Consider the following 72089-nt stretch of genomic DNA (forward strand, 5'->3'; position numbering starts at 1 on the left):
TTTGATGGTTCTGAGCCACCAAACACACTTAAAGCATGCAGAATCGACTCAGAATAGGAAAAGGAGACGTTTAGGTCAATTTTATGCATTCTGGCGTTCGTAGATACAAGAAAACTGTTAAAATTCTTCAGAAACGTCACTTTTGAAGTGTTTTCTTGTACTTTTAAGCCACTCAGATACCCTACGGGCTCGGAAAGTGCAACGAAACCATCAAATTTTAGCTAGAAACTGTATTTTTGTCGATTTTTATTGAATTTGAACTATATTTCAACGTTTTTTGATGGTTCTGAGCCACCAAACACACTTAAAGCATGCAGAATCGACTCAGAATAGGAAAAGGAGACGTTTAGGTCAATTTTATGCATTCTGGCGTTCGTAGATACAAGAAAACTGTTAAAATTCTTCTGAAACGTCACTTTTGAAGTGTTTTCTTGTACTTTTAAGCCACTCAGATACCCTACGGGCTCGGAAAGTGCAACGAAACCATCAAATTTTAGCTAGAAACTGTATTTTTGTCGATTTTTATTGAATTTGAGCGATATTTCAACGTTTTTTGATGGTTCTGAGCCACCAAACACACTTAAAGCATGCAGAATCGTCTCAGAATAGGAAAAGGAGACGTTTAGGTCAATTTTATGCATTCTGGCGTTCGTAGATACAAGAAAACTGTTAAAATTCTTCAGAAACGTCACTTTTGAAGTATTTTCTTGTACTTTTAAGCCACTCAGATACCCTACGGGCTCGGAAAGTGCAACGAAACCATCAAATTTTAGCTAGAAACTGTATTTTTGTCGATTTTTATTGAATTTGAACTATATTTCAACGTTTTTTGATGGTTCTGAGCCACCAAACACACTTAAAGCATGCAGAATCGACTCAGAATAGGAAAAGGAGACGTTTAGGTCAATTTTATGCATTCTGGCGTTCGTAGATACAAGAAAACTGTTAAAATTCTTCAGAAACGTCACTTTTGAAGTGTTTTCTTGTACTTTTAAGCCACTCAGATACCCTACGGGCTCGGAAAGTGCAACGAAACCATCAAATTTTAGCTAGAAACTGTATTTTTGTCGATTTTTATTGAATTTGAACTATATTTCAACGTTTTTTGATGGTTCTGAGCCACCAAACACACTTAAAGCATGCAGAATCGACTCAGAATAGGAAAAGGAGACGTTTAGGTCAATTTTATGCATTCTGGCGTTCGTAGATACAAGAAAACTGTTAAAATTCTTCAGAAACGTCACTTTTGAAGTGTTTTCTTGTACTTTTAAGCCACTCAGATACCCTATGGGCTCGGAAAGTGCAACGAAACCATCAAATTTTAGCTAGAAACTGTATTTTTGTCGATTTTTATTGAATTTGAACTATATTTTAACGTTTTTTGATGGTTCTGAGCCACCAAACAAACTTAAAGCATGCAGAATCGACTCAGAATAGGAAAAGGAGACGTTTAGGTCAATTTTATGCATTCTGGCGTTCGTAGATACAAGAAAACTGTTAAAATTCTTCAGAAACGTCACTTTTGAAGTGTTTTCTTGTACTTTTAAGCCACTCAGATACCCCACGGGCTCGGAAAGTGCAACGAAACCATCAAATTTTAGCTAGAAACTGTATTTTTGTCGATTTTTATTGAATTTGAACTATATTTCAACGTTTTTTGATGGTTCTGAGCCACCAAACACACTTAAAGCATGCAGAATCGACTCAGAATAGGAAAAGGAGACGTTTAGGTCAATTTTATGCATTCTGGCGTTCGTAGATACAAGAAAACTGTTAAAATTCTTCTGAAACGTCACTTTTGAAGTGTTTTCTTGTACTTTTAAGCCACTCAGATACCCTACGGGCTCGGAAAGTGCAACGAAACCATCAAATTTTAGCTAGAAACTGTATTTTTGTCGATTTTTATTGAATTTGAACTATATTTCAAGGTTTTTTGATGGTTCTGAGCCACCAAACACACTTAAAGCATGCAGAATCGACTCAGAATAGGAAAAGGAGACGTTTAGGTCAATCTTATGCATTCTGGCGTTCGTAGATATAAGAAAACTGTTAAAATTCTTCTGAAACGTCACTTTTGAAGTGTTTTCTTGTACTTTTAAGCCACTCAGATACCCTACGGGCTCGGAAAGTGCAACGAAACCATCAAATTTTAGCTAGAAACTGTATTTTTGTCGATTTTTATTGAATTTGAACTATATTTCAACGTTTTTTGATGGTTCTGAGCCACCAAACACACTTAAAGCATGCAGAATCGACTCAGAATAGGAAAAGGAGACGTTTAGGTCAATTTTATGCATTCTGGCGTTCGTAGATACAAGAAAACTGTTAAAATTCTTCAGAAACGTCACTTTTGAAGTGTTTTCTTGTACTTTTAAGCCACTCAGATACCCTACGGGCTCGGAAAGTGCAACGAAACCATCAAATTTTAGCTAGAAACTGTATTTTTGTCGATTTTTATTGAATTTGAACTATATTTCAACGTTTTTTGATGGTTCTGAGCCACCAAACACACTTAAAGCATGCAGAATCGACTCAGAATAGGAAAAGGAGACGTTTAGGTCAATTTTATGCATTCTGGCGTTCGTAGATACAAGAAAACTGTTAAAATTCTTCTGAAACGTCACTTTTGAAGTGTTTTCTTGTACTTTTAAGCCACTCAGATACCCTACGGGCTCGGAAAGTGCAACGAAACCATCAAATTTTAGCTAGAAACTGTATTTTTGTCGATTTTTATTGAATTTGAACTATATTTCAAGGTTTTTTGATGGTTCTGAGCCACCAAACACACTTAAAGCATGCAGAATCGACTCAGAATAGGAAAAGGAGACGTTTAGGTCAATTTTATGCATTCTGGCGTTCGTAGAAACAAGAAAACTGTTAAAATTCTTCTGAAACGTCACTTTTGAAGTGTTTTCTTCTACTTTTAAGCCACTCAGATACCCTACGGGCTCGGAAAGTGCAACGAAACCATCAAATTTTAGCTAGAAACTGTATTTTTGTCGATTTTTATTGAATTTGAACTATATTTCAACGTTTTTTGATGGTTCTGAGCCACCAAACACACTTAAAGCATGCAGAATCGACTCAGAATAGGAAAAGGAGACGTTTAGGTCAATTTTATGCATTCTGGCGTTCGTAGATACAAGAAAACTGTTAAAATTCTTCAGAAACGTCACTTTTGAAGTGTTTTCTTGTACTTTTAAGCCACTCAGATACCCTACGGGCTCGGAAAGTGCAACGAAACCATCAAATTTTAGCTAGAAACTGTATTTTTGTCGATTTTTATTGAATTTGAACTATATTTCAACGTTTTTTGATGGTTCTGAGCCACCAAACACACTTAAAGCATGCAGAATCGACTCAGAATAGGAAAAGGAGACGTTTAGGTCAATTTTATGCATTCTGGCGTTCGTAGATACAAGAAAACTGTTAAAATTCTTCAGAAACGTCACTTTTGAAGTGTTTTCTTGTACTTTTAAGCCACTCAGATACCCTACGGGCTCGGAAAGTGCAACGAAACCATCAAATTTTAGCTAGAAACTGTATTTTTGTCTATTTTTATTGAATTTGAACTATATTTCAACGTTTTTTGATGGTTCTGAGCCACCAAACACACTTAAAGCATGCAGAATCGACTCAGAATAGGAAAAGGAGACGTTTAAGTCAATTTTATGCATTCTGGCGTTCGTAGATACAAGAAAACTGTTAAAATTCTTCAGAAACGTCACTTTTGAAGTGTTTTCTTGTACTTTTAAGCCACTCAGATACCATTCGGGCTCGGAAAGTGCAACGAAACCATCAAATTTTAGCTAGAAACTGTATTTTTGTCGATTTTTATTGAATTTGAACTATATTTCAACGTTTTTTGATGGTTCTGAGCCACCAAACACACTTAAAGCATGCAGAATCGACTTATATCCCTTATGTTCATTTTCGTAAGCCCCTCATATTGCGACCAACGATTTTGCCACTCGTCCATGATCTCTTGTCTTGCCTGGGCTCTGAATTCTTTTCCCTTCGTATAGCCTAGTAACTTTTCTTTTATCCGTAGGTCAATTGGAGGGAGACCTGAAGTGGCAAAAACTGCTGCCGTGGAGACTGTTCTATATGCAGATGTTACCCTTATGGCTATTCTTCTATTTAGGCTCTCCAGCATCTGCATACAATATTTGTGCCTTGTACCGTCCGCCCACGTTACTGCCCCGTATAGCATTGTTGGGTAAGCCACTGCTGCAATAACTTTTTTTTTCCATTGTGTTGGCCCGCTAATATTTGGCATAAGCAGCAGCTCTACACGAAGCCTTCAGCCGTGAGTACCCAAATTTTCCAGTTACCATTCAAAATTTAGCAGATCAACGTAGAGCTATAGTTAAAAATAACTACATACCTCAACTTACTCTAGAACAATTAAAAAATGAACTTTCCAAAACCATTAATCCACTTCCTGGAGATATCAACAACACACCACCAAATACATTACTGACTGACATCTGTCACCAATTTGTCAAAAACAACATCTTAAAATAAGATCCTAAGAGTAAAACGCAGTGAATAGTGAATTGTGGGTTATGGTTTCTAAAATACCATCTTACCATGGCTTAGATTTATTACTAGAGATGTACCGACTAGTGTCGGCCGACTAGTCGGCTTTGTCAAAACCGGTTAAAATTGGTTTAATCGACCGAAGATTGGTGTCAAAGTGTAGATAATCTTCCGCTAGTTACGATTCTGAAATCGCTGTGACGATATCTGGTCCAATAAACACGCAAAGCGAATTCAAAATTTCCAAAAATTTTCCAAAAAAGTGGTTAAAATTGGTTAAGTAATGTATAAACTGCCCTAAATTGTGTTATTCTTTATTTTTGTACTGAGTTACTACAAAAAATTAAATGTTAAAATTATCCAAACAAATTTAACACATTTTTGGGAAAACAAAGAAACTTTAGTTATTTCTTTTATTAAAATAAAACAAGTTTTTAAGGTAGTCAGAGAAATTGAAAAAAAACACACTGTCCGTTGCACTTATAAACCGGTTTTGACAAAGCCGACTAGTCGGCCGACACTAGTCGGTACATCTCTATTTATTACCCCTCAGGATTATATTTAAAGATGTATAAGTACTGAAGGCTGCCATGTAGGAAATGATGGTATTTAAAATATGAAAATTTCCGTGACAGAACACTATTAGTGGACCTCTCACCTCTATTTTTGTTTATGTGACCAAAATCACCAACATGGAGTATCAAAAATTACTACTAGTATAACTCAACTAATAACTACTGACAAAAATGCGAAATAAAAAAATGTATCTGTATCTGCGCCATTAATTTTGTATCTAGATACAGATATTTTGTGCTTAAATTCGATTGTATCTAGATACAGATACTAGATACCCAAAAATGTATCTAGATACTTTTTTAGATACAAGTATCTAGATACTGCCCAACACTGATAATAGCAGACTAATTTGTATGCTGTAATTCTAGAATCTCGAAAGTTGTTTTGTTAATCTAATCAATGCATATCATTACTTGGTCTTAGTACCCGTAATGATAGAAGTCTTGCCTGAATGCCGGTCATTTCCGGGTCAGTGATGGGTCTTATAATAATTAAGTTTATTACCCAGCGGACAAGACGCCTATAGAGGACATTTAGTACAAATTAAATATATGTAATTAATAATAATAACATTAACACATTGTAATATATTCACAAGATCTACTAACCATAGAAAACATTATCTAGTAAACAGTATGCGGCTGCACATAGATTGAAAATCAGGTAATGTACCCGAAAATAAATCTAAAGTTAATCTGTGACAGTTAAAGAGGCGTGACATATGATAGAGTGGGGAGTTAAGATGTTGATTGCTTCTGGCTACTGATGTAGTATATAGTAAAGGGTGGCAAGCATTTGGCCGTGGAACATATAACTTAAACTCACACAATAAATTACTCTTAAGTAACCCGTTCCATAACTTAAATAAAAAGATCAAATAAGAATATTCGCGTCGTGCACCGAGACAAACTAGATTACATATTTTAAGGAGACTAACATGTGAATAATTACGTTCCGGGTATGTTCCATATATTTTGAAATATAAATATTTACAGAACTTTCGCTGAATGCTTTCTAACAAGGTAATGTGAACGTTATAATAAGGACACCACACGATTGTAAAATATTCTAAGATTGATCTTACATATGAGACATAGAGAAGAATTAAACAGTCTGGATTGACAAATTCTCTGGTGTTACTTATTATAAAACCTAGCATATGTAAAGCTCGTTTATAGATGGACATATAATGAGGGATAAATGATAAAGATGAATCCATTATTACACCAAGACCTTTGAAAACTGTGCACCGTTCAACATTTGGCTGCCTACATTATAATTATAAGAAATAGGTCTACCTCTTCTAAAGAAAGACATGATAGAACATTTATCGTAATTTACCATTAACTTATTTTCAAGGCACCATTGGGTTAACACGTTTATCTTGCCTTGTATTATGTTACAGTCATTGATGTTATTAACAATTTTCACTATTTTTATGTCATCTGCATACATATACACATCGCAGTCCTGTCCTAGCCGCAAAACAATATCGTTGATGAAAATTATAAACAACAACCGGCCTAAATTAGGTCCTTGACAAACGCCTGACGTACAGTCATACTCATATGATTTGTATCCTTGGTATTCTACAAACTGTCTTTGCCCTACAAGGATTGACTTAAACAAAAGTAGGGGTAAGTCGTGCAAAACCGGGTAGTCGGATCAAACCGGGTTCCGTTTATACAGCCCCTACAACTCATACCACCTAGCTATGGGTATCCAACACGTTTTCTTCACAAGCGATAATGTAGTTAGGACTAGTCAATAGACATGCATCCATGCTTGTTTGACACTAGCGATCGTTGAAAGTTTTCGGTGCAAAACTTTTGATGTTTCATGTGATTTTAATAATGTTGTGACCTGCGTTTAAGGGAGCTCTAATTTCTGGTAAGTGAATTACGTTGTTTCATAGTTATTGATGTTTTATTTAAACTCTTAATATAAACTCTAACATTTGTGTATGATGAGTGATATCATGTTTCATTTCACACGTGACGAAAAGGTAAAACCGGGTACTTATCAGCGGATAGAACCGGGTACCCGATGTTACCCAATCATTCATTTTTTCATATAGGTACAACCTAGTAAATAATGTCGTTTTTAAGCAGCAATTTGTTTTTCGGTTTTATATACATATCTATTTTTATCTTGTATTTCAAAACCAAAACATGCCAAAAAATTATGAATGGAAAACGCAAAGACAGTCATGGGCGCAGGCTAGCATGTTAGGGGCAATCAATGCAGTATTGTCTGGCACAATGGGTTACTTAAAAGCTTCGAAATCTTATAATGTACCACAAAGTACTCTAGAAGATCGAGTAAAGAAAGCTCGGCAGGGAGCAAGTTTGGAAGAAGCTAGCAGAAAAGTAATGGGCCGATATAAAACAGTATTTTCAGACGAGCAAGAAAATGAATTGGTGGAATATATTTTGCTGTTAGAAAGCAGATTCTTTGGCTTAACTTTCAAGGAACTTCAAAGTTTAGCTTATGAATTAGCTGTTCAAAACAACATTCAACATCCATTCAATAATGAAACAAAACTCGCTGGAAAAGACTGGCTTTATGGATTATTACAGAGACATAAAAGACTTTCTTTACGAAGTCCAGAAAAAACATCTATTGCTAGGTTACTATGTACAACTCTTCCGCCTGCGGCTTCCACTTCTAAGAATATTACACATTCAACTTCTAAAATTAGTTAATTAAATTCGTCATTCACCGTTTCACCTGCAACTCTCAAGCCACCCCCTCATTCAGAAAGGAATTTTCTACGCCTTATAAAGTAGACTTGGAAAAGGCTATTGCTCAACAAGAAGCACGCAGGAAAAAAATTGGATCCAAAGAAAAAAGAAAACTTTTTAGCAACCCTATTCTTCCTAAAAAAGTACAAATGGGAAAAAAAGCATAAGACGATCATAGCCGTTAAACGATCTAGTCGCGATCATAAAGAATCTTCTTCCTCCCAAGAAAATTCTGAAAGTGATGCAGAATGCATATATTGAAATGATATGTATTCAAACTCACAAGAAAAAGAGGGATGGATACAGTGCACGAAGTGTCGCAACTGGGCTCATGAAACTTGTTGCAATGTTACAGAAGAGGATGACGATTTTGTGTGCGACATTTGCTCTTAGAAAGCCTTTTATACTATTCAGTGCACTAAAATGTAGCATTATATTTTGTCTGAAATTAAAGATATTTGTTTTTTATCTAATTTTTTTCATTAATTACTCTATGAAATAAGTACCCGGTTATACTCCATCACTGCGGCAAAACCGGGGGGGTGCAACGTTTCCTAAAAAACTGGTGCAAAATAATATGTGATTACTTTCTGAGAAATTTAATATTATTTATTAAACTAGAATTAAATCTGCATATACCTTAAAAACATTTTTCAATTTTTTAGCAACAGTTTCATGTTGGCAGACAGTCAAACACTAACTACCCGGTTATGCCCCACTTTTCCCTACTAGACTATCACATAGTCCGAATAAGCTTAATTTATTTAACAAACTGCTATGATCGACAGTGTCAAATGCTTTAGAAAGATCGCTGTACATCACATCGACTTGCTGTCTACAATTTAAAGTATTTGACACAAACTGAGTGAATTCAGCCAAATTCGTACATGTCGATTTGCCTTAAGAAAACCATGCTGACAGTCTGATATATATGGCTTAACATGCGTATAAACGGTGTTGGACAGTATTATTTGAAAATATATAATGTATAATTTCGCAAAGTTTGGAATGATCGCTACGGGACGGTAGTTTTTAATGTCCGACCTAGAACCTGATTTGTGAATAGGACACACTTTCGCAATTTTCCAAACTTCAGGGAATGTGGATATAACAAGGGCGAGATCGTCCGCAAATGCTATCAAATCCAACCCTAATGGTACCTTTATGGAGAATATCTGGTCATAGAAGGAGTTCCACATTGTCGGGCCCAGTACTGAACCCTGCGGGACCCCGCAGGACATTTGTACCCATTTCCCCTATTTCGTTACTATCCACCTATTTGTGAAATAGCTTTGTGTTATGTGCTGCAGATAGGACTTCGTTTTCATGTTTTTTAATGCTCCTATCATTTGCTCCCAGTTAGCTGAATTGAATGCATTTTGAATGTCCAATGCAATCATGACGGCACAGCCTCGGTTCTTATAAGCTTTTTTATTCACTTCTTCCACCACGTGCTTTACCGCGAGCACCGCGTCCACCGTAGATTTCCCTCGTGTGAATCCGAATTGTTTTTTGGACCACCCCCTCCCCCTTTTCTTCTATTTCCCTCTCGAGCCTGTTTCTAATCATGCTTTCTAGCAGTTTTCCCATGCTGTCCAGCAGACATATGGGACGGTAGTCTCTAGTTTTGCTATTATCGCTCTTCCGCTTTTGTATCAATACTAGCGTGGTTACCTTCCACCGGTCGGGAAATGTTCTCTTCTGCAGGCATTTATTTATGCTTCCCAGGATCGTTTTGGGGCAATCGTTTACTACCTTTTTGATGACTTCAGATGTAATGCCGTTTAGACTTGCTTGGTGTAATTCTTCCATTTTAAATACGGGAATTTCCTCGTCTCTTATTTGTGGTGTTTGCCAAATAACTCTTGGTTGTGACGGAAATAATTTTTCTATTTGGATGTCTGTTTCTTCTTCACTTGGATGTACTCTAGGTCCTAGTTTAAATTTATTTGTTACGATCTGGTATGCTTTGCATTGTTAATTTCTTTCCAAGTGTTCTCGTCTCCCAGCATAGCTTCAATCACTTTCTCGACCTCTAAATTACCTTCTACCCATCTTGTAAGCTCCTCTCGCTGTTGTTGCAATCTTCTACAGTGTAGTACTGTGTGTTTTGGATTATCTTCTTCCTCCTCGCAATACATGCATCTGCTGTTATCTTGTTTGCCAATCCTTTCCCTATATGTTGCAAACACCCCGTGGCCTGTTAGTATCTGAGTTAGATAGAAGGTAAGTTCGCCGTGTTTTCTCTTCACCCTATTGCTGATGTTTGGAATTAGCTTGTAAGTCCATCTGCCTGCCCCTGACGCATCCCACTCTGCTTGACACATACCGATTGTCCTATCTCTCTCCTCTTGCCTGTTTATTTCCTTCCCTTCTTGTTTCCTTTTATATATCCTCTTTCGTTCTTGTGTAAGAAGGTGTATGGGTACCAGGGGTGCGATTTTGTTTCTCAATCGAAAAAAACCCGTTAGCGATAAAATGTCGTTTGCTGATTGGTTGAGATGCTACATTTCTGTCACATTTCTCGATTCTGTCACGAAATCAAGTCTTCATGGAGCGATCTTTTCTCGATAGGTCTGAGTAAAGTGATAAATTTTGGAGACATAACCTCGAAATTTATGTCAAAATAGAAGTTCAAAATCGTAATTCTGAGTTATAAGTTCTTAAAATTAAGGTACTTGTAAACCTTTGAGCATTTAATAAACTTATATGCAAAGAATAAATGCAAATTTTTGCATTTAAAACCTCCGTAATGACATTTAATTTATCGCTTCGATCGAGAAACAAAATCGCACCCCAGGCCCGAGATCACCATAGCAGCGTCCGTTGAGACCGTCCTATATGCCGATGCTATCCTGAGTGACATTACTCTTTGAGCTCCTAATATTATATCCCGATGTACAGCTTTATTTGTGACTTCTGCCCATATAGGTGTACCATACAGCAGGACTGATTGCATCGAGAAAGCCAGTACCTTTCGTTTCGTACCCCTGGGACCTGGAATATTTGGAAGTATGGCAGAGATTGCATTTGGCGTTCTACTCGCTTTACCACAAACATGTCTGAGATGTGGACCAAAGGTAAGACCTCTGTCTAATATTACACTCAAATATGTTACTTTTTATTTCCCGAGCGTAAGCTAAGGAAATATTGTAAACGAGTCCGTCGGCCGACTCTCTACTTTTACATTTTCTCGATCTTTCATGACCCCTAGAAGACGAAGAAATAGGTCTCCCGTTTCCGTCTGTTTGCCGTCCCGGATTTTTATTGGACAGATAATCTCCGAAAGTACTGGGCCGATTGTTGTCAAATTTTGTATTTACATTAGGTATATCATGTAGATGGTAAAACGCTAACCAAAATTTGCGTAACCATCCTCACCACTAATGTGATGGCGCCACTTCAAAATTGTACATAATAATTGGGTCTTAAATTGTATCAAATAGCATAGTCTTACACCTGTAGTTTATGACTCCGAATTGAGATTTTACCCGAAACGTCCAGATTTTCGGAAAACAAATCAAAATTAGGAAACAACATTTTGACATTTAATTTGGAATCTACAAAACCGAATGCTTTGAAATCTTGCAGATGGTTTACAGTTATGATAAGTATGATATAATTTTAATCACAATATATTTAGTTATCCCCTCCAAAAAATTGATGACGTCACCCCAAAATTTTGCTGAATAAATCCTATATAAAATGTACAAAATATGACGAGTCTCTTCTTGTAATCTATCATTCCACTCATATTTTTTGGATATGCATATACAGGCTGACCCAAAAAAATTAATGAATGCGTGAATTTTTTTATTGGTTTAATTAGCAACTACAGAACCGAATGCTTTGAGATTTTGCAAATATTTTAAGGTTATAAAGAGCATAATAAATTTTTATTCAAAATATATTTGCTTATCCCCTCCAAAAAATTGATGACGTCAGCTCAAAATTTTGCCGAATAATCCTATCTAAAATGTACAAAATATGATGAGTCTGTACATATGATTTATCATTCCATTAATATTTTTGAATATGCATATACAGGGTGACCCAAAAAAATTAATGAATGCGTGAATTTATTTTATTGATATAATCAGGAACTACAAAACCGAATGCTTTGAAATCTTGGAAATGTTTTAAATCTATACTTTCTATACTTATATAATAAAGCTGAAGTGTTTGTTTAATTGAACGCGCTAATCTCAGAAACTACTGGTTCGAATTCAAGAAATTTTTGTGTTGGATACTCCATTTATTGTATCTACATATAGGCTATATAACATCACAGTACGATCAATAGGAGCGAAGTAGCAATAAAAAATTCGGAAAAACGGGAAAATTATTCCTCCTTTGACAGCTTCCATTGCTTACGCTGCTTAAACGGTTAAAGTTACGTAAAAATCATGTGTGACGAAATTGTTCCCCTCTAAAAGTTCTAAAGAAAAGTCCGGGACAGCATATGTCTATCTTTTAAGATCGACTCAGTATAACCTTTTTTATGGTAATGAAATTTGTTCTAAAATAATAATGCATTATGTATAAAATTCTCGCGTCACAGTGTTTGTAACCAAACTCCTCTGAAATGGGTTGACCGATTTATATGAAATTTTTTATGTATATTCGGTAGGTCTGAGAATAGTTTGTAAACTATTTTGTATACCCCTAAGTGATAAGGGTAGCCCACCCTGAAAAAATTTTGTCTATTTTTTGGACAAAATTTTTTATTTTTATTTTTTTAAGATTTGGCATCAAAAAATACATATAACCATAAATTTTCACCTTTCTACCACCTACCCCCATTTTTTAATCTTCTATAAAATAAAAATCAATTGCTGTTCCTGTTAGTCTCGCTGAAACTCAGAAACGGCTTGGCTGATTTGAAGAATTTTTTATATTACGGGGATGGTTTATAAATAAATAAAAATAGGGAAAACTTAAAAGAACAGCTAAAAAATAAAAAAAATCTAAAAATTTTGTATGGGAATCGCCACTTCGAATTAATTTCAATGGTTGGCGTTCCTGACGGACCTGTCGTCTAACTGACGTATCATACAAAACTAATTCTGTGCGATTGTGAAAAGTATATTGCATTTCAAATCGTTCTTTGTTTTTTCGTAAAAAAAAACGTCGTTTATTTTAAGAAAAGTCTTGGTTAAAGTGAATTTAATTACAGATTGCCAAAGTTTCTTATTAATTTTGATCTGCCATTCTATTTACCTATATTCACTTCGTTGGTTTCGACAAAACCTCAAACTTTACCGTTATTCGAGGATTTAATTTGAAGTTTTCATTATTTTAAAATTCTCAAGACAAAATTTACAGATTTGATTGACTGTGAAAATAATTCTGTGTCGTTTTATGAAATTCATTACAATGCCGAGAAGACGACAAGCTGACATAGGTCCACGAAATCAATCAAATGTGCGCCGAACTACCTCAGGTGCAAACCGCAATGATTTATTTCATGGGTAATTCGGATATGAAGGTTGATAAGCGTTGTGCTCACAATCAACATAATCAAACATTGAAGTGAGACATTGAGTGGTATGAATAAAACTGAGTAGATACTCATAAGTATTCGAAGTACGAAGTACCTACTTCATTATTACTCTTATATACCTGAGCATCTAGTCCATGTACTGAGTACCTACTTGGAAAAATTGTATCTCCCCGGACACAAATTGAACATTTACGCTTTTTGTGAGCATTTAATCTAAAAATGAGCATCGGCGTGGCAAATAACTGAGCTGTCTGTAAAGCAGCTTAGAAAACGAGTAGGATGGTTATAAGAGTGAATTTTAACTAAACATGGCGACTTTCATGAACGTGGAACGTCGTCAAAAGGTGCATTCAGTTTGAAAAACACATTAGGAGCGGGAATATCGAAAACTTTTCAGGTAATTAACTTTTATTTTTGCATAAATTGTGCAGTGCGTTTTTTTTAACACTGGCCATAGAGATTCCCATCTCAAGGTGTCTGCCCCATACTAACTTATATTTTGGTGACTCGATTTTTGCCTTGATGGTTGAACACTAACGATAAAACGTTACAGTTAATTTATTATTTCAAAATTGCCCCGGTGAGCGGAGAGTTGCCTGGAGGAGTAGCGGGGACGGTACGAGGAGAGAAGGCAAAAAGGTGGTGAATCGGGTGGTATCCTTAGATGATATAATAAATAGATACCAATACTCAAACTGAAAGGTGTGACTAGACATGAAGCTATCTGTTGTCGTTTTCTACATCCAGTGGAGTAGTATAATGCTATCCTTGTGTGATCACCACATCTTCATCTTTGTTATATGCATTTCATCTGTATATGTCTATTTCACTTCCATCCTTGTACCGCACCAGCGCAACAAATCGCTTTTGACAGATGTTTCTTCTAACCTCTCTTTCGAATTGTTGTACAAAAAACAATTTTAGAATTTAGAACAAAGATCCTATTTTAAGTGATGTAGTCATAAAGGATCACAATTGCTGCCCAATAATTTACTATTCCTTTCGTTATCTACTGTGAATTATTTATAAAATCAAGCTGTCAACATCTTTCTTCCGAAGTTAGTTCAGACATACTTCCTAAAATTTAGGCGCGCAAAATTCAAATAGTGATCAGGCAAGGATAGCTTCATTGTAATTCCTCCATGCACGAGAGAGATGTGTGACAGGAGGATGTCGTCACAGGCTGTCCTAGGGAAAGAACACGGCATGGTGGTATCTATTTATTATATGATCTAAGGTGGTATCCTGCCGTCGACGTCGGGTACGTGGTCCTTGGAGTGGATGAAGACACCTTAGACAGGCCGTAGAGTTGCCTCCGGGAAACCGACGACGAGTTTTCCCTTGTTAAGGCCGCTCGATCCGCTAAGGGCACCCACTCTAGGTTTGTGAGATCCAGGTCCTAGTGTTCCTGCTGTTCACCTCATTCGTGGTTCCACTTTCTGGGTTTAGAAAAGAAAATTCTCGGTGACCGCCTTATCGTGCAGATAAGTTTGTTTTTTTTTTAATTCTCTTTTTACGCTGCATTAGAATAGAATTGTAATTATTTTAAGTTATTTTTCTATTTTTCCGGTTAATTTTATTTATCAATTAGATTCGTTGTTGCTAAGTACAGGCAGGAAGGTTAGAAAATAATATTGTTAAATTAGGTAGGCACAAGTAATTATTTAATAAACCTTTTTTTTACTCCATCTTGTTAATTCGGGACCTTACTCCGCGGTTGTAGGATCCCACAAAGTAACTAGTTTTTTTTTAAATCGCGGTGGGGCCCAAACAAGAGGTAAGTTTCCCCGATACAACGAACCCGCCCTTAAACGGCTCTCCGCACGACTCCGTAGCCCCCGGAGCCCTATTTGTGTATACCAAACGATACACATAAAAGAATGGCGCGGCAACGTGGGGCTCGATACAACTTCGTTTGGTTAGCGTATTGTGGAATAATTTTGGGAACTTACCATGTACTTGTGCCACCTACTGCAGTACTATTTTTTAACAAGCAACAACTTTAACTCATTCTTCGTATTCGTTGGAGATTGGGTTCACCATTTAATTCCAATTAGCAACATTATTGCGTCATTATTCATTTTTTGTTAATAAATCATTGGTTATTACTACCAGAATGGATAGTACGTTTAGGGCAAGAAACCTGTTACAAGATGAATTCGATTACGAACTACGTATACGAGGTGTGACCACAAGACGTGATGCCGGAGAAAAACGCAAAGTACTACAAAGGCTTATTGATAAAGAGATAGCACAGCCTAAAGATCCACTCATTCTCGTCGATCCTGATTATGACTTTCGTACCGAACAAAACGTGATTAACGCCTCTGCTGTCATCTTCTGGAGAACCGCATCTTCCGTCCATGGCATTAAAATCCCCCCCTACAATCACAGTTCTATTTTGCCACTGATGTTCTCTGATCATCATTCCAGATATTTTTCCAATTCCCGTTCACTTCTGTTTGGAGAAAAATAACACGACACATATATAAGGTTTTCATTTCTGACTCATACATAACCTGGTCCCGATCCATATTCCCTAACTTTTATTTTTTGCGTATCACAGACAATTATTACAGTTTCTTTACTAATATCACAGTAATGTTTATCACAGCTACGTTTTATATTCGGTTCCTGTATAAGGACTAGGTCTATCTCTTCTTCCTTTACTGTTTTCCACATTAAGTCCGTTGCTACACCTAACCTATTTAGGTTCACTTGTAGTAGCTTCAACGCCATTGATAGGTACGCCGCTCTCCGTCTTTTTTTTCCCTACCGCCTCTTTATATTTTGGACAGGCCATAGAGTCGGCCCTATGTCCATCAACCTTACATACGTAGTATTTGGGTTGATTTGTACATCCCTTTGCTTTATGTTCCCTATTCCCACATCTCAGACAGCCTCCCAGTTTCTTAAGCTCTCCTTTGCATTCCTTTCTGTTATGACCATATTTTTTACATTTTCGACACAGTTCTGGTACTATCAGCTCCTGTATCCTGTGTCTAAACCATCCAATCTTGATTCTAGGCTGCTTTAAGAGTATATTGGCATCATCTATAGACATTATCGCCATCGTAGTATACCTGTCTTTGACTTTCGTCGGCCTAAGTTCGTCACCTGAGAACTGGTTTGGCACATGGACCAGGCCGCGTCCGAGGGATTTTCGCCTCTGCTGTTTGGTGCAGATTTGCCGCATGTAGCACTTGGGCGAAGCGAAACATAGTTTAGACCATAGACAAACCAGAGAACATAGAGAAGCGACATAGAGGCTGATTTTGCAAAACCACCCTTATTGACATTGGAGTCCTCAACCGCCAAAGGCAAGCGCCAAATTTAAACAGTCAATGCCAATAAAAACCTTGATTCACTATAATTGTAATTCGTGTGACATGAATGAAAGTGAAGGAAACAGTAAGCAGCTTGTAATATTCTGATAAATCTGGTGTCAATTTGTCGAAAATAAAACGCGTCGTTAAAAATATTATGACATTTCTTCTAGTTACTTTTGTTCCTAGTTAGAAGCAAACACTGGTACCAACATAAATTGAGAAGTCCTCAACCGTCATTTGATTTAAACTATGGCGCTTCTCTATGTTCTCTGGACAAACCAACAAAGAAGAGACTTGTCAAATGCATGTAAATAATGCGCACAGTGTTGACCGTAGCGCCGCCATACATAACTGGGTGGAAACATTATTCGGCGCCAGCTTTAAAATTGAAAAGATACTGATAATTTATTTAATAATTTTTTCACGTCAAGAGATGAGAAAAAAAAACGATTTATATATTTATCTTGTATTTATTTTACAAAAAAAAAAAAAACCGGGAATGAACAAAGAACAAATACTAAAATAAAAAATACAGCAATATACAAATATAATAATATGGCAATATAAAGAAACAAAGGAACAAAATGAGAACCAACAAATATTAATACTATCACAATTAAAAAGAAATAATAATATATAAATATATAAAGAAACAAATGAACAAAACGAAAACGAACAAAAAACGAATACTATTAAAATTAAAAAACAATTAAGCACATTAATGTATATGTAAAGAAACAAAAGACCGTAATAATTTACAAGTGTCTGATATTTTTCATCTTTTTGGTTCTATTTTTTTTTGTATTAGTGAATTGAAAATTGCGATAGAAATCATCATAATACTTCCGGATTGTTAATTCTATTGCAATTTTTAATAATTCCAAACTGACAGCATGTTTATGTTCACAACCAGAAAACCAGTCAAAATTTATATCATTTAGCAAAAACTGTAACAATTTGGCACTCAAGTTTGAAATGTGTCCAAACATTGGTAAAAACTTATAAGTTACGTCATATACTCTAGCTAATATCTTTATCACAGGTTCAGTTACATACGTCAGTCTTTTATCTGAATAATACTCTTTAAAATATGTGAAAGTATGTTGTGGTTCCACATCTTCGGTTATTAAATGATTCCTGCAAGTTAAACAACTGATCTGCAGTTTTTTTATTACAAACCCTGCCACATACGTTATGCCTTGTAAATTGTTTACATCTGTTGAAGACAGTACAGTTGGTGAAATTTGATATTCCGTAAGTTCATTAACCAATGGTTCTTTGATTCTTAACGATTCTTCATTGGCATTAGTTAAAAAAATATGTAAATTATCTAATACTGCACTATCATCTTGCTCACAATTCGCATTGATCGCCCTACTCCTTATTAAATTATTTACCACAGCTTTTTTTAAAGCGGCAACGAATTGAGAACAATTTGGGTTTGAATTTGCTGCACCAAATTGCCTAACTGAAGCGAACAAATTTTCTAGACAGTCTTGATTGAGACTTCTTGGTCTTAAATATTTTTGGCCTAATTTCCTTAATGTAAAAAATAATTTTCTGACACCTTTGATTGTCGTTAGCCATCCTTGTTTAAAGGGCATAGTTTTTTTTTCTTTTTTCCGTCATGGCTTACGAAAACCCATTTGCTAATTTTTTTTTCGATTTTTTCCCAAAATGTCCAATGACGAGATTTCGAAGAGATGCAACGCCTCAAAGGTTTATCAGCCTGAGGAGCCCTTCCATTGAGACTGTCGAATAGTGAATCGACATATTCCACAAATTCAGCAGTATGTATAGCCTCTGCTGGCAATAATACAGTGGAAATCATACTCTCAATGCAAGCAGCCACAGTATGGCTTAGAGTTCTTGCTGCAAAAAGCAACTTTCATTTTTGCTCTGCTGCAAGTGTTGGTGTTCAAATACATCTCTCTGATTTTTCTCATCATTTGAAAACGCCTGCTTTTATCAATTTGAAAAGCTTTGTTAACGTATTTGGACTGGGCAACCTGATATGTCCCTATTTCAATGTTATACTTGAAAAACGCATTCCGCGTCGATTTCAGTAGATGTGGCACATCAAATAATGTTATAATTTTATCCCGGTTAGCATAAAAGTACGGTTCATATTTTTTTTTAGTTGTTTCTGCACATAATTGTTTTATTGCAGATCGATTGGTAGACCCCTGATCACAACAAGTGGCTAGCACATTGCACGCAACAGCTTGCAAAGCACTAACAACTTCAGTGATTAAGCATTTTAAGTCAGCCGCATTGGTGCAGTCTTTAACAAAATAATATGAAACTGGTTGTTTCCAAGCAGTCTTTAATCCATGTGCCAGAAATACAAGCGCATGATTGGCAAACTCATTCCGTCTTCCCAACTTTTTGCCCAAGTCTACATATCCCACAACTTTATCCTCAGATGGATTAAAAACTGGTTGTTGTGACAACGAAATTTCGTCAAAACAAAGAATGCAATTTCTATCTAAATTATCCATTGATTCTGACTTTTTTTTTAGATTTTCCAGCTACTGGTCATTAATGCCCGGTTCAAATTTTAAATTTTTGAGAGTTCTATTTATAGTAGCTCGAGAAGGTAATGGTAAAAATCGTTTTAACAGTCTATAACATTTTGGACCCTTTTTAAAAATATTTAAAGCAAACACTTTATCTCGTATCGACCAGGAAGGCTTTTTCATTTTTGAATTTAAAATTACATTTTTTATAAATTGGAACCCTATTCCTCGGTCATCCATATACCTAAGTAACTTGTTAGCAGACGACTCTTTACTTTTTGATATGAACAAAGCTTTGCGTATTTTAGATATTTGGTTTTTCTGGCGTAGTGCAAGTTTGTAAAGTAAGCGTTTTCTTGGACTCAAATTTTTAGATCTGGTCTCAGATATGGAATTTAATATGCCAGTAGCGCCTTTTTGTTTTTTGGAAATTTGAATTATTTCATCTTTGACATTTTTTCTTTTTTTTGACATTGAAACCTCAATTTCGCTATTATTTATAATAGGTGTGTTTGTATGGCCGTTTTCTAATAGATCAGAGTTATTTGATGTAGAATTCAGATTTGATTGTGTTAGAATATTGTGAAGTATTTTAATTTTTTGTGTTTGATGGATGGGTAATGCATTTCTAAATAATGTTTTTTTTGCATCACCGTGAAACCACTTTTCTTCAAAATGATCCTCACACAAGTAACATCTACTTGATTTATATTGCACATTAATAATATTAAACCATTTCTGTCTCTTTTCTTTATCATCCGGAAATTTAAAAAAACTTTTATTTTGATAGCTTAGATCAGTAATTGGGAAAAAATATATACTTTGACATGTGGGTATTACACATTTATACTTGTAACAACCGGGTGGAGCCATAATGTTTAAAACCACAACACACTTTCACATTACCTTAAATAATGATTGAAAACGAGAAACATTAATTCTTTCACCTAACATCTATGTTCTTAATCCTATTATACACTCTGCATCGGATTTTTTTGGCTTGCGTTTTAATTTACGATATAGACTAGCTCATAGAAGCTGCAACAAAAGTGTAATGTTAATAAATTATCTATGCCGTTGTAGTGTAAAAACTTACCTTCATATTTTAACTAATATTCATATTCGCTTCATTTATGATGGACCGACCGGACTTTCTTGGACAACTTTGTTTTTTTTTTTTTTTGTAATGTAGTAACCTAAAAATTGAGTAACAAATTACTATTGTTGTATAGAAATTCAAATAATAAGACAGTTGATTCCACAACTTGCCAAATTATACGTACCTTATTTATTTCTATTTAATCCAATATCAACAACAATAATTCATATAAACTAACACAGGTTACGATGTTATTGTTATAGGTTATAACTTGTTGTCGTTAAATTCAAATAAGCGATTGCGCACTATGTGTGTTTTGTTCTTTTCTCATTTTATTCACGGTACACTCCGTCTTACGGCGCGACTGGGTTGCGCCAGGGCCGGCTCTAAGGGACCAGGCGCCCCGATGCAAACTTACTGTTCAACGCCCTTAAAAAAAAAATTGTAAAAAAAAACAAATAAAGTTTTGTAATCACATATTTTTGTAGAGAGATACTTTTTATTAACAAGCATGCATAAAATTATGATGAATCAATCTTAATATATAAAAGTGTTTGTCTTAACTGACAGACTGACTGATTCATCAACGCAAAGCCTAAACTACTGAAGCTACAAACATGAAATTTGGACAGTAGGTTACTTTTGTGTCATAAGCACCCACTAAGAAAAGATTTCTGGAAATTCCACCTCTACGGGGACAAAATAGGGGTTGAAACTTTGTGCAGAAATGCCGTGAGTTTTTAAGTCAGACGGGTTCACCGGGGAGGGAGGAGTGAACGAGATGAAAAATGATAATTTCGGAGGCTTGCACGGTCGGAATCAATACATGATCGTTTTCCGGGTTGGAACCGTGTAATTTCTCAAAAGAGTTTGGCCTCTGGTATGGTTGACATACTGAGTTACCGTGGTCTTTTGTCTTATTCTTAACCCTGCTCCTGAAGATGCCACTTACGAAAGTGTGCGAAACGTTGAGCCCAAAAACCCAATTTACACGGTTCCAACCCGGAAAACGATCATCTATGAAAAATGATGAGTCCTAATTGCGAATTCCACGCAAACGGAGCTGCGGGCAACAACTTTTCTATAGTTTAGGAAATATCGTTGTACTCTATAAAATTTTCTTGCCAATAACAAGACGGACAGCAGTACAATAGCAAGAGATATTTACAACTTAAAGTTGTCGCGTGGCGGTAATCCGCAGACCTTAAATTTCTAAAACAACGGAAGTCCGACCCTGTGCGTACAATTACCTGCTAAATGTTCTCCGACAAATTCGGGGGGACTAGTGTGAGCCATAAATATTTCTTACCACTGTACTACTGTCCGCCTCGTTATTGTCAATAAAATTTTATAGGGTACACCGATATTTCCTAAACTATACATAGTATAAATATAAAAATATTTATATTGCAAACGTTTTTCAATTTTTAATATTGTAAAATTGATACGATTTCAAAGTTATTTTTAATTTAGACTTATCTCAATGTTAATCGAAATTTAAATTTAAAATTAATGATGACAAAAAGCCACGAAATGATACACACAACCAAATTCGGCTACAAACAGGAACAGTGAAAAATAAAAACAAAACTGTTGAACAACCACCACAACCAAAACCAACCGACTAGACTTGGAAAATAAAATTTTTAAGTATGCCGACATGGACTTTTATGGTAAAAACAAACGTGACAAATGTTAGGAAAAACATCTGGGTGTGGTCATACCATTGTCTCGTCAAACTGTTACCCAGATAATGCATCATAAATCTGGTTATTTTTTGTCGGTATTGATCTAAAGGTCCCATCACCCAACCCAAAGGCGCACTTTTTTTCAGTTATTACAGTTTGAAAGTGCCAGGAATTGACTTCTTGGGATCTGTTTTGGTGGTCATAGTGGAATGTTAAAATGTAGCTTTTTCTGAAAAGTTTTCGATGGGCGCCTTGGTCTGTTACTGCTATAATATTTTATTGGTAGTGATTCAATGCAAAACTAATATTAAGTTATTTTAACAGAGTTAATATAAAAACATAGGAGTTGCCCGCCGCCCGGCGCCCTTTGTCACGGGCGCCCCGATGCGGTGCATCTTTCGCTTACCGTGTTAAGCCGGCCCTGGGTTGCGCAGTAACTCTGTGAAAATAAATGCTATGCGATGAACAGTCTCATCTTTGTTGGTTTGTCTATGGTTTAGACTGAGTGTGGATTTGTCTCATGTCCAAGCAGAAATCGATACAGTACCGTTATCCGTTTTTACGTACTCGCTTGCTGTTTTGCTTTTCAGCGTTAAGTTTGGGGTTTGGAACGAAATCGTAATCAACTTTACGGGCAAAACAAGTAATATGGGAATGACTCATAATGTGAAATGAATAAAAAAGAAACTTAACAATTTTGATGAATCTGAAATTAAAAAAAAAAAACAACTGTAATTTGTGCAACTTTTTTTGTTATAGATGTTACAAATACTTTTGATTTTTGTTTTTTAACAAAGATTGAGTTTCAAATTATTAGATTTGAAATTTTACAAATTTAAATTTCAAATAGATTTGTTGCTCGATAAACAAATAATATAATTTTTTACTAAACAGTAACAATTTTGTTTAATTTTTTCTCGGGAATGATGAACTTATTTTCGTTAAAATTTTAGTGAACAAGATTTATAATGCTGCATACCAGTAAAAGAGTTCACAATTTTTTGTAGTATTCTTATTGGTAGAAACGATATTTCTACATCAATAATCATAGATAACAGATACTGTCTCGTCCCCAACTCCATACTTATTTATTGTTTAGCTTAAGTTTATCGTTTGGTGCAGTACTGCGCCCGCAACCCTCGCTACACTGGTGGCCGGTCTATTGCGGCCCTTTTTCTTTTGGTGTCCACTTGTGTAGCAACCAGTCGAGTGGACTGGACGCGTTTTCGAGTTGACGTAGTCGTACCGGCAACGACATAACCCGCCATATTGTTCCCGCTATCGCTGATCCCGCTATTATTATTCCCGCCATTGTTGAACCCGCTATTGTGGAACCGCTACAACCTGCAAAAGTGCATGATCCCTATTACGCGCACCCCTTCCGAGTGCTTTCTCCAGGAGCACCCCAGCCATCACCTCCAGGGCAAGATCACTCAGGACGCACAGCTCGGTAAGTCCATCTTATCTCTCTCTGGTAAGCTACATAAGCATTTTATGGTCCTTCGAGTTAGCCGGATTAGCGAGGGTTGTGTTAGAAGTGATTATGTTTTTGCGCGTTGGTTTTTCTGCTAATCTGACATTGTCGGGTTTGTATTTGGATCATGGCTAATTCGGAAAAAATTAAAAAGCAGCAATTGCTCAGACAAACCCCTTACAATAGAGTAAACTAAATGAATACCTTAGCAAAACAGGCCGAACATAACCTAGATGACCGTGATAGTTTCGCCGTAGCAATCGGTGAGCTTGAAAAACTGTGCGCGGATTTTTATCGTTATCACAACGCGATCATCGGCTTGATAAACGCAGAGGCTTTTAATGGGGAAGATGATATTCGAAAAGTCTTCGACTCCATGGTTCTAGCGATTAAGACCATTCATTTTAAAGTTCAAAAGGCAGCCGAGACCAGTGAGCCCCCTTCGGTTGCTTCCGCCCTTAAATCTAATATCAAGTTACCCAAAGTGGAGTTACCTAGCTTTTCTGGTGATATTACGACATTTGTTCCTTTTATGGATATGTTTAATAATCTGATTCATAAATCGAGCGATTTAACCGCCGTAGAAAAATTTAATTATTTGCTTTCCGCGTTGAAAGGGGAAGCTAGAGCGCTAATAGAAAATCTGCCAGTCACGGATAGTAACTATTTAACAGCATACTCCGCACTCCATAATCGTTACAAAAATGATAGACAAATATTGCAAGCGCATTGGATTGCGATTGATAACGCACCGAAGATTCATTCGGAGCATCCGCAGGAATTGCGAACACTTATAGACACGTTCTCAACTCATTTGAAAGCTATTCGTAATTTTACATTTCCTATAGATCTAGCGGATTTTGTATTATTCAATGTAATGCTTCAAAAGCTAGACTCGTCATTGATAACGCGATTCGAACTTCACCACAACTCGAAAGAAATTCCCACTTATCATAAACTGTATCAGTTTTTAGAACACCAATGGAGCGCGTTAGGCAATGCCATCCCAGTTAAACCTCAACAGAAAAAGTTAGGTCCACATAAGCCTTTTACGCCACAACCGCGATTTACCACGTCTTTAGTGGCTAAGTCAGAGTCTCTAAAGTGTCCTGTTTGTACCTCGCCTCATGTAATCTACAAATGTCTGGAGTTTCTCGGGAAATCTGCCCGTGAACGCGACGCCATTTCTAAGTCGAAACACTTGTGCCTCAATTGTCTTAGTAATTGTCATGTGAGTAAGGCGTGTCAGTCTACTCACAGTTGTCGTCACTGCGGTAAGGGGCATCATAGTCTATTACATTTCGAAGCGATTCCGAGCGGCGATTGTCAGGTGCCAAATTCTGCGGAAGCTACCTCCATCAAACCAATGAGTGGAGTTGGGTTTGCATCGCCAGCAATGGGATTTTTATTGGCTGCCGCTTTAATAGAAGTTCGCAATAACAGCGGAAATTCTAAGGTTCTTAGAGCGCTGCTGGACTGTGGCTCACAAAGTTCCTTCATTTCGCAACAAGCCTTCCAATCGTTAGGTCTGTCTAGACGAAATACTTCAGGCCTGGTGCAAGGTTTGGGTCAGGTAGTTACGGCAGCCAATTTAGGTTCAGTGATAATAACGTTTCGACCGGTAGGCCAGTTAACACTCACTTTCAAGGTAAATGCGCTAATTTTACCCAAGATCTGTGAAGACTTGCCCTGTGCGTCAATTTCGGCCGAACATTGGTCTCATTTTCGTGTCAAGCTACCGCTCGCAGATCCTTCCTGTGTATCTGGTGCAGGTATCGATATGCTTCTAGGAGCGGATGTCTATTCACAACTGCTTAGTGGAGAGGTGGTTAAGGGTCAGAAGGGAGAACCAGATGCGCTAGGTACAGCCTTGGGCCATGTATTAGTTGGGCAACATACCGCTAGTACTGCTAATACGAATCTTCATTCCTTTATTACCACGGTTAACACATGTTGCGAATTAGAAAGATCTATTCAGAAATTGTGGGAAGTGGAAGCAGTTCCTCGCTTACAGACTTTGTCTCCAGATGAGGAACTCTGCGAGGACATTTACAATAAAACTTACACTCGCACCGACAAAGGTCGGTTCGTCGTATCTTTACCGTTTCGCGATACACCGCCCACGTTCAAAGACAGCCGGTCAATCGCAATCAATCGGTTCCTTCATCTGGAGGCCAAACTGTTAAAGCAACCACAGTTGTATGCGCAGTATTCTAAGTTCATGCAAGAATATTTAGAGTTTAATCATATGGAACCTGTTCTTCATCCAGATGATACCATTGCCACTTATTATATCCCACACCATTGTGTACTTAAGCCAGCCAGTTTAAGCACAAAACTGCGCGTTGTGTTCAAGGCGTCCGCACGATCCTCTAATCAAACCTCGTTAAATGAGCATCTTCTTATTGGTTCCAAACTTCAAAGGGACATTTGCACTATCTTATTGAATTTTCGCCTCCATACGTACGTCTTGACTGCCAACATCAAAATGATGTATCGCCAAATCTTAATCAATCCGGTTTAGTGCAATTTTCAGAGGATTATTTGGCGTTTTACTCCTGAACAACCCATTCAGGATAATCGTTTAAAAACCCTGACGTATGGAACCTTTTCCGCTCCCTATCTGGCCATTCGTACTCTGTTAAAATTGAGCGAGCAGGATGGTTCGTCGTTTCCATTAGCCGCTGCCGCCCTCCAGACGGACACGTACATGGACGATATTGTTACTGGTAACAATTCTTATCAACAAACTTTAACGTTGAAACATGAACTTATTGCCCTCCTTAAGGGTGGAGGATTTGAACTTCGCAAATGGGCTACCAATGATAGTTCGCTTGTCTCTGACCTTCCTCCGTCTCATGTTTGCCTTGATGCCGTTAATATACGAGAGGAAGATCGTAATGACACTCTTAGAATCTTGGGATTGCAGTGGAATCCCGTATCCGATGCTTTCAAATTTACAGTTCATATTCTTCCCGGCAAGTGCACTAAACGCCATCTTTTATCCAGTCTCGCACGCATTTTTGATCCTCTTGGCATATTGACGCCGCTTACTTTTTTCATAAAACATTTAATTCAACGCATCTGGAGTCTCAAGTTAGCTTGGGACGACGCCCCGCCGAATGATATTTTACGCGTTTGGAATATCTTCGCTAGGGATCTTTCCGTTCTAAACGATTTTTCGTTACCGCGCCGCCTCCTTTGCGATAATTTCCTCTCGTGTGAAATTCATGGTTTCGCTGACAGCTCCGAGAAGGGCTATGCCGCCGTAGTTTATTTGGTTTTTACGTTCGCCTCGCTTGAACCACGCACGCAGTTTGTTTGTGCTAAATCCAAAGTAGCACCGCTCAAGAAGATTACGATTCCAAGGCTGGAACTTTCTGCCGCAGTATTGCTAACACGGCTCCTCAATCTGGTTTGCCGAATTTACAAAGACAAAATTCCTTTTAATCGCCTATGTGCTTGGACAGACTCCCAGATAGTTCTAGCTTGGATCAAATCTTCGCCGCATCGTTGGAAGACATTTGTCTCCAATCGCGTCTCGTTTATTCAAGAGCATCTGCTCTCCTCGTCGTGGTACTATGTTCCTTCCGGTCAGAATCCAGCTGATCTTGGGTCTAGAGGGGCATACCCTCAGGAGTTACTGGTTAGTTCCCTATGGTGGGCGGGACCCTCCTTTTTGAAGTTCGGCACGCCCCTCAATAATATGACGCCTTCTGTCCCTGTCTCCATTCAGGACGAAGAACGCACGCAATCGTGTAATGCGATAGTGACCACCTCTTTATTGGACGACTTAGTCAATACGCACTCATCTCTGCCGAAGATTATTCGCATTCTTTGTTATGTACGCCGATTTATCCGTGGAATGACTAGACCTACTGAAAGCACCCCCCCGTATATCACTTCATCGGAATGGTCCGAAGCCTTGATGACGGTGGTTCGACATATACAAGCTTTACATTTTTCTAGGGAAATTGACTTCCTTAAGCGTGGAAAACCGCTACCGAAGGGTTTTCAAAATCTCTCCCCCTTCTTAGACGATCAAAAGATTCTTCGAGTCGGCGGTAGATTACGACAGGGTTTATTACCCTACTCGAAACGCTTTCCCGCTTTGTCTGGGCATCGTTTCACCTCTATGCTCATAGAATACACGCATCGCAAATATCTCCACGCTGGACATCAGACGGTTCATTACCTTCTCGGTAACCAATTTTGGATTATGTCCGCCAAACGCGCGATAAGACGGGTGATGTCTAAGTGTCTAAGATGTTTCCGTACCCAACCGGTATCCACTCAACCACGCATGGGGGATTTGCCTCCTTCTCGTTTTCTCAAATTAAACCCTTTCTACGAGTTGGGGTGGACTACGCCGGACCCTTTTCTATTACCATGGCCAAAACACGCGGTGCTAAAACGCTAAAAGCGTATTTATGTCTATTCATATGTTTTGCGACGAAAGCTCTACATTTGGAGCTCGTCTCAGATTTAACCGCCGACGCCTTCCTAGCGGCGTTACGACCCTTTCTTGCGCGGCGAGGGAGGTGCCAGCATATCTATTCCGATTGCGGTACTAATTTTATTAGTGCCCACAGATAATTAGATAAATATATGCGCGAAGCTGTACAGTCGGAACAGATTCATTGGCATTTCAATCCGCCATCAACTCCACACTTTGGTGGTTTGTGGAAGGCCGGCGTCAAATCGGTAAAGACCCACCTAGTCCGTGTCATAGGCCACCAAATCTTAACCTACGAAGAGCTCTTCACTTTAGTCTCTCAGGTCGAAGCAATGCTGAATTCCCGTCCGCTTCATCCTGTAAGCAGCGACCCAAACGACTTGACCGCACTGACTCCCGGCCATTTTCTTACGTTTTCCCCTTTAATTGCACTCCCAGAACCGGACCTTGCAGACATGCCGGTGAACCGCTTAACTCGCTGGCAGCTAGTTCAAAGCTTTGTCAAATGTATTTGGTCGCGATGGAGTGCCGAATATCTCCATACATTGCATCAGCGGTCGAAATGGTCTGCCGAGAGACCTAATTCTATCGCGGTCGGATCCCTTGTCCTTATTAAAAACGAGTTGATACCCCCTCTGCAGTGGCGACTAGCCCTAGTCCTACTTCTCCATCCCGGACAAGATGGCATAGTTCGGGTTGTCACCTTAAAAACCGCCGGTGGAGTCCTAAAGCGCCCAGTGGCCAAACTTTGTCCACTCCCTGCAACTTTGCAGTAAAAAAAAATCCCTTTTTTTTTTTGGTGGGCGGAATGTCTCGTCCCCAACTCCATACTTATTTATTGTTTAGCTTAAGTTTATCGTTTGGTCCAGTACTGCGCCCGCAACCCTCGCTACACTGGTGGCCGGTCTATTGCGGCCCTTTTTCTTTTGGTGTCCGCTTGTGTAGCAACCAGTCGAGTGGACTGGACGCGTTTTCGAGTTGTCGCAGTCGTACCGGCAACGACATAACCCGCCATATTATTGTTCCCGCTATCGCTGATTCCGCTATTATTATTCCCGCCATTGTTGAACCCGCTATTGTGGAACCGCTACAACCTGCAAAAATGCAGGATCCCTATTACGCGCACCCCTTCCGAGTGCTTTCTCCAGGAGCACCCCAGCCATCACCTCCAGGCCAAGATCACTCAGGACGCATAGCTCGGTAAGTCCATCTTATCTCTCTCTGGTAAGCTACAGATACATTTTTAATTTTTTAAATTAAAATGTAAAAGTATATGAAAATTAAAATTTCCAAGCAAAATCCACTTAAATATTCATGATTTACTACTGGAACGTTTACAAAAATCAGCTTTTGACATAAAATGCTTCCAAATTTTGAAACAGAATTGGAATGTTTCTTGACAATCATGCCTAATACGTTTTTGACTTGTATCTTTTAAAAATAAGGATTTCCGAATTTATAGCTATTTACAGTTTACGACTTATTGTTGATTTTTTTTTACATCTCTAGCATAAGCTAAGGAAATATTGTAATCAAGTTCATCGGGCGACTGGCTACTTTTATGGCTTCTCAACGTTTCATGACCCCCATAATGCGAAAACTTAGGTCTCTCGTTTCCGGTTGATAAAACGCTGACCAACATTTGCAATCATCCTCACTATCATATAACGTCATCTTCAACTTTTACAACAGTAAATGTTATATAAATTTGATAAAATAACATACATTTTTATTTGTTGTTTATTGACTTTTTACCCTAAGCATCCAGATTGAATTACCATAACCCTAATTTTATGAGATTTTGGAAACAGGATGTACTACTACATAAAGAAATTTAACAAAATTTGAAGTAATGTAATGATACTCTTTTTACATCAAATTACACCAATTGGGCATCGGCCACAATACTGTTCATAAATTATAAATGCAGGAAGTTTATGCAAAAGCATGCAAATACATTTTTTGCGTATAATATGTATTGCTTTATTATTAAATATCTACTCATTTACAAGAGTTATTAAAAACAGTAAAAAAAGTATTCAAGTCTCTGTCCAGTTTAATACCTTACCTTGTTAGAGGTAGGCAACCAAATATCATGTTAAAGTTAATAATGTGAACCACTAGAGGTCGCTAATGTAAGTGTTGTTATTTAGTAATTTTTGTTTTTTAATGTTTTTATAGAATAAAAACTAGATAATCATAATAGGTTATGAGCCCCAGCCACGTTTTAGTTTACGCCGAAGTTTGTTTGTAAAAATAAGAAGAGTTTTTACATAGTATCGTTGAAATCAATTGAGAGAAATGGATTTAACGAAGCATATCAAGCCACTAGTAGGTGAAGCAGACTGGCCGATCTGGAAAAGAAAAATTAGAGACTTGCTGGATTATCACGAAGGTACTTTAGATATAATTGACAACAAACTAGAGAAGCCAAGGGCTCTACCACAGAGCGCCACGGAAGCGCAAATCAAAGAGCACAAAGAGAAGAGTGATTTGTATCGTAAGGCCAACAGTTACGCTAAGTCAATTATTACAAGCACAGTTACTGATGCAGTCTACCATAAAATCATGGACAAAGAGACCGCCCATGACGCCTGGGAGGCGTTGAAGCAGCAGTTTGAGGCGACGTCCAAGGATCAGTTATTCAAAATCTGCACAGACTTTTTCACATTCAGTTGGACGCCAAACGAAGACGTGTCTACGCACATTGCAAAGCTAAAAAGTTTGTGGAACGAGTTAAACAACGGACTCGCAGCTAAAAACGAGAATCCGCTGCCAGATTTAATGCTAGTATGCAAAACCTTGCATATTTTGCCAAAGAGCTTTGAATCTTTTCGATCCAGTTGGATGCTGTTAACTAAAGATGAAGCAAGAACGTTCGACGAGTTAACCATGCAACTGTGCATGTTTGAAAGAAATTTCAGAAGAAGTGAAGACACCGAAAAGTTCGTTCAAGAGGCGTTAGTGGTGAAATCAGATAGACAGAGACAAGGGAGCCAAACTAAAACAAATAATAAGTGGTCAAGAAAAGAAGACAAATGTAATTACTGCAAAAAGAGAGGACATTGGGTTCGTGATTGCAAGAAATGGATTTCTGATGGACGACCAGCGAAAAATAAGACAGAAGGTGACGCTCAGACTAGCGCATGTAATACTCAAGTAGCTCTTTTCTCTATTTGCAACGAAGTTTGCGCAGCTGAGGCAAATATCACAGATTGGTGGGTTGACAATGGAGCAACAAGACATGTTACAAATCGTTCAGAATTGTTTGTTGAGTTTAAAGAATTTGAGAACCCATGCAGCATAAAGGCTGCTGGAAACGAGAAACTACAAGCTCTTGGAAAGGGGACAATTGAAATTTTATCAGAAGTAAAAGGCAGAAACCTGAAGATGACGTTAAAAGACGTATGGTATGTTCCAGAAATTTCAAGAAACCTATTCTCTGTTTTAGCAGCTCAAGACAGAAATCCAAGCAGCGAGTTTAAGTCGACAGCTACCAAGTGCAGTCTGGAAGTTGATGGTAAAGTAATACTATGTGGAGATCGTAAAGTATATGGAACATTGTATAAGGCAGCCATCAAACCAATTATTCCTGAAAGTGACACAAAAGTAAATGTTGCTGTTGCAGATAGCTCAATGCTACAGCTTTATCATGAAAGGTGGGGACATCAAGATAAACGTCACGTCAAAGAAATGCTTGAGAAAGAAGTAGGCATCAAAGTTAAATTAGACAAAGAACTCTGTGAACCATGTATCTATGGCAAAGCACATCGACTGCCATTTGGTACAAGAAAGAGGGCCACACAGCCTGGAGAGTTGATGTCAGCTGATGTATGTGGACCGTTTGATGAATCCTTTACCAAGAAGCGATATTTGGTAGTGTTTAGAGACAGCTACACAAAGTTCCGGTATGGTTTCATTCTCAGTCAGAAATCGGAAGTCAAGAATGTGCTTAAACAGATGCTAGCACATGCAAAAGCGCAAGGCCATTCAATTAAAGAGCTGCTCTGCGATAATGGCGGCGAATTTGACAATGTAGAAGTCAGAGAAACTCTACAAAACAACGGAATCACACTAAGATTGACAGCACCATACACACCTGAACAAAATGGTGGAAGTGAGCGTGAAAATCGCACAATAGTCGAGATGGCAAGGACTTTCAAGTATTCCAATCCAAACGTGAAATTTCCGGAGGCAATTTGGGCGGAGTTGGTAAATACGGCAATCTATGTTCTGAATAGAACTGGAAAATCGTCAAAAGAAGGAGTTTGTCCGTATGAGCTATGGATGGGTAAGAAACCACGAATAAAACATCTGCGTATAATCGCTTCTACATGCTTTATTCATGTCCCAGCTGAGAAAAGAAGGAAAATGGACGAGAAAGCTGTAAAAGGATATCTGGTGGGTTACGACGGTGACGAGCGCTACAGAATATATCTAGAAGAAGGGCATAAAGTTGTGTTATCCAGAGATGTAAGATTTCAAGAGAAACTTACAGATTGTGAAGAAAAAGTCAGGGTACCATTCCAACACATTGAGTTTAAAAAAGGGCATGCTATCGAAAATACAGAACGAAAAGAGGTAGAAGACGATAGTGAAGAAGGTTTTATAAAAGAAGAAAATAGCAACGACGAATATGAAACCGAGGCTGAGACGGACGTTGAATTTGAAGATGAAGAAGGAAAGAAAAGTCAACAGTCGACAGGGCGATATTTAAGAGATCGTTCGACTCTCGAAAAACCAAAGCACCTTCAAGACTTCGTCATGACAGCAGAGAAATTTGTTATTGGAATCGAAAATCCCGAAACTTTTGAAGAGGCTCTTGACAGCAAAGAGAGTAGTAAGTGGCGAGAAGCCATGGACAGAGAAATTGCTGCATTGAAAGAAAACCAGACATGGAAACTGATACCACTACCAAAGGGTGCCAAAGCAATTCCGTGTAAATGGGTTTTTCGTTTAAAGACAAATCCAGATAGTACCATTGACAAATATAAGGCAAGACTAGTTGTCAAAGGTTTTGGTCAGTGTTATGGCATCGACTACAGTCAAACTTTCAGTCCTGTAGCAAAGTTAGGAACGATTCGTTCAATCCTGAGTGTTGCTGCAACAGAGCAGATGGAACTTGTACAGTTTGATGTGTCTACAGCCTTTCTTTATGGAGAACTTGAAGAAACTATCTACATGGAACAACCAGAAGGATATGAAGACGGCACAACCAGGGTCTGTGAACTTAAGAAGAGTTTGTATGGGCTCAAACAAGCTCCAAGATGTTGGAACAAACGTTTTGGAACTTTCCTTTCAAAATTAGGATTCATGGTCAGTGAAGCCGATCCGTGTTTGTACGTTCGAGAGAAAAACGGCAAAAAGCTCATTTTAGTTGTGTATGTAGACGACGGGTTGGTTGCAGCAACAGACTCACAAGACTTGGAAGATTTTCTTGAAGAGCTTAAATCAGAATTCAAGATTGTCTCAAAGAAAGCTAAGTATTTTTTGGGTTTTGAAATTGAAAAGGAAAGTGGCAACATTAAGATAAGTCAAAAGAGCTATGCAAAGAAGATCCTTGAACGCTTTGGCTTTCTAGAATGTAAGCCGGTTTCAACACCAATGTTGAAGAGTCCAGAAACATCGCAAACAGGGAAAGATGATGTCAAGAAGCACAATTTTCCATATAGGCAAGCAGTAGGCGCTTTGATGTATCTAATGCTTGGTACAAGACCAGACTTGGCTTATAGTGTAGGATTCCTGTCAAGGTCACTGGAAAATCCCTCCACAGACGACGTAGCACGAGTTAAACGAGTATTCCGATATATTGCAGAAACTATCGACCTGGGAATAGTTTACAGCCATAAAACAGAAACAGGCAAGTTAGAGTGTTACAGTGATGCAGATTTTGGAGGATGCACAAAAACCGGTCGATCAACTTCAGGAGTAGTTGTTAAATATGGAGGTGGAGCAATTACATGGCTTAGTCAGAGACAGGCACTTGTGGCTACTTCAACAACTGAGGCAGAGATTGTAGCAGCCAACGAAGCAACCAAAGAAGTTATTTGGTTGAGCAGATTATTCAATGAAATTTCAAGGTTGAAAAATGTTCCCATTCTTCAAGTTGACAACTCTGCAGCGGTGAGACTAGCCCAAAATCCAGAGTTTCATCGCAGAACAAAACACATAGCCATCAAGCACTTCTTCATTCGAGAAAAAGTGATTGAAGGAAATTTAGGAATTCAGCAAATATCAACTGAAAAACAGCTTGCAGACATAATGACCAAGCCGTTACCCAGAACACGATTAAGAATACTTTGTGATCAGATGGGACTCAATTAGATAGGTTTTCGTTTTATTTTTGTTAAGAATTCATAGAATGAGGTTATGTTTCAAAGAGATTAATTTTAAAATGATAAGGGAAAGTGTTAGAGGTAGGCAACCAAATATCATGTTAAAGTTAATAATGTGAACCACTAGAGGTCGCTAATGTAAGTGTTGTTATTTAGTAATTTTTGTTTTTTAATGTTTTTATAGAATAAAAACTAGATAATCATAATATACCTTACTAAAATAATAAGTTTAATGTATTATGTAGTTAGCAAACAATGACGTTTAATTTATGCCAAGGTTCACGGCATCTACTTTTCACATTGCATGTTTAATTCGGACTTATAATTTGAGAATATAATTTAGCCGTTTATTTATTTTTGTAGTTTAGTAGTACTTGGCAATTTCAGAAAACTGTATGTTATTTAAAAATACGTGACAAATCACGAGGCCAGGCAATCTAGAGATTTGACTGCTTCGGTGCTCCATGGTTTCCGCGGGAAATACTGCATACATTTTAGGTAAAAGGAGTCTATGATAAGTTGACAAGCGCACGTAGGAGATGATAGACAGAAAGCTAATACATAGAGCTAATGTATTGGAAAGAAATAGGACAAGTTTACGTGCGCACACCACAGCCTCCCTTTCTCTGAACAGCTTGGGATCATACCATGGTACCATAAATAATAATTGACAAAGAGTTCGCAAAGGAATCCAAGGGAAATATTTATACAATTGTTTACTACCAGTAAAAATAAATATTTTATTTTCTACTGAAAAGCGTATAACTATATTAAGTACTAGATATTATGGAGTTAGGGGTAATCAAATAGATTTGAAATTTGGTACTCGGTATTTCGTTCACAATTCACCACTTAACAATAGAAATTAACAATGCAATATTTGGATTCTACAATTTTTAGGTAAAATCAATGACTGCAATGAGTTTTATCAAATGCAGATTTTATATAAAAATAAAGAAAAATAAGTTTCTTTATTTCGAAAATATTTAGAAAAAATCGAATCACAACATCAACAACGTAACATTTATTGTTCATTATACTTAGTTAACTACTTCACCACGCGATTTCTAATATCGTATCAATTTTTCATTTATTTCACATTATTAGTCATTGCCATATTACTTGTTCTGCGCGTGAAATTGATTAAGAAGTCTATATCTTAATTATCTCTTAAAAATGTATCTATTATCTGTAATTATTGATGTGGAAATATCATTTCTACAAATAAGAATACTACAAAAAATCGTGCACTCTTGTACAGGTATGCAGCATAATGAATTAATGAATCTTGCTCACTAAAATTTTAGAAAAAATAAGTTCAATCATTCCCGAGAAAGCACTAAATAAATATGTTACTGTTAAGTAAAAAATTAAATTATTTGTTTATCGAGCAACAAATCTATTTGAAATATAAATTTGTAAGATTTCGAATCTAATAATTTATCTAATAATTTGAAACTCAGTCATTCTTAAAAAAAAAACGAAAAATCGAAAGTATTTGTAACACCTATAACAAAAAAAAAAAGTTGCACAAATTACAGTTGTTTTTTTTTAATTTCAGATTCATCAAAATTGTTAAGTCTCTTTTTTATTCATTTCACATTATAAGTCATTCCCATATTACTTGTTCTGCGCGTGAATTTGATTAAGATTTCGTTCCAAACCCCAAACTTAACGCTGAAAATCAAAACAGCAAGCCAATACGTAAAAACGGATAACGGTACTGTATAGATTTCTGCTTGGACATGAGGCAAATCAGCACTTAATCTAAAGTATCTTTCGCTTCGCCCAAGTGCGACATGCGGCAAATCTGCACCAAACAGCAGAGGCGAAAATCCCTCGGACGCGGCCTGGTCTATGCGCCAAACCAGTTCTCAGGTGACGAGTTCTTGGACTATTATTCTTCCGTACGTGTACCCTCCTTGTTCTATTGTTTTCTCGATTGCATTTCTGATATATGCCGTCGTTTTATCTACCTCAAAGTCATTTATTATTACCACCTTCCTGCTACCCATCTCTTTTTCTACCTCTATGTTAATTTCAATGTTCATCTCTTTGAATTTCTTCTCAAATTCTGCTCCTAAGGCTGTTTCACATCTTTCTTTATCACTCATTACCGTAATACACATATTTCCTTCATTCGTTTTTGTGACTCTTTACACGTCCACCAATTTCCTCCACGTTTACTTCTTTTTGTAGCTTTGTTAATATTTCGCTATATGTCTTTTTCCCTGTCTCATCCGGTTTAAGTGTTATTGTTCCTTCATATTTCCTTTTCTGCTCTTCATGTTGTAATCTGTTTTGTACATATTTCAGTGTTGGTACCCCATAGTGCTATCTCAATTATCTTCTTCCGCCTGTTAATTTCTGTATCTGTGATACTGGGCATGGCGATTTTTTGTCTCCCCTTCTCTCTCATTCTTTCAGATAGGAGCTTAAAAAGTCTTATCAATTCTGAATCATCGCTTTGTCTTATTATCATTTTGTAGACGAAAGTGTCTAATACTTCTTCTTTATTCTCTTTATAAATTTTGGTCGTCTGACTAATGCAGTTTATTTCCTCTCTTTCTTCCAGCATTGATAATTATGGATATCTTATTGCATAATTTTTGTATATCCCTTTATCCATTTTCAATTCTTCTTTGTTTAAGACTATCGCTACGTCTGTTCCCCTGCCACAGTTCACAGAATTACCTTCCACTATTTTAGTGTGCCTGTATACCTCGTCTGGCCAATCTTTATCAACTACATCTCTAATTTCGTCAGCTTCAACTGCCCTCTCAATCACCTATATTACAGTTTTTATTAATTGTTGCTTTCTGTCCTGGTCATTTTTATTTGTGTCTCCACTTTCCATTATGGTTATGGATTCTGTTTGGGTGCTACCATCCTTCCTGTCTATCTTCCCAGTGTCTTCATCAGCTACGTCTTGTTTGGTAATGGGTTTCCCCACTGCATTAAGCATTTCTACTGTTGTGATCATACTAAGTATGCTTCTTAATTTAATGGCAATTTCCCTGATCTCCCGTTTCGTGTTCGTATTTTCGCGTACGAGTTGATTTAGTGTTCTCGTATCCTTTTCGATGGCCTTTAGATTTTTGAAAAAAATTATTTTCAGGTTCAGCACGTCTGGTTCACCTTTAGAGCTTTGAGTAGGTGTGTTTTCCCGTTTCCTCTTTATGGACCTATTTTCATCTTTATCCCAAGTAAAGTCTAGGATGGAAACATTTCTCGATGGTGTCGTTATCGGAGAGATTGGAGAAAATGGAGAATCGCTCTGGGTCTAGCATGAGTTTGAGTGGCTTTCCACTACCCTTACTTTTGGTTCCCTTATCGTTATCATTATCCATGTCTATCTTATTTCCGAATTCATTTTTTGATTGTGTTTGGTCTTCTTGGTTGTCTTTGTTTTCTATTTCGTTCCCACACCTAGGGTCCAAATAAGAGTCCCTCTATGGCAGTGTGCGCACACCAAAGAGAAGGCATTAATACTGCAGGGTGCGCCCGGTGCACCGTAGGTTTTTGCGACTTCGCTGTCCGTTCTTTTATAGAGGTTGTCTCCTCGCGAGCCGGCCGATTAAGGCAAGTTCCCCGGCCAAGGGGCCCCACAGACGCACCGCCGCCGCGCTTAGCGTCGGTTGTTGACTGTGGACCTTGGTTACGGTATGTGTCGGAAGGCTACGCTCCACCTCCCGCCTTCGGGTCGTGAAATTAAGTCCTGTCCGTGACCATGCCGTGTCCGTTTTGCTAGTCCCTCCTCGATAGGATGCCACCTTGACGTGGTGAGGGGGCTTTTCACCAAGAACGGCCCATTCTTACTAGCTGAAATCGAGGTCATATCGAAAATCCACAGTAGAGGTCTTCATCAGCGTTTTTTATTTCTTCGGAGGTTTTCTCCTCCGCTGCTTTATTTGGTCCGCAACGGCTATATTATTTCACCGTAACCCGTCGGCAAGCCGATGAGGGCTTCCCCTCTCCGCCAGCCGGGGGACGCGCCCAGTAGGAGTTTGGCTTCTCCCCTGGGGACCTGACCTGACCTGACCTGACCTTTTTTTTTTTCTGTAAAAGAGGAAACCCTCATGGGCACCAGAGACTTAGGTTCGATCATTCCTGGTAGTGCCAGGACTTTTACCGGCTAAAACTCCTTCCTCGACCAGCTGTTCTCCTACCTCCTTGAAACCACTTTAGCATTACTTCAGGGGGGTGGTTGGTCGTCACTTCCTTCTTCTTGTCCACATTCCTTATGAGCTTCCCTTCACATCCTTTCTCGTTGGCGTTCCTCCGCTTTTTTATCCTTCATTATGCTTTCGATTAGGTTTTTTACGCTGCCCCATTTCTACCACATGGTCAGCATACAGTTCATGATATTTTCCACCGTGAGCATGCACCCAATTTCATTCTGGGTTTTTCTCCTATTTTCTAGCCATTTCGTGCAAAAGAAAATCGCATGCTCAGCGGTGTCAGCAAGCCCACATTCCAGGCACCTTGGATCTGCAGCCTTCCCTATCCTATGTCGGTATTGTCCGAAGGCGCCATGACCACTTAGAAATTGGGTGAGCCAGAAGAACAGGGTCATTTCCTTCTGCCTATTGTACCACCGCGTGATATCCGGCATAAGGCGATGCATCCAGATATCCTTTTCGCTGTCAGACCATCTCCTCTGCATTTCATGTAATAACTGCATCTTCTGCAACTCCTTCCCTGCATTTGTCAAACCTGCGCTTCGATTTCTTTCATCAGCCATGAGGTCCAGAAGTATCAGGCCACTCAAAATTCTGGCCACTTCAGTGAAAATGGTGCAGTATCCTCGGCTTATTCGCAGAGCCAGTCCACGCTGGCAAGCGTCCACTCTCTTATGATACGCTTTGGTCTTCATCGCTGGCGCCCAAATCTCCGCAGCGTATAATATCATGGATTGGGCCACTGAACTTATGAGTTGTCTCTTGTCTTCTCCCGCCCCTCCAATTCTGGGCATTACTCTAGCTAGCGCCTTCGCCGTCTTCTCCGCCTTCTGGGTGACGTACGCCACGTGTTTTCCATACGACAGATGGCAATCAAGAACCACACTTGAGTTGTTCTGATTTCCTCCTGATCAATAGAAAAGTGAAAGGGACAGAATTTTTTCCTTCCATTAAGAAAAATTGCCTCCGTCTTATCGATGGCAATTTTTAGACCCTTCTCCGTAATTTCCTTTTTCACCAATCTCAGTGCATGGTTCATGTTTGCCTGCAGCTCGGTTTCTTTCCTAGCAGTGGCAATTATTGCCAAGTCGTCTGCGTATGCTACCAGATGAACATTTCCGCGAACTGACAGACTTAATACGCTATCATACGCGATGTTCCACAACGTCGGTCCCAAAACGGAGCCTTGAGGTACCCCGCAAGTAAGGGCTCTGCTGCTACCATCTCCCAAGTTGATGTACCGATCCGTTAAGTAACTGACTATCAGTCGCCTAATGTGTGCGGAAAGACCTATCCTGGCAATTTCTTCATGTATGACCCCCCACGGTATGGAATTAAAGACATTCTTTACATCCACCGTGACCAAGGCGCAGATTCCACGTGTCTTCAAAGTTTTTCGTTTCTCTTTTGCGGCGATGTTGCAAACCTCTTTAATTGCGTCCACAGTGCGTGCAGCTGCGTCTAAGAGTTCTGCTTTGGTAAGCTGAACCGGCTCCTGTTCGTCTTCTACCGATATGAGTATTTGCTGTACAGGAATCATGGGGAATAATTGATCAACAATCTCCTTTTTTCTTTCGGGGCTCATTTTCGGCGACGTCGCGACCTCAAGTTTTTTAGTGACTATTTTAAAACCTTTCCCCCAAGGATCTGTATCTATCTCGTCACACAGCTCTTGCCACCGCCTGGACTTTTCTTTCAATATTTTGTTGCTCAAGGTTTTCTTAGCTTCTTTATACGAGGCCGCATACTCCCTCAGGAGGGACGAGACATTTGCATAGCCTTTTGCCCTACTTCTTAGTTTAGTCAACTTCCTTCTTTTCCTTAGACATTCCTTCCTTAACATAGCAATTTCTTGAGTCCACCAGTAAACCTGCTTTTGTTTATGCGTACTTCCTCCTCTCTTGGACGTTGAATAATCGCAGGCCACTTTCACTGCCTTCATTAACTCCTCGACTGTTTCAATCCGGCACTTTCCAACGTACTCCCCAAATGTTTCCAATCGTCTGTTTTTATCGAGTCGCTGCAGTCTGTATCCATTTGCTCTGTAGTTCGTTCCTGTTTCATGCTGCAAATTCGCATCGGCTATTTCAAAATATACATATCTGTGATCACTACATGTTTCCTCCTCTAGCACCATCCATTGCACACATTTTCCCTTCATATGATCACTACACCATGTCAGATCTATATATGAGTATTTGCCATCCTTATGATAAGTGGACACTAACCCATCATTCTGCACTTCAAAATTGTTCGAGGCGAACATAGCTTGTATAATCCCCCCCCCCCCCCTTTTGTCTTCAGCCGTAGGTCCTCATAGATGTGACTTTGCATTGAAATTGCCCGCAACTACCATCTTCTTTTTCCCAATCTGTTGATATGTTTGGCGCCACATAACATGATATGTAGAGGACCTTTTCTACCTCCACCCCTAGCAATCCATCATGTTCGATTATTTTTATGTTTGCATGATTGTTTCTGACTTTCACAGCAACATCTCTCTTCCGGTCTGTGATCCATAAGGCATTATTCAAGATTACGTCTTGGTTATATTCGCTAGCAAGGATGATGTCGATGTTTAGCTCCCTTGCCGTAATTTCCAACATGCCATGTGTAGCGTAGCAACATTTTAAATTGATCTGTAGTACTCTCATTTTTTTAGGGATAGTTAGGTCGTATACCACCTGACTCCCATTTCCGTTTATCTGTGAAACATTGCTCTCAGTTTCTTTTTTATTGCTCCCCCCCTCGTCATATGTTTTGGTGGACCTATTAAGGGGGGGCGAGGCAGTTATTGTCCGGACCCCTCTTCGTTTTTTGCAGCATTTGGATCATTTTGATTTGCTTCTCTTCCATATGGACTCCTGGAAGTCCGTCTTCTAATTTGTCCCTTCTCTGCGTTTCCCGGAGTTTCCCTCTCTTTTACAGCTTTCCTCATTTTTGGGCATCGCATCGACGTCAGCGCATGTCCTCGCTGATGATATATCAGGCATTCCAGTTCATCTTCGCACTCTTTTGCTCTGTGCCTTTCTTTTCCGCATCTGATACATAAGTCTTTCCTCTCTGGGCTTTTGCACTCCCACTTCTTATGTCCAGTTTCCCAGCATTTATTGCATCGGTTAACTTTCACCTTTACTCTGATCCTGCAGGATACTTACTAGGCTAACCTTAATCGTTTTTTTATTCGTGATTTTGTCAGCATTGTGTTTTGGCACCAGTATGGTTGCCACTTTTGTGTTTCCAAATGCCTCCCAAATGGACGTTATTCTAATTTCTCTCATCTCCTCCTCTGTTACACAGCGCCCCTTCTATTTCCTCCTTTGTGGTTAACTCCTCCAAGTTTCGAAGATGGAACACTGTAGTTCCTCTTGCCTTGCCCCCACTTCTTCTCATCTCCATGCCTTCCAGATTCTTGGAGATCTGCCCCTCGACTATCTGCATCGTATCTCCTTCATTTTTCATTGTTATCAAGAGTGGGCCGTCCTTAGTCTTACGTACACCTCTGATATTGTCCCCCACCTGATTGGCATCGATGTTATTTTTAACTGCCCTGATAACAATAAAACAAATTTACAGCACGTGTTTCGCGTTGACCGGAAGTCCGAATTTCTCCGATTAAAAGGCCGCAAGAATTAACCACCCGGGCTGGGGACACCTGAGTGACGTTGGCTACAATTGATTGTCGTTAAACAAATGCTTCCTCCCATTTTATTAACTACAAAACCAACTAATTTAAACCTAGCTCTTACCACGTATTTACACTCACACAAGCACATTCAGAATGACGCTACGCCATGCTGCCCTGTCTCTACCAACCAACCAACCCTGTAACTAAAAACTCCCTAGCGGTACCAAACCGCCATCTACCTCAATAATCATGCAAAACTAACCCCTAAGCGCTATTAATTGTCCGACTACCAAGCAAGCGTTTCCGTGCACCAGGTTGCCTACGTTTAACGATTTTTTTTTTATTGAATTTTTTTTTCTTTCAAATTCAAATTATTCAAGTGTGATTTCGCGCCGCTGTTAATTAATTTCAGCGCGAAAACTTTGATTTAAATTCGGTCACCACAATCCCCTGTACTGTTTGCTGAGGTTGTCCGGGTTACGCTTTTTGTTCGCATAAATTGCGCCGGTTTATGTAACACTATATCAATGTCGGTTTCACTAAAAACATATTCAATTATTTTTCTAATTTCTGGGTTATTTTCGTCTACTTCGATCAAAGTAATGGATACGTTCATTCTATTATTCTTGATCATCATTCTTTTTAATTCTACCAACCTCTCATGTCTTTACAGATTCTTCTGTTCTTCGACCTCCATATACGTTACATATCTTTCTATTTGTATGTCTTCACTTTCGACGTTTCCGTTGATTACTTTAGTAGTATTCACTACGGTTTTGATTTGTCCACCATGCTCCTTGTGTGATTCTAGTTCGTTTGCTGGGTATATTGTTTTCATCCATTTTGTCATTTTATCTTCATTAGCGGCATTGATTGTCATGAAATGTGCTAAGTCTCGTTCTTGGTGTCCTGTTACAGGATTCCCTGTTTCAATCTTTGTTCTTTTGTACACCTGTACCGGCCAAGTCTCTCTGCTTAGTGCAGCGCATTCTTGAAGACTCCTCTCGGTTTCGGCGAGGAGAACAAGATCGTTGGCGAAAGCTATTAAGGAGCAGTTGACCCCATCACCCATTGAACAACCCTCAGATATGTGAGACAGCTTCCCAACCAACTCATCCAACACGATATTGAATAAAAGAGGACTCATGGGATCCCCTTGGCGTACGCCTCTGTTAATCGGGACCGATTTTGACTTCTTTTGGCCAACACAAAAAATGGTGGATGACGAGGTGAGTGTTGCCTGAATGTAGTCAATAAGATACGGCGATATCTGGAATCTTCGAAGGCCTCTGATTATGCAATGGTGCGACACGGAGTCAAAGGCCTTTCGAATATCCATAGATATCATTGATGTTCCCTTTCTAGCCTGCGTCCTACCATTAATCAAGGAGTCGAGAATGAGGGTGTTGCCAAGAGTTCCATCCATCTTCACGAAGCCTCGCTGGTTACTATTGAGTCGGACCAAAGATGACAAGCGGTTGGCGAGAATACGGTGAAATAACCGCTGAATAGACGACCCAATTGTGATCGGTCTCCAATTGGAGGCGTCTTTCCTGTTTTTCCCCGGTTTTGGGATTAACACCGTTCGCATAGCACGCTACTCCACCGGTTGATACCTGCTGATCAAAATAAGATTGAAAAGCGCACCCAGGATGTTGTTGCTGCACTTCGAAACAGCAGGCACCGTCACCCCCCATCCCGACCAGGAGCAGAACGTGGCCATCCCTTCTTGGCCGCAGAAACCTCTTCAGCTGAAACTGGAGAAAATTCTGTTTCAATGCTGGCGAAAGTTGATTGGAAAGGATGGTCGTCGGGAGGAGACTCAGAGCGGAAAACTTTGCCATGGATCTCCATTATGGCAGACATCTCCGGATAGATCGTAGGGACATCGAGAGGCTCACCGGAAGCTATTTTGTCAGCCAATCTCTTACGATCCTTGGCATAAAAATCCTGCACCCTCTTATAATCCGCCATGCGCTTTTGGTTCCTATTTGCGGTACCATTGTTCGCAGCAGATTTACCAGCTAAGACCTTCTTTTGTTTCGCTCTTTCGGCCAGAGGAAACAGCGACAATAGCATATCTTCAATAGTATCTACCCAAGCCGCTGGATTAAGGATGTTCATTTTATCCAACCATTGCTGTAAGGGGTATCTGGATCGACTCTGAAGATGTTTAGCGAAGACTGCGCGAACAAAAGACTGAACTGTCGCAACCGGGGATAGAGGGAGAGGATCTCCTGAGATGGGGCGAACAGTAGCTCTCGATACCGGAGGAGAGAGCGGGGGGAGGCGTGTAGGGGGGCTGCTCAAAACGGAGATTTGCTCGGGAATGATAGTGTCGAGCACTGAGATGTTATCCCATACCTGAAGATTCCTGTCGGCGTAGTTTTGTGTAAACTCCGGAGAAATCAAAGTCAACACTCTTTCCACAGTGGTTTCATCCGAATTAACAGACGGTGTAATCAAAGGAGCCCGACTAGGAGAATGTTCAACCAGAGGAATTAAAGCATGGGATGGGCCGCTAATCTGGGAACAATGAAGGCGAGGAAGATAAGACCTGGAGGGCACCTCGGTAGTACAGGGGGACCTAGAAGGTGAGCGGTCCTGACGATATGGTGTAGTAGGCACCTCGGTAGTACAGGGGGACCTAAACGGAGGACTAGTAGGCTTGCTGCCAACCGCGCAACCGGGAGGGTCTTCAATGGTGAGGTCAGCAGATGACGCCGCAATAGGAGCAGGGCTCGAACAAAGAGCAGGTGAATGTGACACCGGTGTAGCAGGGCTTATTTGGGGCGCGGCTTCTAACAAGTGGGGAGAATCTCTGAACATACGCAGTATGACCTTGTACGTAGTGAGACCTTTACGGTATTTGACCTGATCTACCGTCAGATCAAGATCTCTAGCCATGGTCTTGATGCTCGAACCGCGTTTAATCTCGTATGCGGCCATTTCCTCCAACTGTTGTTCCATAGAGACCGCAGACGGATGGTATTCAAACTCGCGAACGAACAATTCCGGATGTTGGGACCGCTCGTGTTCTCGTAAGGAGGAGAATGTATAAAAACGCCCGTCACAGGTGGTACATACTTTGCCACGACCAAGCACAGCATCTCCTAAAATATCTTTGGCCCCCTCCTCGATATTTGTTTGAACTTCTCCCACTGCTTCAACATAACATGGTGAAGCCTTAACCGTAGGAGGAGCGTCAGCGTCAAAACCATCCAAATTTGCGATTTGGAGCTGGACAGGAATAGCCTCGTCTGTGTTAGAGCCCTCTTGAGAGGGAGGATTAATTATGTCACTAGGAAAACTCAGTGAAGATACGGCCTCGGCAGTAATAGGTGACTCTACCGCTTGGAGAGAGTTACAGTTAATCCCCTGCACCTCTGCAAAATAGTTTGATGGGTGTGATTTACGTACATGCTGACGCAAGCCCTGGAACGAATCGAACTTGCGCTCACATATTTACATTGTTGCATGTCCGAGAAAGAAGAAGTGGAGCGACCGGAACATTCTTTGCGATGCCTACACAAACCCGGGAATGATTGATAAGTTTTATCACACGCAGTCCAATTGTATTTTACAACCGTTTCCTTCGTTGGTAAGTCAGCCTCAAGAGTGAGAGAGTCGCACGCGGCTTGATGACGTTTCAGGCTGGTTAGGTCATTATGGATGATCTTACTCACGTTCAGCGTCTCATCGATTTGTGTTTGAAGAAATCTTCTTTTTTCCCCCCATTTTGGGCACCACAGCACCGTGTGCTCAGCATCATCTGTCTGTCCGCAATATAAGCATACGTCGTCCGAGCTTTTCCCAATTCGTTTGGTGTAACAACCAAACAAGCCATGTCCAGTTAGGAACTGGGTCAAGTAGTACCCTGAACTTCTATGTGGACAATCTATCCACTTTTTTAAAGCCGGTATTAACTTCTTTGATCATTGAGCCTTCTCTTGCCCCTCATCCCATCTTTGCTGCCATTCCTGTATAATATCTTCACGCACTTTTCTGCGTTCTTCCGCTCTTAGTGCTGCTGCTTTTTCATTACCGCCATCCTCTTATCCACGTTCCGATCTTCTTGTTTGAAGTAAGTGTCGTTCTTTCGCCAATAAATCAATTGGTGGTATTGCAGCCACCACCTGAGTCGCTTCTCCCGATACCGTTCTGTAAGCACGTATAACTCGTATCAGGAACTTACGTTGGCAACTCACGAGCATATCACGGTACTTTTTAACCGTGCACACACTGTACCATATCGGCGCCCCATATAGTAGCACAGAATGTACAACTCCACACAGTATGGCTCTCATCCTACTATTTGGACCTTCAATGTTTGGCATCAATCCCATGAGCGTCGCCACAGTTTTCTCCGCCTTGGCAATGGCAGTCTTTATGTGTTCGCCGAATTTTACATTCTTACTCATCATGATACCCAAATATCTAATTGTTTGGGTTTGCCTACTGCTTGATCTTCTTCTTCAAAACTTAATTTTTACCCCAGATATCTTTCGAGGTCCTTTAAGTACCACAGCTTTTGTCTTGTTTCTTTCGATCGTTTCTCTGTGCTTTTTCATCGCTACATTTGTTCGCCTAAGCGATTCGCATACCATGTAATTTAACTCGTCTACCTCGTCTGCAACTTCTACCAGCACAAGATCGTCAGCAAACACAATGCTCGTTACTCCATCCGGCATTTCCATGGAGACTATGTCATCGTACAGGATGTTCCACAGAAGCGGTCCTAATACAGACCCCTGTGGAACTCCGCCTTCCACTTTGATATACTCATTTCTATTTACTATTATCATTCGGTCGTCCAGATAATCTTCTATCAAATTCACTAAGTATTGCTATATACCTCTCGTTCTTAGTTTATCGACTATTAAACTCCATGTTGCTGTATTACATGCATTATTTACATCCAGGGTTACTAAAGCGGCCCATTTTTTCTTATTGTTTATCATGGCCGTATCTATCACCTGTTGGACGGCCTGCAGGGTCGAACGTCCTTTGCGAAAACCAAATTGGTTATGCGCCAGCCTCTTTGCCCCATCCCGTTCGAGTTCTTCATTTAGCCTGTTCCTTATTAAGGACTCATAAAATTTCCCTAAGCAATTTAACAAACAAATCGGCCTATATGCCGACGCACACTCAATAGGTTTCCCTGGTTTCGGTATCAGGACCACTCTGGCTATTTTCCAATCTGTTGGAAATCTTTGTATCTTTAATAGGTCATTGAACATCCGTAACAGTATGCACGGTACTTCCTCCTCTATTATTTTAACGGCACTCGAAGTAAGTCCGTCCGGTCCTGGAGCTTTCCCTACTTTTTAATTGGCTTCCGGCTTTACGTAACTCCTCAAAATTAAATAATGGCACACCTCGTTGATCAGTTGGTGCTCCCCTATCCCATTTATCGTTACTATTTGGAAATAAGGCTTTAGCAATCGCCCTGCTTCGTTCTTCGGGGATCGCGTACGGCGCCATTTGTCGTCCGCGTATATTTCTCGTCGCTATTTCATATCCTTTCCCCCATATATCATCCTCGAGCTCTCGGTAAATCTGTTTCCAGTGTGCTCGTTTAGACGCTTCAATTTGTCTTCGCAGTGCCTTTTTCTTGTTGCGATACGTCTCCTGCAGTTCCTCCCTTGTTCTGCCTCTGTATTCCTGCCTGTTCTTGCATCGTGTTACTTGTCGTCTGGCTGCTGTGCATTCTTTCCGCGCATTTTCTATATCCGTATTCCACCGGTACGGTATTACGCGTTTCTTTCACCTATTGTCCTCCTTTTCGACCAAACATTTGCTGCGTATCTTTACCAGTCTTTTATTCACCTCTTGCGGGTCTTTGTTACTATCAACATTCGCCCACACTTGCTGCTAGTATGTTTTTAGTTTTTTTATGAACATCTCCTGATTCAAAAGGGACATGTTTCTCATTACTACCTCTCTTTTTCCTGGATTAGTAGTCTTGCCTATCTCAAAGTATATGTACTGATAATATGTCAGAATCTCCCCCTCGTCGTCTAATACTTTCCATGACTTGATATTGTCACAGTCACATAAATATGTAACCTAGTTACGATGGGATTGCCAAACACCCTGCTCGCGATATGATTCCATCGAGGCCATGGAGTGTCGACACATACCGACAGTAGGGATAGTTGCTGACACTGCAAGGGCTTCGTGGGGTTGACGAGAGCGGGTGGACGGCAGTTGGGTTGTGGCAAGAAAAAGAAAAAGAACCTGTGACATGTTTCTCCCAACAAAACAGTAAGTAGTTTTTTTTTGTATTTGAATTATCAATAGAAATAACGTAAACTCACGAACTGGGCTTTTTTACCCCGCTCTACCAACCCCTTAGAATACCTCAGTCGTGACATATGGTGGAGGCGCCGGGCACATTGTTATTGAGGAGGTTGTACTTCTGGCGGAGCTCCTCTTCGCGCTGCAGCGCCTCCTGGATTTCCCGCTGAATGCGGTCCAGGGTCTCGTTTCCTGTGCTTTCCATCACTTTTTGGGGACACCTTTCGCTGCAGTACACGTACTGACATTACTTTTAGTTAATTGCTAATGGGGCTCTCGTTATCAACATTTTCGCGAATTTTTATCTTTTATGGTGTTTGGAGCGAGTGCTTGCGCGGCACGCTGATTCGGGGACAGATAAAAACCGTTGTGTCGTTCGGTTTCTATTATTTGATTTATCAAAAGGAGCGGTTCATGGTACATGACATTTTCCAAATACGCCACGGTGGTGCCTTTAAACAGTTTTAACGCATTATGGTTCCGAGACTCCAACGTTCCTGTCTTGTAATCGTCTGAGATGTTAAATATAAGTCCTCGCTTAATCAAAAATTTATCGTTATTGACGGACTGCAAGCTGATATCGTCAGCAATGTTTTTGTTTACTTTCAGTTTAACTACAATTTTTGTATAAGGATCGATTTTATAATCTTTTGACAAAGTTAATTTTAAAACTTGTGTCGCGTCATTATGAATTTTGGCATCGAATCTTGACTCTGTTACTATGGGGGTAACTTTTTGGTGAAGATTATCTTCCACTTCCGACTCGGCGTGTACAATTACTGATTCGCGGGTTTCGGAATCTACTTTGAGTTGTTGGTTATCGTTGTGGAAAATAAATATATTTATTTGTGTGTCTTTGAAAACATAGTGAAGCATGCGATTAACATCAGAAAATTTAAGCAGACTATTTGCAAAATTTGGTTTTTCTAAATAGAGTCTCCCCACATTATATTCATGTAACTTTTGTTTTAGTTCATTCAAAGTTTCCCACAAACTGTGATAATCACCTGGTTTTATATTTAATGTTAAATTGAATTTGTCATCAGTTAGATATGTTTCATTTAGTTTTGAGTCATCGGTTTGATTATTCAATGACCATGTGACTCGTGGATAGTTTTCGTCTGATGCTGTTTTGATATTGCAAATATTACATTTGACAACTGAGTCATAAACATCGAATTTAGATTTAACATAGTGTTCATATGTCTCTTTTTCAAGGCCATTTTTGTTGTGAGTTGTAAGGAAATTGCAATCATGCGTTACGGATGTGTTTGTTATTTGTTGTGGCCTAGTATAGTCTTGCCGCGTTTGCAAATTTGCCGTGTCTCGACCTAGGTTAACAATTTTCTTCAGTGTTTGCGCTATTTCATCAATACAATGTTTATAGTACAGATTCTTGTAACATATTTTCTTTGCGTTGAAATACCGAACTGACCCACATACTGTCAATTGTGTATGTTGTGAAATATGACCTAATGTATTGAAATTAAACACGCCGTTCGTAAACGAAAATGTGTTATTTTTTAGATTAATGATTGAGTTTTCTTGACGCAAAAATTCCATGCCTAAAATGACCGGATATGGTAATCTTTCGACCACGTATGCGAAAATTTTTCTCTTGAATTTTCCAAGGGTTAGTGTAAAATGTGTTGTACCCAAAATAGGAACTTTGGTATTTCCCGCAGCCAACAGAAATTTCGCTTGTTTTGACTTTCGTACTTCATTTGTCAAGATCATGTCGCTCGTAATAATATTAGTAGCCGACCCGGTGTCTATAATGGCGGTTACAGTCTTATTTTGTACTTGGACTTTTTGGGTTAATATGCTAGAGTGGAAATGGTTATTATCATGATACTGAACTAATGATTGCCCCCCTTTCTGTGTTAGGACGACCGGGAGATTTAATTTCGTCGTCCTTGTTCGTTTGGGTGGAATTTTTCTTGTTTATGCCAGCAGGCACTAGCAAAGTGGCCGCTTTTCCCACAGTGGTAGCATTTTGGTCGTCCGTCAAATGTACGAGTACTCGGTAAATTGGAACACCAGTCGATGGCTGTAATCCTCAGAGATCTCTGCACCTCAGTACTCTCGAGCTGTCTCATGGTGCCGGAATTCCCAGAACCGAAGCACTAAGAAGTCCAATTGCCTCTTCATTGCTCTCAGCAGTGTGATCTTCTGGATAACCTCTTCTCTGGACTTAAAAGCCGTTGGAGGATATGCCTCAAACATTGTGTGTACTGGCGTCCTCTTCTCCGACGATGGTGTCTGTATCGGCCTCAGAAATAACACTGGAAGGGATGTTCACGTTGGCAACGCGATTCTGAAAACTGGAATTTTCTGTACGTTCGCTCATTCTGCTGATATTAAACACGCTGCATTACCACCACGACTGTGCGATTGGACCTACAATTCAGATAAGCTCGTAGGGGAACGGGTGTTCAGGGTCGAGGGGTCACCCACTCCCATGTGTCAGAAGTCGGCCAGGGAAACTGTCATCATTGTGATTTGGTTGCTTTAATTATTGTTACCCATAGAATATTTATATTGTTGTTATTAGTATTTAAGATTAGATTGTACAAAAGGAACACTGGGGTCCAGTGTTCTCTAGGGGGGGAGATATGTCACAGTCACATAAATATGTAACCTAGTTACGATGGGATTGCCAAACACCCTGCTCGCGATATGATTCCATCGAGGCCATGGAGTGTCGACACATACCGACAGTAGGGATAGTTGCTGACACTGCAAGGGCGTCGTGGGGTTGACGAGAGCGGGTGGACGGCAGTTGGGTTGTGGCAAGAAAAAGAAAAAGAACCTGTGACATGTTTCTCCCAACAAAACAGTAAGTAGTTTTTTTTTGTATTTGAATTATCAATAGAAATAACGTAAACTCACGAACTGGGCTTTTTTACCCCGCTCTACCAACCCCTTAGAATACCTCAGTCGTGACAATATCTTTGGTTATCTTTATCGTAGCGCATGTAACGTCAATATAGGGTTTGCTTTCACCGCGTATAAATGTGGCTGTCGTTCCTTCATTTATTACTATGCTGTTAATTTCTGCCATCCACATTGTCCAATATTCCCCTCTGACATCAGCTGTTGCTAAACCACATTGGTATGATTTGGCGTTTATGTCACCCATAATGATAGCTTCCCTCGCCCGTGTTTTAACTTCTGTCATAATTTCGTCCGTGATAGCTTTAAACTCATTTCTCTCAATATTAGGGGATATATAATAACAGTATATATCATATCCTGTCATTTCTATTCTGATCCACCCTTTATTGCCCTTTGTGTGATCCTTAATTCCCATACGCCTATTTCTAATTTTAATAGCCACATCGGAGTTCCGGTGGGAGAGCCAGTTGTTGTTTTGTTTTCTGACGATATTTTTATTTGGTTCTGCGACCACCAACAATTCTATATTTTTTCTTGCGGCTGTTGCATCGGTTAGATCGTGTGCCGCTCTCGACCTGCCTAAGTTTGTCTGGAGTACTCTAATCATCGTGATCTACGAACACGCTATCCGCGGTCGAGAGTGTTTGTCGGTTTCTTTCCCGGATAATGTTCTGGAAATTAGGACATCTCATCTGATCCTGCCTGTGTCCCTCAATTTTACATATCAGACAGAATGGTGTCTTTGAACATTCTTTCGCTTTGTGTCCTTCTTGACCACATCTCAAGCACAGTTTCGATCTATCTTCACCCTGACATTCATCTCGCCTGTGTCCAACCTGACATTTAAAACAACGCAGCAGATATATCCTATATCGGACCCTGCAGTAACTCCACCTAATTTGTATTCCACCCTGATTAACTAGAGTTGCAGCTATGTCTTTCAGGCGTTTCTAATTTGCAGACCACAGTTTATCTTGCAGACTGGGGGTTAAAAATGCTCCAATCAAATCAAAACTCGATATTTGCTTATTTCTCAATACGAAGATTGTTGATACAAAATTTCAATACATTCGTAGAAATCCTTAAAAGAAACAGACTGGGGATTAAAACAGCCCGGCTACCCAGCGATCGCCTTAAAAGCTCAAGCTCCCTAACGATTCACTCCAAAAAATTATTTTATTAATTAGATTTAATTTAGTTTTTTTAATTTATTTTTTTATTATTTTATTATTTTATTATTAATTATTAATTAATTTATTAATATTTAAATTTACAAAATATATAAATTACGAATATAGGAGTATTTGTTATAGATACGTGAATTGCGATAATTTGAGTTTATGTTTATCGCTGTTAGATAATAATCAGTTACTACTATGTAAGAATGCATAAGTTCGGCATTTTTTCGTTCATTCTCTCATTTTGGGGTGTGTTTTTACACGTCATTTTTGCTGTTAACTTGATTCATTCAGTACATACTATATGCTGGTTTTTTGGGGTATCTATTATTAAGCTTTCCTCATCAGTCAAAAAATACAAAGTGGTGTCCAGAAGAGAAAATTTAAAATTCAGAGGAAACAAAATCTTAAAAACATTTTAAAGAAAATTAGAGACATTTTTAATTTCTGAGAAACCTAACGTAAAGAAAACGTTTTGAGAGAAAGTTTAAATTAATAATAGGAAGCTCAAACTTAATTTTATTTGAATTTCAAAAAGAACCCAGAAAAGTCCTAATTTCTTAATTAATTATTATTAATGGGAAAACAGATAAAGATCCGTTATATTCAATATGACGCAAAATTGTCTTCATAGGTGTTACAGCCTTTGGATGGTGTCCACGTCCATTTTTTTTAACTTTCTGGTAGATTGTGCTTATTAATTGTTCTTCTAAATTGGCTTCCCAGCCGTTGTTGTAAACCTTTCTGCCTAGTATTGCCCAAATGTTGTTTTCGATTATTCGCACTGGGGGCATTATGGGGGATTATCTTTTCTTAGGTACAAAATTTATATTATTTCTTTCTAACCAATCCCTGGACATTCTATTATAATGGCAGCTTGCTAAATCTGGCCAAAATATTGCATCGTAGTCATTATGGTGTTCTCATATATTGTTATGTGTTGACCACGTCACCACTAATACGGCCAATGAATGGTGCTGAAGCGCCAGCCGGAGATATAGCCCATCAAACCAACATTTTATCTTCAAACTTTGCTTTCGACTTAAATTTTACTTGTAATTTCTTCTATATTGTTTGTATAAAATCCATCGTTACCTTCCATCTCTGAATAGGCAAACGTAAAATATTTCTCATCGCCCAGCATAACCACACGATTATCCAGAAAATGATGAATTCTCAATAGCCGAGAACATCTGAGAATTCTCTCTAACTGCGATGCTGTATATTTCGAACATTTAGCTTTTTTGCTGTATTATAAGTTGTTTTTGTCTATTTCTCTAGAAACTGTCATATGGGAACTCTAAACAATCGAGCCAATTAATCTTCTTGTTGATGTTCCAGGCTCTTGTCTTTACCATTTCTTCTTAATCTTTCTAAACTTATTTCACTGAAAATTCGTGGCCGATCACTTTTTGGCAAATTAATACCAGGTGGTATTGCTACCTCGCAGTCTTTAATTGTGTATATAGTTGCGAGTACTGTTACGACACCCTTTGTGCCGACCGACCTATGCTCTGGTGGAGATGGGGTATACAAAAAAACGAGTACTTTCTTACATCTACTGAAACAGGAAATACAAATGGACGCGACACAGCGCCCTTCACATCACAGATTAATTACCAAACTACACCTTATTTTAACATGACTACAATGGGTTGCACACAGCGCCCTTTTCGATACGAATTACCACCAAACAGAGTTGCTTCCTCCCTCCTTTGTAGGCAAGTCCTGCGGGAGGATTCGTGGGGGTGGGGGATCTGGCACGGCGGCTCCTCTCGTTTTCGTGACGCCCCCTTGTCGGCTCAGTGGGACGAGTCGGGAGATGTGGAGGCCTGAGGAATTCTTCCGGTCTCCCCAATGGGGTTTTTCGTTCTTCTTCCCAAAAGAAATGAGTAACTCGCCACGTCGAGGAGGAAAAAAGTTGTTGAAAAAAACAGAAAAGAAACCGAAAACCGAAAACTTGGCTGTCTCTGTGCAAAGGAAAACCTGGTTTATACGGGATCTCGCAAGGGTGACTTACTTACGGTTCTCTCGCTCACTCACTCGCACCCCCGGTGTAACTTTTCCGGGCTGTCGCTCCCCCAAAAGTTACAACCCGTTATTTTGTGCGTCCGCTGCCGACCGTTACTCGATTCGGTTTTTAACCACGATCCCGTCGGATGAATTGCGGAAATTCCCGATTAGGCGACCAATCGCGTTTTCCCTGCTCAAAACGCCACTCGTTCACCGCAGTCTCTCACTTGCGCCTGACTCGCTGTTATCTAGGCAACCCCTTATTTTCGAACCGTAACAGTACCTATAATATATTTGGTCCAAAATATATTCACAATTTCACCTTTAGGTACTTCGGTAATCAGCAGATATATGGCTTTTTGCAATTCTATTTTGTATGACATTGTTTAAGCGTTAATTGACATAAATCTATGACATAAATTGTATAAAATGGGAAACAAGAAAAGCTGCTTGGTTTAAAAAAAATATTAGTAATTTTTGTTTCTCTTTTTTTACGTACTAGCGGTGAAAGTGACTTAAAATTGGAAAATCTTATTAAAAGTAAAGACGGCTACACTTACGACTATTCTAGTTGAGTGCGTGTATTTAGGAACATTTTAGTTGTATTGATAAATTAAAATCTTAGATAGAAATAACGATATAGATGTGAAAATTCAAGAAAAAAAAATGTAGAATTTGAAAATATACATGATTTTAATCTTTCCAATGGCACTACATACCTTATTTATGAAGCAAAGTCCTAATGTACCCTTGAATACTAATTGAATACTAATTGAATACTAAATTATCTACCCACCAATTTTGGAAATAAAAATTACCATTTGACTCCAGAAAAAGTATATTTAGAAGTTTTGTTTTGGTAGAGAAAATTAACAGAAAATGGGTTTCGTATTCTGTTGGTTTTGAAAAAATATTTTGTTGCAATACTCTTATCAAGTCAAAACTCGATATTTTGTTACTTTTTAATTCGAAGAATATGGATGCAAAACTTTAGCCCATTCGGAGAAACCCTCAAAAACCACCCCCAAAACAACTTTGCAGACTGAGGGTTAAAAATGCTCCAATCAAGTCAAAACTCAATAATGTTAAATTTAGTTAATGTCACGTTTTCAGAGCATCTATCTGTAACTCGATTAATATCAATTAATATCGCAGATCTTACACTTAGTATAAGATTTCAAAACCAATTAAAAAAGTAGTATAGCAAAATCCTTACCTCTAATTTGGAGCTTGATTTTATTATAACATTTTGGCAACAAAAACTTGCTATTTAGGTAGTGTATTATAAATAAAACCAAGTTGTTAGAATAAATTAATTTATACAGCCTGACTGGGGTTTATTGTGACAGATTTTAAGGGGTGATAGTTTGCATTATTTTGAGTAAAAAACCTTAATAACATTTACAGCTCAGACTTATTCCAAAAGAGTTATATAATACACAAATTTCATAGCCCACCGGTTGAAAACCGCTGGAATTCACCTGATATATTGAAATTTTTACAGTTGTTTTATTAGAAACCATGACAATAAATTCAATAATAAAATAATACTTCTGTTTGACAATTTGTCAAAGTATCTGTGAACATGTTTTAATAAATTTAAGATGGATGTCAATGGGTATTCACTTAGAGAATTAGCGGACATTCATTTAATTTATGGAGAGGCACGCGGAGTAGCCCGTGTGGCAGTGCGTTTGTATGGCAGTCGTTTCCCTCACCGACGGTTACCCTCAAGAAGAATGTTTCAAGATCTGCACCAGCGACTCCAAGAAACGGGATCCTTGTTACCTAGAAGAGTCGAACGAGGTCCACAACGCCCTCAGCGAATTGTCAACATTGAAGAAGAGGTGTTGGATGTTGTACATGATGATCCTGGAATTAGTGCAAGATGCCTTGCCAAACGATTTAATGTGTCTCAATGGACCATTTGGAGAACACTACGAGAACAGTTGTTATATCCATACCATGTTCAGCGTGTACAAGCTCTATCTGCAGCTGATTATCAACCCCGTTTTGCATTTTGTAGTTGGTTTCTACGAAAGGTAGAAGAAAATCCAGACTTTCCTCGTATTATTTTGGCATCAGACGAGGCAGGATTTACGCGTCGGGGAATTTTTAATTATCACAACGTTCACGTTTGGGCAGATGAAAATCCGCATGCCATAAGACAAACCCGTTTTCAGCAGGAGTTTTCAATTAATCTATGGGCCGGTATTGTAAACAATTATCTTATAGGACCTTTTGAACTACCCCGCGGTTAACGGGTGCCATTTATTGGCGATTTTTAAGAAGAAATTTACAGGAATTGTTGGAAGAAGTGCCGCTACATATCCGGGAAAGTATGTGGTTTCTACATGATGGGGCGCCATCTCATTTTAGCCGTCTGGTACGACAGTTTTTAAATGTTCAATTCCCTGAAAAATGGATCGGGCGAGGCGGGGCTCAGCATTGGCCTGCCAGATCTCCCGATTTGAATCCGCTAGATTTTTTCTTTTGGGGCCACATGAAGTCGTTGGTTTATACAGAAGAGATCAGAACAGAAGATCGCCTCAGACCATGAAGCCACCAATATCATTCGCGGGGACCCGGAAATGCTCCAACGAGTGCAGGAGCAATGGATTCGTCGTGCCAATGCTTGTGTGAGAATGAATGGAGCTCATTTTGAGCATTTGCTTTAATAAGGTGTTTAAAAATAAATAAAATTACTAACAGTAGTATTTAATTTTTTCTACTTAGTAAAATTTAATATTACATAGTACAGTGGTTCTCAAACGGTGGAGACACATAAAGTTCTGACTTAACCATACGTTTTAGACCAAAATGTTATTAGGCTTTTAGAATCAAAATAATGCATATTGTAACCCTTTAAAATCTGGCACAATATACCCCAGTCACCCTGTATATTACTTTTTTTAACAAATTTATATGCAAAGTACAACTAAAAAAACGAAAATAAAAATTCAACGCTTTTGCAAAATATAATTATGAATATGAGAATGGTTACTAAAAATATATGCATTAAAATAAAGTTATAAAAGGTAACAAAACAATATTTTTCATAATTAACAATGCATATTAAGATCATTGGGTGATGAGTTGATGACGCAGTTGTTGTAGGAATTAGCTCGGTTTGCGCGAAGGTGGAGATAACACGACGACCATCGCAACCAATCTTAACCAATTAAAAACTCAAGTAAATTTGCTGCTGCTGCTTTTATATGCTTTCTTATGAAATTATTTTTGTTTTATGTCTAATATCCGGCAAACGCTTTTGAGCACGCCACTGGAACAACCAGTTTCTCTGAGGACCTGGAAGAATGTATAACCCTAGTAGAAAGCGCGGTACCAGGCATTTTTTCAAACTGTCTTCCTTCCTCTCATTCCTACCTCTATGTCAAATTTTGACTTGATTAGAGTATTTTTAAGTCCCAGTCTGCAAGCTTGTTTTGGGGGTAGTTTTTAACGATTTCTCCGAACGGGGTGAAATTTTGTATCAACAATCTTCGTATTGAGAAATTAGGAAATATGTACTGTTTCTTTATATGTGTCTGAAATTTGTCTGCTACTTGTACTTTAAATGAATGTGAACTATGAATTATTTTTATAAGCTGCTTGACGGTGACTAAAACTTAACATGATAATTTTTTGTTTAAAGAACTCAGCAAATGGTAACTTTCGACTCAATTGGAGTATTTTTAAGCTGCAGTAGGAAGATTGCTTTGGGATACTTGTTAAGAGCAGCTTAAAAAAAGGCTGCTTTTTTTTTGCATTATCACTTCTCGTATAGATAAAAACTGAACACAAAGTTTCGATATTGTAATAATATTTTTAAGGCCCAGTCTACAAGATTGTTTTGGGGACAGTTTTTAACGGTTTCTTCGAACGGGTTAAAATTTTGCATCAACAATTTTATTGAGAAATAAGCAAATGTCGAGTTTTCACTTGATTGGAGTATTTTTAACCCCCAGTCTGCAGTCTGTTTTGGGGGTGGTTTTTAATGATCTTTGCGAACAGGTTAAAATTTTGTGCCACCAATCTTCGTATTGAGAAATAACAAGTGTTGAGTTTTGACTCGATTGGAGCATTTTTAACCCCCTGTCTGCAAGGTTGTTTTGGTGGTGATTTTTGAGGGTTTCTTCGAATAGGCTGAAATTTTGTATTGATAATCCTCGTATTGAAAAACTAGCGAATATAAAATTTTGATTTGATTGGAGTATTTTCAATCGGCACTTTGCATTTCATTTTTAAATTGATCTAATTTAATTTTACTCACTATTCTTTGTTTGTAAGAATCATAAGGAGCTTTACTTACTACCAAATTAACCGTAATAACTACTCCCCTATGATCAGAGAGTCCCGGTTCGATGACACTAGCTCTATAGCACTGTTTACTTAAATTGGTGAGTATGTTGTCAATACATGATGCTGTGGTCCTAGTAACCCTAGTGGGCTTATCAATAGTCATGTTGAGCCCAAATTGAGTTAAAATATTAGCAAGTTCCATACGTTTAGTTGATGAGACACTAATATCAATGTTAAAGTCACCGACCAAAATAATTTTACTGTAATTGGCACCAAGAGACTCAAGTAAATTGTCTAATTTTTCAAAAAATTAGGTGCAGTCACTTGAACCTGATCTGTATATACATACAATTGCTTAGTTTGAGTTGAGAAGCTCCACACCACAAAACTCTGCATGCACTTCTAGAGTGTATTTGTCCAAGTTGATAGGTTTCGTCATGATGTTATCTCTGGCATATATCGCAGCTCCTCCATGTTTACCTTTAACTCTACAATAACATGATATTAGATTATAATTATTAAGTTTTAGTATTGTTAGCTCATTGGCAGATTGCCAATGTTCTGTTACACATACAATTTTATACCCACATGCATCTAAAAATAGTGAAAAAGCATCCACTGTGTTACTAAGGCATTGTATATTGAGATGGAAAACAGCTAGTTTATTGCCGGGGGGATTTTCGTTATCTTCTTCACCCTTAAAACTTTCCGGGATGCTTGTGTCGAAAAAATTGAAACCGTTTAATCAAGACACCTTTTGGCCAGTTTTCACCTTTATAAAGTTCATCCAGAAGTCCAATTTCAGTACCGACTTTGAAGGATTTACTCCCTGCGTTTGGGTTAGAAGCCAATTTTTCAACCTGAAAATTGTTGTCCTGGTATTTTTTATTCAAGTAATCATGTACGTTCTGTCTAGTAGTGTTTAGGTTGGTTCTTCCTACATACACCCATCCTTTTTTGACTGCTGCACTAAAATTCATGTCTCCATTGGTCTTGTGATCTTCATTTTTTCCAACGATGTAAACATTTCTTTTACGCCGTGTAGGTTGACCTTCGGTGTTTATGGTCTTCTTTTTGTTCAGCTTATCTGGGCTAATACGATTGGTTTTCTTTACTTCTCTATTAACCTTGATGTCGTTTGCGGGATTCGCCTCGTCCATAGATATATCTTCAGCTTCATCATGTAAATCTTTAGTCAAATTTATAGTAGTAGTATCTGCCTTTTTTTCTCCTGTCAGTAGTCGTATTAGATCTTTATTTGATTCCGTCTAGACGGTCACTTGCTCTTGTAGTCGGTTGATTTGTTCTTCCAAGAACTTCGTTTTTTCTTCCACAATTGAGCTAATCAGAACTCCGATCTGAGTTAAATTCACTTCTGTTAGAGACGTACCTTCACTCGTTTTATTCCCAGTAATTTTATCCTGGGATTTAGTTTGCTTCGTCATTTTAACTTAAACAAATGCAGAGCCTCGATAACACGTGTCGACCCACTGCCGGTGCTACTACTACTATTATATAAGTGCCAAGTCGTCGGCGTAGGCAATCGTCTCTGTCTCTCGTGCCATCTTTAGTCTCAGTACTCCATCGTAAAATACATTCCACAGTAGGGGGCCCAAAACCGAGCCCTAAGGGACACCCCTACTTAATCTCATTTCAGTTTGATCCTCCCCAACAACCAAAACTCTGTCCTGGAAATATCCCTCAACGATCTTAATTAGATATGCCGGTACCTGCCGTTCTTCTAGTGCCTTTATTATTTTGTCCCACAGAGCCAAATTGAAGGCGTTCCTTACGTCGAAACTAATCATAATACCGAGCTTCTTCGACTTGTAACTTCCCTTCGTGGCTTGTCTCGTCAGCTCTACCACTTTGATCACTGCGTCTGTGGTCTATTTATGTTCCCTGAACCCATACTGTCTATCTGATAAGCTCCCTCTCGCCTCTACATCTGCTCTGATTCTCTCACACAACAACCTTTCCAATAGCTTGCCAACTGTACTCAGGATACAGATTGGCCGGTATTTTTTTTCTCCTTCGACCTCTGAGTATTTTGGTATCAGCACCAGTTTCGCTTTTTTCCAATTCCTAGGAAGACCTCCTCTTTTTGGATGGCAGAGTTAGCCCTATTTTAAGGGTGCACTACCTCGGGTCCAAATTGCTTTGGGTCCGGGTATTATTTACCCGTACATTGTACAAGCTCGACCGGTGTTGTTGCCTTTTTTTTCTGCCATCATCTTCCTCTTCTCCTCTCCGCTTGAGCCTGGAATCGCGCTAGCATCACTTCAGGCTCAAGGGGGGGCTTTCTCATTTTTTTTTTTAATGTTAGGTCTGTCGTCGTCTTTCTTCTTCCTCTCTCCTTTGCATAGTGTCGTCCACGTAGTCAGCGATTAATTTCCATGCTCTTGGATCTTCAAGCATTAATATTGTCATCGTTCCTGGCGTCAGCTCTTCCTTGAGCTCACTCTCCACCTGCTGCTTCCTCTCCCTCATCGCACTGCAGTTAAAGACTGCATGCTCAGGATCGTCTGTATGCGCACCGCACAGCAGGCAGTCACTGTTCTGGGTCTTACCTATTCTCTCTAGGTAGGTCCCAAAACATCCATGACCAGTCAATGCTTGGACTAGATGATAGGTCATTTGTCCGTGCTTTCTTTGTACTCAAGGTGTTATTTCCGGGATTAGTCGTCTGAGCCACCTGGCTCTCGTCTCGCTCCTCCATGTTTCTTGCCACATAGCCATAGTTTTCTCCCTCATTTCCGTCCTCTCTTGAGGAGTACATGAGGTTTCGGCCCTTTCTTTTGCCCTCAGGTCTATTGGCACCATTCTCGCTAGAACCTGTGCTGCCGGCGCGGCGTGGAGACCGTGCGGTAGGCTCGGCTCGCTCTAAGAGCCAGTTTTCTTTGTGCCCTGGTTAGGTTATCCCTGTATTTTTTTATTTCCATAGAATCTATCCATATTCCCGCCGCGTACAGTATGATGGATTCTCCCACCGCTCCTAGAAGTCGTCTGGCGGTCTCCCCGGCACCCCCCACACGCGGCATTAGCTTAACCAATGCCCCTGTTTTTTTTTCGGCCTTCCTAGCGACCGCGGCCACATGGGGACCGAAGCTCAAATGCTTGTCTATTGTTACTCCTAGGTATTTGACGGAACTGCCGGCGATTACTTATATTTCTCCGCAAGTGAAGCATATCTCTTCGTGCTTCTTTCTTCCGCTCAACATTACCGCCTCCGTCTTCTGGTGTGCAATCTCCAGCCCGTTTCTCTCCATCCATTTGGTTGTTCTTCTTATGGCTTCGTTTCCCCTTCGTGTCAAGTCCAGCTCCTTTGCTGCTTTTACGATAATTGCCAGGTCGTCGGCGTAAGCGACGAGCTCTACCCCCTCAGGCATATTTTCCCTCAATAGTTCGTCGTAGACTATGTTCCACAAGGTCGGTCCAAGGACCGAACCTTGTGGGACGCCAGCGTATACCTTCCTTTCCATCCCTTCCGACACTATCCGTCTGTCTGTAAAATAGCTTTCTGTGATTTGTAGAAGATATTCCGGGATCTTCCTTTTCTCCATTGCGGCCATCACCCTGTCCCAAGGGACAGAGTTGAACGCATTTTTAACGTCTATCATAATGGCAGCACATAATTGTCTAGTTTTTAGTGTTTTATTTTTCTCCTTCATCGCCGCGCTTGTCACCCTTTCCATCGCGTCAATTGTCGACCGGCCTGATCGGAAGCCGTACTGGCTGTTTGAGAAGCCCCCGGTCCTCAGCAGTGCTTCTTCGATTCTGTTCTTCAGAATGTGCTCGAGCATCTTAGCCATTGAGTCCAATAGACATATAGGTCTATAGCTTTTCTTTTCCGTATTGAGTTTTGGAGGCTTTGGAATCAGAACCAAGTTGGCCCTTTTCCACTCCTTCGGGAATTCCCCCTTCACCAGGCACTCGTTCATCATTTCGGTCACGTATTTAGGACACACTTCCACTGTCATTTTAGCTATCTCCGAGGGTATGCCGTCAGGTCCTGCTGCCTTCTTGTTCTTCATTCTTCCGGCGGCTTGTTGTGCTTCCATCTCACTAATCGTCGGGGTCACCACCTCTGTTCTTATTGGCCATTTTTGTATGCTGCGCGTTGGAAACAATTCATTTATCATTTATCACCTCAGCTCTTATCTCCTCATTTATCTTTGTTGCCGGTTTTCTGAGCCTCTTGCATACTATTCTGTAGCCGTCCCCCCATACGTCTCTGTCGACTTCTTCCATAAGTTCCTTCCACTTCTTCTCTTTGCTGTCCTTAATAGCTAGTTGCAGGGACTTGTTTTTTCCTCTATAATCTTCCTGTAGGGCAGGTTGTGCTCCATTATGTTTCCTAGCTCTCATAAGAACCCTTCTAGCCCTGGTAGATGCCTTCCGTTTTTCCGCAATATCGTTATTCCACCAGTAGGTTTGTCTCCTCGTTCTTCCCCCTCTCTTTTTTGGAATGGTTTCGTTGCACGCCTCTGTAATAGCTTTCATACACGCTCCCGGTGTCTTTTCGTCGGTTTGATCTAGTTTCCTTTTTATGGCATTTCGCGTCTTATCTGGGTCCATTTTCTGCAAGTTCCACCTGTTTGCTGTTGGTTCTTTCCCAGCGGCGGAAACGGCCTGTTGGGCAACCTCATAATACAGGAACATATGATCGCTGAGCGTTTCATCATCTAACACAGCCCACTTCCTCACTTGGTCTTTCAAATCTTCAGTTCCTACTGTGATGTCGGCTATGGACGATCCATTCCATCTTATGACAGTTGGCTTTTCCCTTTCGTTATAGACGGTTAGGTTCTTGCTAGCTATCCACTCGGCCACAATGCAGCCTCTGCGATCAGTTCTCTTTTCCCCCCACTCGGCAGATTTCCCGTTCAAGTCCCCTGCGATGAGGCTTCTCTTCGGTCTTTGGCCGAGAACGTCATTTATTTCTCCCAGAATTCTCTCCGTGTGTTCCATTGGGTCGTTAGGTGGTATATAAACACTATAGAATTTAATTTTGTTTATCTCGACCATGACCACTCCTTCCCGGCTTTCAGTTACTCCCAAGCTGAGTTCTCTATTTTTTATCTTGATTCCAGTATTGAGTAACTTGTCTTTCATCCAGCTCTCGTCGTTTCTGATAAGATTCATGTTGGGTTCACTAGCTATTATGATGTCCACGCCTAATTCTAGTGATTTTGCCTCCATGAGGTCATGAGACCTAGGTCTTCGGTTCAGATTTATTTGTAAAACTTTCATTGTTCTCATTTTTGTTTTTGCGGCTACTATATCGGCCAGGTCATGCGCCGCCCTAGATCTGCCTACATTTGTTTGTAATACTTTAGTCATTTTGATCTCCGAACACACTGTCCGCAACTGAAAGTGCTCGGTTTTTTTCTCTGATCAGTTTTCTAAAGTAAGGACATTTCGTCTGATCTTGTCTATGTCCCTCTTTTTTACATTCTATACAATAAGGCGGATTCGTGCATTCATTCCATTTCAGTACTCGCATCGATACCTGTAATGTGTACCATTGTGTCGTTTGTTTTTTGTATCACCTTTACCTTGTCTTTTTGTTCTCTTAATATTGCCTCTCTTAGTGCTGCGGTTTTTTTTGTGCCTCCCGCTACCTCGATTAACAGGTCTCCTTTATTGGTCTTCCTGATTGCATGTATTTTTGCCCCAGTTTCTTCGAGGTTTACTCTGTTCTTAATCCCCTTTAGGATTTCTGTGAACGTACGCCCTTCTTCTTTGACAATCAGTTTTTCAACCTTATCTTTTTCTATTCCTCCCACTGTGCTTTTTTTATTTCCTTTCTTAGTGATTATAGTAACTTCTATCTCTGTCCCTCGGAAGACGTATTCTATAATCTTTTTGAGATAGCTCTCATTTACATACCCTCTCATGCGTGCTAGTGTGATACGTTTCATTTCTAACGCCACCATTTCATCTCTCCATTTCCCGACAAGGTCGTAGAGCTTTTCTATGTCTGTAATCTGTGCGGCAACCATTGTATAAGGCAGAATAAAATACGTACTTTTTTTGTGCCGCATTTGCCGACTCCTACTATCCACTACTTCGGTCTCTTTCCTTATATACTCTATTTATTACTATCTCTATCTTTCGATTAATTTTCCTTATGACTTTTTCCATTTCCCCTTTTGTATTTGGCGCCTCCTCTAGGAGGCGTCCCAGTTCTTCGTTATCCTTGACAAGAACCCTCATGTCTTTTTCGATTTCAGTAAACTCGCTCACTTCCATCTCTTGCAGTTTCTGCTTTAAGACCTAGGAAGACCTGACCTGACCTGACCTGACTTTTTTTTTTGTGAAAGGGGAAACCCTCATGGGCACCAGAGACTTAATGGTAATGTCGGACTTTTACCGACTAAAACCCCTTGCTCGACCAGCTGTTCTCCTACCCCCCGGAACCGCGTGAGCATTACTTCAGGGGGGTGGTTGGTCGTCTATACCTTCTTCCTTGCCTTGTTGCCTTTCCTGGTCTTCTTTGCAGTTGCTATGAGCTAAAAACTTAACATTCTGCTTTCCTGTCTTTGCTTGTCCCATTCCTCCTTTTCTTTTCCCTTCATTATACTAATGAGCAAACCACAGATTTGGTCCCAATTGTTTTGGCTCTCTAACATAAGCTTGGTCAGATTTTCTGGCCTCAGATCTACTCCCAGCTCATTTTGTACTTCGCTTATGTCATATTCCCATCTACGGCATGAAAAGATATGTTCCGGACTGTCGATGTTGTTGCAGTGTGGACAGATATCGTCTTCCGATTTACCTATCCTCTTTGTGCAAGAAAGGAACGCTCCGTGTCCCGTCAAAAATTGAGTCAGATGGAAATTGAGCTTTTTATGCTTACACTGCCACCATTCCTTTGCGCTTAGTATGAGTTTTTTAGTCCAGGCCGTCCATCTCGTTTGCCACCTACTCACGATCAACCTCCTCTCTTGCTGTCTGATGCCTTCTATTATTTTTTCTCTTTTAGATTTTTCGAACAGTGCGTGCCTCTTTTGCAGCAATAAGTCTGAAAAGCAGTGAAATGGGTCTAAAGGCATTCATTATACCTGTGGATTTTCCAGAGTTAGAAATAAGGAAATGTTTGCTTTTCGAGCAAGTCGTTCATCAAGAATTAACTTTGGTGCTGCGTCTACTGCTAGCTTGATTATTTTCGGAGTCATGCGGTCCGGTTCCGGAGCCTTTCCTGATTTTATTCTATGGGAGGCTTTAATTAATTCTTCTTCCGTAAATTTCTCGATGTCCTCCACATTTATGGTTTCCATCCAGTTATCGTCCCTTTTGGGAAAAAGTTCTCGGACCACCTCCAACGTCTTCTCCTATGACAGGCCATGGTGTATTTGCGTAATGTCGAGTTTTTTTGTAACGATGTTATATGCGTCACCCCAGATATCATTATTTACACTCTCACACAAGTCCATCCATTTTTCTTTTTTAGACTTCGATATACAATTCTTAAGTTCTTTCTTCACGATGTCATATTTTAACTTAACTTCTCCTACTTCTTTTGTTGGGGCTTTGCTATTTTTACGTATCCTGGTTAAAGCTCTAAGCGCTGTTAGGCATTTTTCTCGTTTCTTTGCTATTTCTTCGGTCCACCAATATGGTGTTTTACCTTTACGACTGCTTCTGCTTGTGATTGTGGCCTTCACTACCGCTTCTTTAATGATTTTGGCTCCCGTCTCATATTTTAGATTCTCTAGATTTAGCTCTGCGATTTTTCCACTTAACATATTGCGAAATTTTTGTTCTTCCACAATAATTTTAGGTTTTCCCTTATTCATGTTTTTTACATTTGTCCCTGTTAGTTCGAAATATATGTACCTATGGAGACTTAAAGACTCTTGTTCAACACATGCCAGTTGTTTATATTATCTGCGATCGCATACGACGAACAGGAATAAAAGAAACGCTTTCGTCTCTTTGAAAAGTAGGTACTTCCCCATCATTGTGACAAACGAAATCCAAACATTTCCACAAGAATGTTGTCACTTTTGTCAGTTTTTGCAGATCCCCAGATGACCGACTTTACATTAAAGTCGCCCATGATAACGCTATTATTTTTGTCTTTCTCGATGTCGCTTTGCAGTTCTACTAGAAACTTTGAAAATTCCTCAAGTTTAGCATTCGAAGAGAAATAGCAGCAGAAGATTTTGTATTTGTTTATTTTACCGCGCACATAGCTATTTCGAGCTTCTATGTCAGATACTACCACTAACTTGTTTCTTATAAGTATAACCACATCCTTACGTTTGTGCGTAATCCACCCTCCCTGTTTTATACGATTTTTATTTGGTTCACATAACACTAACAAATCCGCCTTCAAATGTGCTCCTGTAGCCAATGCAAGATCGTGTGCATTTCTTACCCTATCTATATTTACTAGCCGACCCCGTGAACTTCGTTTCACCTACAATTTAATTTTGAATCTGCAAAACCGAATGCTTTGAAATCTTGCAGATGTTTTAACCATATGATAAGCATAATAAATTTTTATTCAGAATATATTTACTTATCCCCTTCAAAAAATTGATGACGTCAGCCCAAAATTTTGACAAATGAATCCTATTTAAAATGCCTAAAATAGGATGATACTATACTTGTGATTTATCATTCCATTCATATTTTTTAGTTTTGCTTATAGGAGGTGTCTCAAAAAAATTAATCACTGAGTCAATTTATTTTATTGATTGAATCAAGAATTGCAAAACTGAATTTTGAAATATTGCAGACGCTTTGAAGTTACTGTTTGACATGGTAGGTTTTTAATCAAAATATACCTGTTTATCAAGCATGAACAATTCTGGGGTAGAATTGTGGGAGTGAGTAAAAAGCCAATAAAGCTTAATACTAATTTTATTCAAAACAACCTAACTTATTTATACAAATCTAATTATTTACAGCGTATGAGTGGTTCTAAACTAAAAGTAATGAGAGATATGGAATTGTATTGCGACCCAGTTTCTTGTATGTTCTTTTGTTTCATTACCGCTGCCTTCTTAACGCTGACGATGGTGCTTGTGCGGTAGTCAGCGTTTCGTAGTTCTGGTGCTTGCAATTCCATGTTTCAGCGTTCTACATTCTCGTCGTTGATCCTGACCTCCTTATTGGTGACGTAAAGCGGAAATTTAAATTTAAGAAATTATTGTTTAAATTTTAAGATTTAAACATGTTGGGTCTCTCGAAATGGACAGGGGCGATGAGGTTTTTAGAAGGGTTGCACTGGGATCGCAATGGTATGGATTGGCAATTAATTAGGGTACTCTTGGCGGGTAAATGGGTCTCATCTCGACAGCCTCCTCTTGAGGTCGTGGTTGTGTCCGTTGCTTTCTTCGATGATGAAGAACTATGCTGCCCAGATTGCAGCCGTGATCGTTGTTAGGACGTTGCTGCTGATGATGTCGTTGAATCTTACAGTGAGCAGAGTTATCTTTGGCCACGTTGTTTCTTGAAGTTCGGACTATCTTTCTTCTTCTTCCTTTTCTAATTCTTTTTGTGTGTTCAGCCTGGACCATGGCTTCTTTTATTGGTATTAACTGTTGATGGATTTTTGGTGGAGCCTTAGATCATATAATAAATAGATACCAATACTCAAACTGAAAGCTGTGACTAGACATGAAGCTATCTGTTGTCGTTTTCTACGTCAAGGGGAGTAGTATAATGCTATCCTTGTGTGATCACCACATCTTCATCTTTGTTATATGCATTTCATCTGTCTATTTCACTTCCATCCTTGTACCGCACCAGCGCAACAAATCGCTTTTGATCAAGGAGGTTTAAATGTATAGAGAGAGTACTGGGCTCGTTGTTTTGTGTCGCACATATACAAACCCTCTCTGCTGTTCGTATGGTGTTCGTACACATTCGTGAATTGACGGATAACCAATTGAGCGAGTCAGTGGCGGAACTAGATTTTACTGCTGTCTACTAGTTTTAACACCTTTGTCATTGTTCTAGATTTTAGTGGATGTTTGCAAAGACCAGATACGGGAACGTGTGGGAAATGTATTAACCACACATTTTGTTTAAAAATCAATATTTTTTGTTTTTCTTGAAATTGTATGAAATTGAAACTCGTCAGCCACTGTACTGCAGTACAGTAAACCTCTCGCGCCTCACTCCTCTCACCCGGGAGATGTTGGTCACACTTTGATATATGGAAGGTACACGGCATACTCTCTCTATACATTTAAACCTCCTTGCTTTTGACAGATGTTTCTTCTAACCTCTCTTTCGAGTTGTTGTACAAAAAACAATTTTAGAATTTAGAACAAAGATCCTATTTTAAGTGATGTAATTATAAAGGATCACAATTTCTGCCCAATAATTTACTATTCCTTTCGTTATCTACTGTGAATTATTTATAAAATCAAGCTGTCAACATCTTTCGTACGAAGTTAGTTCAGACATACTTCCTAAAATTTAGGCGCGCAAAATTCAAATAGTGATCAGGCAAGGATAGCTTCATTGTAATCCCTCCATGCACAAGAGAGACGTGTGACAGGAGGATGTCGTCACAAGCTCTCATAGGGAAAGAACACGGCGTGGTGGTATCTATTTATTGTATGATCTAAGGGTGGAGCCAAATTTGCCACCACCGGCCGTGTGGTAGGTTTGGGTGTGACTGGAACTGATGCCATTTTTCGAAGTGTTGGTGGATTTTGCTTTGGTCTTGAAGCAGGTTTCGCAATTCCTGCAGCTTGCCGATTTTCTTTTCTTGTCATCATGCTTTTGACCGTTATGCGTTTGTTGTTTCTTTTTTCTTCTTTTATTATGGTAGCGGACAAGATCCATCCAAATTCTGTATTTTGACCCATTAAACCATCGTTTGTTTTTTGGATACCGTTGAGTATTATGTTGCGGTATTCGCTCATGCCCAGCAATACATCAATTGGGCCCTGATCTTGGAAGACTGGATCCGCGATGATATGATTCTGCCACACCTGAAGATCTGTTTCGATGTCTTCTTCTGGTAGAGATTCTGTAATTTTTGGTAGTACCAGTAGGTCTGTTGTGAGTGTGAAATCGCTCGAAAATCGTGGAGCGCACTCGACTCTAATTTTGGAATTTGATTTGTTTGGTATTCCCCCTCCAAGTCCCGATATATCGGCTTGAACGTGTTCTCTGGGTAGTGATAAGAGCGTCGCTGCTTTTTCTGTTATGAGCGATGCCTGCGATCCCGGGTCAATAAAGGCTCGCAAATATTCGTAGGTTCCATTTGCTGTTCGTACTCTTATTAGCGCTGTGGCCAGAAGTACCTGTTTGTTTTCAATGCCTACATGGCTTTGAATTTTCTTCGTTGAGTTCTCTCCAGAGTTTGGAGTTTGTTTGTTTGTTGAGTTGAATGTTTTTTGCTGGTTGACCTTTGGGTTGCTTCTTCGGTCGTTGTGTAATAATGTATGGTGCCTTCTTTTGCATTTATGGCATGATGCTGTGCTGAAGTATTGTTTGCCTGCATCGTGGCTTAGGCAGTTCGCACACAGCTGTTCATTGTTTATGAATCTGCATCTGTTTTCTGGCGATTCGGTTTGGAAGTCAGGACATTCGTAAATTGAATGGCAGTCTTCGCAATATCTGCATGATTTTAAGTTAGAAATTGTTTCCACTTTGTTAAACTCGGCATCTTCTTTCTTGTTTGCCGTAATTATCTCGAGAGATAGAAATCTTGTCTGCAGGAACTCCATCATCTTCTCGAATTCTTGCATATCGTGTGGGTTATTCAATGATTTCATACAGTCTATTTGTTTCTGTGTCCCATTTTTGAGATATTATTTTGGTGAGTATTGGTCCCCACGTGTCGGTCTGAATGTCTAAATTGTTTAATGCTTCGAGACATTCCTTTGTCGTGTCATGTAATTTTTTCAGCTTTTCTTCTGATTCTTCCTGTATTCTTGGCTGATTCAAAATTTTCTCTACTAACTTACTTACGGTAAGCCTTATATTGCTGAATCTTTTTGCCAACAGCTCCCATGCAGTTTTGTAATTATTTTCCGTTATCTGAAGATGTTGGATGACTCTGCTGGGCTCATTTCTGATGTACGTCTTCAGATACTGCATCTTTTCAATGTCGGAGAGCGATGTATTTTTGTGAATGACTTTGCTGAATAAATCGTGAAATGTGGGCCAATCTTCATAATTCCCGCTAAACGTTGGAAGCTTAATTTGGGGTAATTGGATGTTTGGTTTCTCCTGTTGATGGGCGGACGGTGACTGGATTTTTCCTTTCAGTTTTTCGACCACAACCTCATACTTTTCTTCAGTCTTCTCGTACATTTCGTCGGCGAAATATTTGTCTTCGAATTCCCTTTCATGGACGTACATTTCTTCATGCAGTTCCATGATGCTTCTCCACTGACCTTGGATTTTTTCGGCTAGAAGTTCATACCTGGCTCGGCTGTAGTCCTCATCTAAATCGCTCTTTATCTTGGTTAGCTCGGTGGATATTTTCTGTAGTCTGAATAATTGACGTCGGATGCGGGCTTCTTGTTCCGGGTCGGCGTCGGGCGACGTCTGAACTGATTCGAGGTATTTCTTCGCATCTTCGTGCAACGCTTTTAGCTGATCAAAAGACTTCACCTCGAAATAATTGTGGGTAGTTCTGAGGGTGGGCCCTAGTACCTTCAATTCTTCATGATTTCGCTGAATCTCATTCCAAAATTTTTAGAGTTGCTCTGCTCTTTTGGATGGCCAATTCTGGGTTTTTCTTTTTGCGGGGGGGGGGTGGTTAGAAGAGTTTGAATTTTCTTCTCCAAATCCTCTTGCTCTTTGGCCTTCTTGTTGAATTCTTCCATGACGAATTTTTTCTTGCACCCTTAATTTTGCAAAGGCGTGCTGGGGATAAAGGGCACCGCCGATCGAAATTTCTCTCGGAAGTGGTGCTTGTGTAAGGATGGTACCACCGGACTGCAGTCTCACAGCCCGAAATTGTAGACTTGGAAATGGTACCGGATTAGGAGATGAACACCACCGAACCGCAGTCTCACGGCCCGAAAATTGTAGACTTGGAAATGGTGTTCTAGTAAAAAAAAAGAGTAGTGCCACTGGACTGCAGTCTCACAGCCCGAGTTTGTAGACTTGGAAGGTGGCACTGGGTAAAAAGGAATAGACACCACCGAACCGCAGTCCCACGGTCCGAAAATTGTAGACTTGGAAATGGTACCTATGTTAAGGAAGGTGCTACTGGACTGCAGTCTCACACCCCTAGTTTTTAGACTTGGAAGGTGGTACCTGGTTCAGTAATGGCTGGAAGGACCATGAACAATTTTGAGGTAGAATTGTGGGAGTGAGTAAAAAGCCAATAAAGCTT

At 39.4% G+C, this 72089-nt stretch overlaps 1 protein-coding gene across 1 annotated transcript; it reads left to right on the top strand.

Moving 5' to 3' along the window:
* The first annotated feature begins 23670 nt into the window (after nucleotides 1–23670).
* On the top strand, nucleotides 23671–30127 carry LOC135131147 (uncharacterized). Its single transcript, XM_064058727.1, has 6 exons — nucleotides 23671–25992; nucleotides 26050–27676; nucleotides 27733–28041; nucleotides 28093–28702; nucleotides 28777–29130; nucleotides 30112–30127. Exons 1-6 carry the CDS (start codon nucleotides 23671–23673, stop codon nucleotides 30125–30127), a joined length of 5238 nt encoding a protein of 1745 aa, XP_063914797.1.
* The last annotated feature ends 41962 nt before the right edge of the window (nucleotides 30128–72089 follow it).

The sequence above is a fragment of the Zophobas morio genome, unplaced genomic scaffold, assembly GCF_036711695.1.
Source record: "Zophobas morio isolate AGI-343-1 ecotype UQ-CSIRO unplaced genomic scaffold, CSIRO_AGI_Zmor_V1 ptg000019l, whole genome shotgun sequence".
NCBI lineage: Eukaryota > Metazoa > Arthropoda > Insecta > Coleoptera > Tenebrionidae > Zophobas > Zophobas morio.

Coding starts and splice junctions, on each gene's coding strand:
- LOC135131147 (XM_064058727.1), top strand. CDS start 23,671: ATGAATACCTTAGCAAAACAGGCCGAACATAACCTAGATGACCGTGAT. Junction 27,677..27,732: donor GACGGTTCATTACCTTCTCG/GTAACCAATTTT, acceptor GTGATGTCTAAG/TGTCTAAGATGTTTCCGTAC. Junction 28,703..28,776: donor CCACTCCCTGCAACTTTGCA/GTAAAAAAAAAT, acceptor TTTATTGTTTAG/CTTAAGTTTATCGTTTGGTC.